This window comes from Cetorhinus maximus, chromosome 22, assembly GCF_964194155.1.
Source record: "Cetorhinus maximus chromosome 22, sCetMax3.hap1.1, whole genome shotgun sequence".
Taxonomy (NCBI): Eukaryota; Metazoa; Chordata; class Chondrichthyes; order Lamniformes; family Cetorhinidae; genus Cetorhinus; species Cetorhinus maximus.
In genome coordinates this window covers 58,382,079-58,436,445 of record NC_135900.1, presented here as the reverse complement: position 1 = coordinate 58,436,445, position 54,367 = coordinate 58,382,079, and the positions used below count along the sequence as shown (strand labels likewise).

The 54,367-nt window shown below is 39.6% G+C and overlaps 2 protein-coding genes across 2 annotated transcripts; both read left to right on the top strand.

Moving 5' to 3' along the window:
* Positions 1 to 5,861: 5,861 nt before the first annotated feature.
* On the top strand, positions 5,862 to 42,332 carry wasla (WASP like actin nucleation promoting factor a). Its single transcript, XM_078568386.1, has 8 exons — positions 5,862 to 5,954; positions 6,637 to 6,666; positions 22,730 to 22,895; positions 24,520 to 24,562; positions 25,804 to 25,957; positions 36,748 to 37,301; positions 39,477 to 39,585; positions 41,162 to 42,332. Exons 3-8 carry the CDS (start codon positions 22,744 to 22,746, stop codon positions 41,221 to 41,223), a joined length of 1,074 nt encoding a protein of 357 aa, XP_078424512.1. The 5' UTR covers positions 5,862 to 5,954; positions 6,637 to 6,666; positions 22,730 to 22,743; the 3' UTR covers positions 41,224 to 42,332.
* A 5,469-nt stretch (positions 42,333 to 47,801) lies between these two features.
* Positions 47,802 to 54,111, top strand: LOC144696727 (leiomodin-2-like). The gene is made up of 3 exons (XM_078568385.1): positions 47,802 to 48,351; positions 51,129 to 52,529; positions 53,514 to 54,111. Exons 1-3 carry the CDS (start codon positions 48,076 to 48,078, stop codon positions 53,538 to 53,540), a joined length of 1,704 nt encoding a protein of 567 aa, XP_078424511.1. The 5' UTR covers positions 47,802 to 48,075; the 3' UTR covers positions 53,541 to 54,111.
* Positions 54,112 to 54,367: the final 256 nt, after the last annotated feature.

Below are 54,367 nucleotides of genomic sequence, written 5' to 3'. Positions count from 1 at the left end.
TCTCTCGGTGTCTCTCTCTCTCTCTCTCGGTGTCACTCTCTCTCTCTCTCTCTCTCTCTCTCTCTCTCTCGGTGTCACTCACTCTCTCTCTCTCTCTCTCTCGGTGTCACTCTCTCTCTCTCGGTGTCACTCTCTCTCTCTCTCGGTGTCACTCTCTCTCTCTCTCGGTGTCACTCTCTCTCTCGGTGTCACTCACTCTCACTCTCTCTCGGTGTCACTCTCTCTCTCTCTCGGTGTCACTCACTCTCTCTCTCTCTCTCTCTCGGTGTCACTCTCTCTCTTTCGGTGTCACACTCTCTCTCTCTCTCTCGGTGTCACACTCTCTCTCTCTCTCTCGGTGTCACACTCTCTCTCTCTCTCTCGGTGTCACTCACTCTCTCTCTCTCTCGGTGTCACTCACTCTCTCTCTCGGTGTCACTCACTCTCTCTCTCGGTGTCACTCACTCTCTCTCTCGGTGTCACTCACTCTCTCTCTCGGTGTCACTCACTCTCTCTCTCGGTGTCACTCACTCTCTCTCTCGGTGTCACTCACTCTCTCGGTGTCACTCACTCTCTCTCTCGGTGTCACTCACTCTCTCTCTCGGTGTCACTCACTCTCTCTCTCGGTGTCACTCACTCTCTCTCTCGGTGTCACTCACTCTCTCTCTCGGTGTCACTCACTCTCTCTCTCGGTGTCACTCACTCTCTCTCTCTCGGTGTCACTCACTCTCTCTCTCGGTGTCACTCACTCTCTCTCTCGGTGTCACTCACTCTCTCTCTCGGTGTCACTCACTCTCTCTCTCGGTGTCACTCACTCTCTCTCTCGGTGTCACTCACTCTCTCTCTCGGTGTCACTCACTCTCTCTCTCGGTGTCACTCACTCTCTCTCTCGGTGTCACTCACTCTCTCTCTCGGTGTCACTCACTCTCTCTCTCGGTGTCACTCACTCTCTCTCTCGGTGTCACTCACTCTCTCTCTCGGTGTCACTCACTCTCTCTCTCGGTGTCACTCACTCTCTCTCTCGGTGTCACTCACTCTCTCTCTCGGTGTCACTCACTCTCTCTCTCGGTGTCACTCACTCTCTCTCTCGGTGTCACTCACTCTCTCTCTCGGTGTCACTCACTCTCTCTCTCGGTGTCACTCACTCTCTCTCTCGGTGTCACTCACTCTCTCTCTCGGTGTCACTCACTCTCTCTCTCGGTGTCACTCACTCTCTCTCTCGGTGTCACTCACTCTCTCTCTCGGTGTCACTCACTCTCTCTCTCTCGGTGTCACTCACTCTCTCTCTCGGTGTCACTCACTCTCTCTCTCGGTGTCACTCACTCTCTCTCTCGGTGTCACTCACTCTCTCTCTCGGTGTCACTCACTCTCTCTCCTCGGTGTCACTCACTCTCTCTCTCGGTGTCACTCACTCTCTCTCTCGGTGTCACTCACTCTCTCTCTCGGTGTCACTCACTCTCTCTCTCGGTGTCACTCACTCTCTCTCTCGGTGTCACTCACTCTCTCTCTCGGTGTCACTCACTCTCTCTCTCGGTGTCACTCACTCTCTCTCTCGGTGTCACTCACTCTCTCTCTCGGTGTCACTCACTCTCTCTCTCGGTGTCACTCACTCTCTCTCTCGGTGTCACTCACTCTCTCTCTCGGTGTCACTCACTCTCTCTCTCGGTGTCACTCACTCTCTCTCTCGGTGTCACTCACTCTCTCTCTCGGTGTCACTCACTCTCTCTCTCGGTGTCACTCACTCTCTCTCTCGGTGTCACTCACTCTCTCTCTCGGTGTCACTCACTCTCTCTCTCGGTGTCACTCACTCTCTCTCTCGGTGTCACTCACTCTCTCTCTCGGTGTCACTCACTCTCTCTCTCGGTGTCACTCACTCTCTCTCTCGGTGTCACTCACTCTCTCTCTCGGTGTCACTCACTCTCTCTCTCGGTGTCACTCACTCTCTCTCTCGGTGTCACTCACTCTCTCTCTCGGTGTCACTCACTCTCTCTCTCGGTGTCACTCACTCTCTCTCTCGGTGTCACTCACTCTCTCTCTCGGTGTCACTCACTCTCTCTCTCGGTGTCACTCACTCTCTCTCTCGGTGTCACTCACTCTCTCTCTCGGTGTCACTCACTCTCTCTCTCGGTGTCACTCACTCTCTCTCTCGGTGTCACTCACTCTCTCTCTCGGTGTCACTCACTCTCTGTCTCTCTCTCTCTCTCGGTGTCACTCACTCTCTGTCTCTCTCTCTCTCTCGGTGTCACTCACTCTCTGTCTCTCTCTCTCTCTCGGTGTCACTCACTCTCTGTCTCTCTCTCTCTCTCGGTGTCACTCACTCTCTGTCTCTCTCTCTCTCTCGGTGTCACTCACTCTCTGTCTCTCTCTCTCTCTCGGTGTCACTCACTCTCTGTCTCTCTCTCTCTCTCGGTGTCACTCACTCTCTGTCTCTCTCTCTCTCTCGGTGTCACTCACTCTCACTCTCTCTCTCTCTCTCGGTGTCACTCACTCTCACTCTCTCTCTCTCTCGGTGTCACTCACTCTCACTCTCTCTCTCTCTCGGTGTCACTCACTCTCACTCTCTCTCTCTCGGTGTCACTCACTCACTCTCTCTCTCTCGTTGTCACTCACTCACTCTCTCTCTCGGTGTCACTCACTCTCTCTCTCTCTCTCTCGGTGTCTCTCTCTCTCTCTCTCGGTGTCACTCTCTCTCTCTCTCTCTCTCTCTCTCTCTCTCGGTGTCTCTCTCTCGGTGTCACTCTCTCTCTCTCTCTCTCTCTCTCTCTCTCTCGGTGTCACACACTCTCTCTCTCTCTCTCTCGGTGTCACTCACTCTCTCTCGGTGTCATTCTCTCTCTCTCTCTCGGTGTCACTCACTCTCTCTCGGTGTCACTCACTCTCTGTCTCTCTCTCTCTCGGTGTCACTCACTCTCTGTCTCTCTCTCTGTCTCTCGGTGTCACTCACTCTCTGTCTGTCTCTCTCTCTCTCTCTCTCTCTCTCGGTGTCACTCACTCTCTGTCTCTCTCTCTCTCTCAGTGTCACTCACTCTTTGTCTCTCTCTACAATGTTCTCCTTAATCAATACAACCACCCTTTCCCTCTCCCTCACCTCTCCCATTTATCTGTATTTCCTGAACACTTTGTATCCAAGAATGTTTAATACCCAGTCCCATCCCATCTTCCTTTCAGCCAGATCTTTGTTATAGCCACAACATCATATTTTCACATGGCTATGTATGCCTGCAGGTCATCAATCTTGACGTTATTTACCATACTGCACACTTGCATACATACACAGGAGCCCTAATTTAAACTTTATTCCTTTCCCCCTTACTCTGAACTCATCCAATAATTTAGTATTTCTGAATTTAGTTCTATCTGTCTCTCCTAGTATCCTGTGCACTTCAGTATTCCTCTCTGATATTAACTCCTGGTTCCCACACCTCTGCCAAGTTAGTTTAAACACTCTCCAATAGCACTAGCAAATCGCCCTGCAAGGAACTCCTTCCCGACTGTGTTTAGATGCAAACTGCCCAGCATGTGCAAGTCTTATCTTCCCCAGAGTTGATCTCACTGTCCCATGAATCTAAAACTCTCCATCCTGCGCCATCTTTCCAGCCACGCATCCATCTGCTTTTATCCTCCTAATTCTATACTAATTTTGCATGTGGTACCAGGAATAATCTGAGGGTTACTACTTTTGAGGTCTTGCTTGCCAACTTCCTACCTAGATGCCTAAATTCTGACTGCAGGACCACATCCCTCTTTCTGTGTTGGTACCAATGTGGACCATGAGTGCTGGCTGTTCACCCTCTCTCCCACTGACCCCCCTCAGAGTGCTCTGCAGCTGTTTAGTGACATCCTTGACCCCAACATCAGGAGGCAGCATACTATTGTAAGTTCACATCTGTGGCCACAGCCACTCTTGTTTCCCAGCTATGTAACCTATCACTATTGCTCTACCAGTTTGTGCCCTCCTGTGCAACTGAGCCCCCATGGACTTGGCTCTGACTACGCTCCCCAGATGAACCACCACTCTCATCAATATTCAGAACTGAATACTGGTTGAAGAGTGGGATGCAATCTGAACTACCTGTCTGTATCTTGGTCATCCATTCCCCTCTCCCTGCATATTCTTGAGCTGCGGGAGGACCACATCTATAAACATGCTGTCCACGAAGCACTCAACCTCTTGGATGCACTGCACTGATGCCAGCTGCTGCTGCAGATCCAAAACCTGAAGCTCAAGCTGCTGCAACTGATGACACTTCATGCACATACGGTTATTCAGGATGTCAGAGCTGCCCTGCCATTCTTCTACCTAGTTAAATAATAAACCTTGCTGTTACGAATAAACCTTGCTATTTAAAGAAAAAAGGCATCACTTAAATATAGGAAAGTTGAAGCTCTACTTAACTTTTTTTTGTTTTTTAAATAAAAAAAATTTCCAGCTGCTTAGACTAACTTCCAGATCCACCCCAGCTCCCGACCCTCTGCTTGGACAAGTCAAATATGCTCCAAAGACAAGGAAATCTAGGTTGAAGATGGAGAGAAAATATTTGATGCTAGGGGGCAGAGTCTAAAATTTAATGGAAGACATTTCGGAAGCAAAATTAGGAATAACTACTCTCCCAAGTGTGGCAGAAGTTTGCAACTCTTTCGCAAACTCCATTGCTTACCAGACCAATTGTAAAATTTAAATCTGAGATTGGTAGCTTTTTTGTTAACAAAAAGTTTTAATGGATAAGAGACAACAAAGTTGGGTAATGGATCAAGAGATAGGCTCAAGAGGCTAAATGGTTGTTACCTATTTCTATGGAAGAAATAGCATTATCCCTTCCCCAGCCTTGAAGGACTCATCACAAGAATGATGCCTAATTTTATTGACTGCACCATAGAGAAGAGCTATAAGCTCTACTGAAAAACATGAGAACAATTTCTTCTGGGAGTTGTTTGCAGTACTGACTTCATTGCTCACTGGAAAACATTTAAATCAGTTATCTTGATGTGGGTCAGCACATAGTCTCTGCTATCTCGAAGGCTGCTAAAGTCAGGTTGAGAAGTTGCATACATGATTTCTGAGCTTCATTGATTTCAAATCTTAAACTTGCCCTTGCTCACTGGACCCATAGAAAAGGTTTTGACAGTTTTGGAGAATATGGAGAGGGGGAACAAGTAGCTAGTGCAGGCAGTTCCTTATCCCTTCGTCCTCTACTCCTAAAAGCAAGGGAGATTTGGATCAAGGGCAAGTTCCTTGAGATTTGAAAACAAATAAACTCAGAAATTTGGTATGCAACTTCTCAGCCTGACTTTAGCAGCCTTTGAGATAGTAGAGACTACGTGCTGACCCTTATCAAGATAATCGATTTAAATGCTTCTACCTCTTACATTTAAAACAATGACTGCAAAAGTACTTATTTGTAAAGTGCTTTGGAATGCCCTGAGATCATGGGAGCTATATAAGTGCGAACTTTTATCTTTTCAGTAATTGTCCATTGCACCACAGCAGTGATTGGGATTTGTGGTCAATTTGGAAAACCTGCACATAGCATTATGCTATCATGTACAAAGTTGTTCAAAGTCCTACAACTGAATCTCATCACTAATTGGTTTGTGTATATATTCCATTAGATCAAGGAGTATTTAATAAACTGACTCTCACTAAAATAAAATGAAACACCTTGACTGGGAGGGCTGTGATTCTAGTTCTTGGCACCAATATAAGCAACCAATGACCATCTCTTTTTGTGATACTTGGACACAGTTAATGGGAATCCCATGTGTCTACGTACATGTCCCACATATCCTTCTGTTTAGTGTTTAATGACATGTAGTTAGATGAAAAATTAAACAGCATTACTTTATTTTCGTAACATTGATTTTGCAATTGCCTCTCCAGCTAAGTCAAATTGGGCTTAATTTTGCAAGTGAAGAAGAAGCAAGAAGATTCAGATTTGCAGTCAGTGACATAATTGGAAGACGCCAGAGGAGAACTGGTATGTACTGACTGTATTTTAATGGTATGGGTAATGTGCTTTGGCAGCGACTCACTGCTTTTTTTTTTAAAGTACTTTCAATGGTTCTAAATTGATTTTCTTTTGGCGGGGGCGGAGGAGTTCCTTTGAGGTTCATCATAGTGGTTTACTAATTGGTCATTAATGTGAATTTAGTTCCCTTTTGTATAAATTTTTAAAATCTAAATTTGCAATTTCAATTTTATATTTTTGTTATTGGGTGGTTCAACTATGATGTTTCTCCTAAAAACTAAACCAGGATAGGGTACTACTTCTTGTTACAAGCAAATTTCAGGTTCAATTAAAAGGTATCTATAATCGTTACAATAGCAGTTCAAACCAAAATTTATTTTTTATTTGACAGTTTCACTTAAGGCTCCCTACCTTCAAAATAATGTTCTCCCTTTGCAAGCAATTTAAGCTTTCAACTTCATAGACTGGCTTAACACTTTGACACTGAATTTGGCCTAGAATTGTTTCATTTTGTACCCTGAGGGATTCACTTGAGTGACACACTTTTAGTATATTAATTTGTTATATTTTAGTGGAAGCAGTCAAATAGTGTTACATCTATTATAATGTGTACAGAACTAATCAATGTAAAAGTAGGCTCAAAGTCACTTTAATGAAATTTCAATATATATTTTTGTTTTTGTTTCAACAGAGAAAAGGCGAGATCCACCACCACTGAATGGTATGTATTTAACTGCAGTTTCCAAAGCATTAACTAATCTAAGCTAAAGCAAAATATTGTAGATGCTGGAAACCTGAAATAAAAACAATTCTAGATAAACACAGCACTTGAGGAATCAGCTGTAGCGGGAGAAACAGAATTATTGTTTCAGGTTAAGGACATTTTGTCAGACTGGAAGACATTAGAGATAAACAAGCAAGTCCAGAGCAAGGGAAATGAGGAGAGAGCAAGAAAAGAAGAAATGTATGGGATGTGGAAAGGGTGTAAGGTAGAAGTGATTAAATGACATAAATAATAGTGCCAGGCATTATGAGGCACTTCACAGCCTTTTGGACTCAACATTGAGTTTGACAATTTCACATCATGATTGTCACTTTTTTATTGGCCAGCAGCTTCTGGTAATGATTGTTACTGAAATTAATACCTTCTCTGGACCCATTTTTTTTCATTTCTTCCATTATCATCCCCCCCAGCTTTGCACAATTATCCCTTTTGTCATTTAATCTCTCCTGCTTCCCACCTTATTGCAAAACTCCCCTTTCATTCTTTGCTGTCTCCCTTTCCTTCTTGCTTAAAACTTGTTTTGAACTTTTTCCCGTTCTGCTGAAAGCGACAGTATAATGGGCCAAGATGGGGATGGAATGGTGAGTTAAAATAGCAAGCAAATGAAAGCTTAGGATCAGGCTTGTGTACTGAAATAAGGTCTTCAGCAAAGTGATTTAGCCAATCCATATTTGTTCTCCTAATTGTAAAGGAGACTGAATTGTAAGCAGTGAAGACAGTGTTACTAACTTGGAAGAAGTAAAAGAGAAGTATAGTTTCTCTTGGAAGCATTTTTGGAATCGTGGAAAGTGGGAAGGATGGAGTTGAGACCGGGTGTTATCTCCTGGATTGGCATACTGAGGTCGTGAGGAAAGTGATCAAGTGTTGGGGGTGATAGAAATGTGGACCAGGGTGCCACTGAGAATGGTTCCTGAGAGGGGAGGAGATGGAGAAGTGTTTGGTGGTGTTTCTTGTGGCAGAAAGAGCAGAAGATGATGCACTGAAGTCTGAGGTGACGAGATGGACCCTATTTCGGTTCTGGAAGGGAGGAGAGTGTGTCAGGGCAGATGTGTGGGAAATGGGAAGGACACAGTGGGGCCCTGTTAACTCTAATCAAGGGAAAACCTTGGTTAGTGAAAAGGAACACATTTCAGAAGTTATAAATTGTTTGAAAATAATTTGCAACATTGTCAAGGATAAATTTAACTTTAACAGTCTTTATTATTACTGATTCTCCCTTTGGCCAGCTGGACAATGCAGTTCTGGTTTCAAGCTTGCAAAACATACCATCAGGTGGACTGTGAACTATGTATTAAAATAGTTTGCATTTATATGTATTAGCTAAAACATTATGCCTCAAAGTTTAAAACATGAAAACTGAGCCAAAAGGGACATTCAGAAGAATGATAAAAACTTTATTCAAAATGGGTGACTTTTAAGAAGCATTTGAAGGAGATGCAGCTCATCCAAAACTTTGTCAGACACGCAGTGAAGAGATCGAGAAGTAGTGGAGAGGTAAAGCTGGGTGCCCTCAACATACATTCAGAAACAGACTTATGTCATCAAGGGAATGCATATATATGAGGAAAATGAAGGGACTGAAATGAGCTCCCTGAGGGTGATCCAGAGATAACTGTGTGGGGCTGGGAAGAGATGCAATTGCTGGAGATACTGGGGCTTCAGTTGGATAGGCAAGAGTGGAACCAAGTGGGGTAGTCCTACTAACAACAACGGAGAGAGAGGTTTTAGAGGAGGATGGTGCAGTTGACTGTAAAAGACTGCAGAGATTGAGGAGCAATGCACCATGTGCACAGTTGGAGGGTATAATTTGTAACTGTTAGGGCTGTTTTGGGTACTGTGGCAGGGGTCAGATCGTGATTGGAGGGATTCAAACAGAAGGTTGCAGGAAAGATGGGCACTGATTTTGGGAGTTAACTGCATGTTTAAAAGCTTGAAAAGGAAGGGAGATTGGACAATAGATTGCAGTGACATGGGATCAAGGGTGGATTTTTTGGGAGTGGTGGTCATTGTAGATTTGAAAGCAAGGTGCAAAATGTTTAAGCAAAGGGAATGATTTACAATATCAGCTGGTATAGGGACCAGGAAGGGAAGTGGGTGTTCAGCAACTTAATCTCACCTCTGTTCACCCTTTTGTAGTCAAAATGACCATGACATCAACTAGAATTCATTGGGTTAAAGTTTCAGGTGTGATATGTTTGAAGATGACTAATGAGTGCAATTTGAGCACAAAGTTTTGTTGCATGTTGGACACATGTCTTGGTAGTGCAGAAGAGATGCATGTTGCTCTGGAGTTAACAGGCTCACATTTCCTGTTGGCCAGTGCAACTCTGTTCATAGGAGGTGACAACTTTGCTGATGAGATTGAACCATACATAGTGATCCTGTGTGTGGTTCTCATGTTTCAAGGCCATGCTGCAACTCTTCAGTGAGACCTTTTAAGGTGTCCTTGAAGTGCTTTTCCTGGCCTCCATGTGAATGTTTCCCTTCAATGAATTCACTCTAGAAGAGCTTCCTTGGAAAGCACTCATCAGGCATTCTGGCAACATGTCCTGCCCATCTTATCTGAGCTCTGCAGAGTATACCAGACATGTAAGTCAGCGAGAGAATCTCAGCATTAAGAAACTTGTCCCACCACCTGATCTTGAGTAGTCTCCACACACTGGTCTTGTGAAAATGGTGTAGCTTGTTTGCCTGCATGGAGTAAACTGTCCATGCCTCACAGCATAAAAGAGAGGACAACCGCTCTGTAAACCTTCTCTTTTGTTGAGAGACAAATTCCTCTTCGCTCCTCAGACAGTTTGTCGTAACTTGCCAAAGGCAATGCTGGCCTTAGCTATTCTGTCACTGACTTCATCATCATTGACTTCATCAATGTGGACTATTCTGGAGACAGTGCTGCTGAGGTTAATTTGTCAACTGAATCAAACTTTTGGGCATTTACTGTAACATCTGGCTTCACATACAGTAAGTCCTCACTTAATGTTGCCCTGTTTAACATTATTTCACTTTAATGTCAGTAAGTTAATAGGGCCTGTACTCTAGTTGAGCGTCCCAAGATTCGTTTTAACGCCGTTGCCCTGCATGACCCAGTTGGTGCGGCCTCCCCAACTCCCCGACCTCTTGAGTTGCAGGATCATGATGAGACCGGAGAGCAATGTGGATTCAGGGCTAGGCTAGGAGCTTAGGGGAGGTTTGGCTTGGTTAGAATAGTGAAGGGAGGAAGAAATTGAACAGATTATCTCAATTGTTAGTAACAAAGAAATCAATTAGTACTTTGCATTTGTTGAAAGTGAGGATGGCGGGCAACAGAAAGTGGTTTAAGGAGGCGGCTGGTAGTAGTGGAGAAAAGAAGCTGTAGGTTATTTTTTATTTCCAGGATGATTCTGGAGTATTCCATAGTGTTTACAGCCCAGAAGCAGGGCCTTTGACTCAACTGGCCTGGAGGAAAGCAAAACTTGATTGTGTTTGATATGGTCCAGCAACTCTGATGATGAATGGCTAAACCAGCTGCACGCCAGACATGTTCAAGTCTGCACTCCACCTGAAGGAATGAAAATGCTAGCCATATTAGGGGAATGATCAGCATTTGAACAGCGAATTTAAGTTTATGGTATCTAAAGTTTTCTAAAATTACCAACTGGGGAAATAATATAGAGAATCCAAAACATTACCTATTCATATTTTGCTATTGAAAGTCACAAGTAAGCCTTGAAAGTTACCGTCTAGAAATGAATATTGCATTTGGGAGAGCAGCTTCATTGTAATGTAATTCTGGAGTTTCAGAGACCTTAAACTCTAAACCTGCTGGAATAAGTACATGACCATTCAATGGAAAAAATATAATGTTTATAGTTTATTTTACGGAGGATGAATTGTTAACGAGGTGCAGCAAACCAGATACTTGAATTGTCAATGGCCAATTACTGAAAGTGGTTGTGGCATGTGCATTTTGAGCTTTGCGTGTGAGGGTTGCCCGCCCTTCATATCAGGAAATCATGGGCAGCAATTTTGTTATGTATGCCTAGTAAGGTTAGGCTTTCTGCCAGCAGTGCTGCAGAATTTACTTGCGGAGCATTAAATCTATAAACCCATAATAATTTCAGATGGCACAGTTTACAAGTTAAAAAGTGTGAATAATACACTTTGTATTAAAATGGCATTGCAATATTAAAAATACTTTCAGATATCAATGTAATGTAAAGATGCAGATGCTGAATTGATTAGAAAAGCAGAAATTTTGCTGCTGCTAATTCTGAAGTCTTTGTTTCCTTGTTATGGTACTTGTTTTTGCATAAAGGCAGGCCTGAAAAAATTCCAAACAAGAATTAAATTTGCAGTGGTCTTAGTGATCTTATGCCAACACAATTTGAACTGCAGTTAAAAACTTTCTGCAGTAAAATGTGGCAGGATATTTTTATGAAGGCCCAACAACGCAAATGAATGACAAGCTGATCTGTTTCTGGTGGTGATTGAGAGAAAAATGTTGGCCCAGTTCAGAGTGTCATGAGATCTTTTGGCAATCATAAGGGGGTCTTAAGTGTAACAGTCACCAACAATGCTGCACTCATTCAGAACTGCACTGAAGTGTCATGCTCAGCCTATCATAAAATAATTTGTTGTCTGCATACTAGTAGAGGTCAAAGATTTTAAAGAAAAAGCAGAATGGCAGGATAAGAAAAGATTGCATTGAGTATTAATGATTGTGCAAAATATGCTGATTTTGTAATTTCTTAAGATCTACTGTTTTCTAAATGGCAAAAGCCAACTACTTAGTTGAATGCTCTGATAGAATAAGCTACTTAAATTAACCAGAAAAAATAATTTTGAGCAGAAAAATGAACTGGTGTTATTATGAAATTTATCTTTATGAACTCATGAGTTTTGAACTTCAGAGGTACTCCCGAGCCCTTTATCCCAATCTACAAAGATTCAATATCTGAGAAATTTGAGTGGCAGAATGTTCTATGCAGCATTTTCTGCTACAACTTTAGAGGATTTTGTTTGGTATCATAAGTGTTTCAAACTTTTGCCAAGTTATAACCTCGGGTGAGGTTTGCGCTGCTGCTACTTGTTTTGCACTGCTGAAGAAAGTGCTTGGTTAATGATTGGAAAAAAGTTGCTGAGTAAATATGGCTGTGCTTAAGGATAGTGAATGTAATTGCTTCTGCTTGTATCTTGTATCTCGTGCACAGAAGCACAGATCTAAACTAAAAAGTATGTTTTTTAATATGTCACATTTACTATAAGTTGTTCACTTGTGGCTTTTCACCAATATTGAAGCAATTTCATCTGCCAAGTCATCAATCACAATGTGAAACTTCAATAGTCAAGAGACTTGAGTATTGTAGAAGTTCAGTCCTTCAACATTTCCCCCTTGCATTAATTTCAACAGGAAAATTGTCATGTTCATTGGGTTGGAACTTTTAATAGTGCTTGTTGTATAAGTGTGCATAGTTCTGATTTATCATCAGCTAATCTGCCTCTTTAGATGTAAAATACGCATGGTACTGTTGTAGATGTTTCAGAAGATTACTTTTGACTCATTCAGAGAACCACCCAAATACTAAATAGTAATTGGCTTTTTTCAATAGTATACTAAGTAATGACATTTGTTAACTATTGATTCATGAGATGGAAGCTTCACTGGTAAGGCCAGCATTTATTGTCTATCCCTAACTAACTTTGAGAAGATGATGGTGAGCCACTGTCTTGAATACAACTGAGTGATTTGCTAGGCCATCTTAGGGGCAATTAAGAGTTAACCAATGTTACTGTGGGTCTGGGGTTACACACGAGATCACAGATTTCTTCCCCTAAAGGACATGATTGAACCAGGTGAATTTTACAACGATCCAGTAGTTTCATGGTCACCATTACTGATACTAGCCTTTTATTCCAAATTTTTATTTCACCAGCTGAATTTAAATTCCCTAGCTGATGTGGTATTTGAACTGGTGTCTCTGGATCACTCATCCAGTAACAATCACTATCCTACTCTACTAAACTACCTGTTCTCTTTATCCCTGTTGAACCTAGGAACAGGAGTAGGTTATTTAAAACAAAAACAGAATTACCTGGAAAAACTCAGCAGGTCTGGCAGCATCGGTGGAGAAGAAATCAGTTAACGTTTCGAGTCTTCATGACCCTTCGGCAGAACCCTTCGGTCATGAAGACTCGAAACGTTAACTGATTTCTTCTCCACCGATGCTGCCAGACCTGCTGAGTTTTTCCAGGTAATTCTGTTCTTGTTTCGGATTTCCAGCATCCGCAGTAGCTTTTAGCTTTTTATTTTTATATCTGTAGGTTATTTAACCCTTCTAGGCATTTCTGCCATTCTATGCAATCACGGGTGATCTGTGACCTAACTCCATATACCTGCCTCTCAATCCTTAAAACCATGTTTCATATTCATAGATTTTTGTTAACCTGTCTGCATATTTTAGACTGCTGTTCATCTTCATTGTGCATATTCTTAAACCTTTCCCTCCATATGCTCTGGCGTGCCTCTGCCCCTGACATGAAGCTATTAATATATATAATATTATTGGAAAGTATTTTTCTTTTAAAATAGAGGTTCAGTCTGTAGGTGTGTCTTAATTGGATTAAGCCAGCTAGTCTGGGTGCTTTGAGTACTAGTTTTGATATGTAAGAGAGCGTGCATTTACATTTTTTTGAATAGAGCATTGAAGAAGTGGGTTGAAAACTGACACCTATCTAGCAGATACCATGCCATATGTTTATATTGCTAATAAAATTGGTACTATGAAAGGGGTTTTATTGTTAGAAGCTAGTGATACAATGAGAATTTACATTCAACGGGCGGTGGCAAGTATAACTTCAGTTTTCGAATGTGCAGGGCAGAGGCAATGTGAGATCCAAAGGCAGCTGTAAGCCTTCAACTGCCTCCAGAGAAACCAAAGTGAAAAGAATCTCATTTTGAATTTGTACGGTGAAAATGCGGTCTGGTGTCTGGTTAAGTCTATGGGTTGCTGTTGCCTTAATGGATATTAGTTTGGGAATTTGTTAAAAGTTATGATAGTAGTAATTTGTAGCCATGTGTATATATATTTTAACATGTATAAATTAATAAAATGTTTCATTTAGTTTAATGTAAAACCCCGAACTGGTGGTCTGATTCCTGAATTTTGAGTCACATCTCAAACATAACACTTAAAATTGTGGATTATGACAATTGTTTAAATTTTCCCTCTGGGATTTTTAAATAACTCAGCTTTAACAACTGCATCATAACAACTGGGGGCTCTTGACGGGATAATTTATATTTCTAATTCCTTGATTGGTTAGGAATTGGTGAATCCTAAGCTTACGAGTATGAGAGGCACTTTGAATTCAGGAGTTGGTGAGGTATTTTAGAAGTAGTGCAACTGCAAGATGGCTTTGGCAATTGCTAAGACTTGTCTGGGACTAAAAGAGATAACTCTGATTAGGTTGGAGAAAATAATCAAAAGTAAGTTAAGAGTTGGCAGATAAGTTAAAATTGGGGTTATCTGCAGTGACTAGGAAATCATTATTAGTTAAAAGTATAGCACAGCATCTACAGTTGGAAGTGAAACCTGACACTAGTGAGTCACAGCTGGAGGTAGTGAGACTTCAGTTGCAAACGAAGACGGTTGAATTTGAACAAGGACAGGAGCTGAAAAAGCTTGAATTAGAAGCAAGGGAATTAGAAATTGTGAAGATGGAGAAGGAGGAAAGAGAGAGAATTCCAACCGAAAATATTGACAGTTAGGAAAGAGATGTCAGTAGGTGAGGAAGGATTTATCTCTAGAGTAGACCCAGTGGGGATATGTTTAATTTTGTGTAAGCTCTTCCAAAGTTTGGGGAAAAAGGTATTGAAGCATTCTTTATTACATTTGAGAAGCTAGCTTAACAGATGAAATGGCCACAGGAAAACTGGACATTATTATTACAGTCTAAGTCGTTAGGTAGGGCATATGAGGTATATTTCAGAAGAAATGTCAGTGAATTATGATGTGGTGAAAAAAACTATTTTTGAGTGCATATGAGTTGGTTCCTGAAGCATGCAGGCAGAAATTTAGGAATATGAGAAAACAGCCTGGGCAAACTTAAATTGAGTTTGAAAGAGTAAAACAAAGATACAGGCATTAAAAATAAAGACAACCTATGCAGTTCTTAGGGAAGTCATTCTTTTGGAAGAATTTAAAGATTCAATCCCTTCGGTAGTGAGAACCCATGTGGAGGAACAGAGGATTGATCCTGTAAGACAAGCAGCGGAGATAGCTGATGATTGAGTTAGTTCATAGAGCTAAACTTTTTTTCTGTCACCCTTTCAAATTAGAAAAGGGTAAAAAGTGGGAAGGTGAAAGGAGGGTAGGTAGTCAGGGAAGAGGAGGAGTAGCTGGAAGTTCCCAGGAAGTTTTTTCTCAGGGTAGAAAGGAAGGTGCTGAAGGTAGAAGTGACATTCGAAAATTGAGGGTGTTTCCATTGTAATAAAGTGGGGCACAAAAAGTCAGTGTGGTGGAGGTTGCAGAAAAAATCTGTACGTATTATTGGGGTACAGAAAAGCTCTGGAAGTAAAAGTACCGTGGGTTCTAAGGTTCAGGCACAGGAGAAACCAGTGGTTTGTGTACAGGTGAAAGGAAGAATCAGTGAAAGGTAAAGAAGTGGGATTGTGTTCACAGTTTACTCGAATACTGGGGAACTGGTTGCAAAAATGTTGACTTTGTATGTGAAGGGAAAGTTTTTTCATGTGTACAGGGTGGAGTAGGTAAAGATCTTAAAATTTTAAGAGACACGGGCTAGTCAATCCTTAATGTTGTGGGATAGTGATATTTGTTGTTCAAAGGGAGTGTTGCAGGAGAAGGTGGGGTTCATGGAGAAGCTAAATCTATTCCATTGTGGAAGGTAAATTTAAAGAGCAAATGGAAGATGAGTGAAGCTATAGTTGGAGTGGTGGAAAAATTGCCCGTCGCAGGGATTCATTTATTTTGGGTAATGATATAGCTGGATCTCAAATGTGGGTGATGCCTATGGTAGTTGAGCAGAAGTGCTACATAAGGACCACCCTGGATTGCTTCCTGGTTGTGTTATAATGAGATCAAAGGCCCATAGGGGATAAACAAGATAGGCAGGCAGCTCAAAGGCAAGAAGGTGTCGAAATCCAAATAGCTGGCAACTGTATTTGATAACATTGCTCAGGAGAAAGGAATGCAGGACAATTCAGCTGAAATGTTTAACTCAGAGGTTAGTGGAATTACAGAAAAATGATTTGCAATTAAAACAGTTATTTCAGAAAGCTTATTCAGAAATAGAAGCAAAATATATTCCAGTATGTTATCTTCGAGGGAATATTTTAATGAGAAAATGACAGTCGGATCATGTCTCAGCAAATGAAGGCTGGAGGGAGGTGCATCAGATTGTTATCCCATTAGGGTATAGAAATGAGATTCTGAGGATTGCTCATGAAATTCCAATGGGGGTACATTTAGGAATTAGGAAAACACAGGAATAGATAAAGGTTTTTTTGGCGAGGATTGCATAGGGATGTGGTCAAATTCTGTAGAACTGTTGTACATGTCAAATAACAAGAAAGCCACAAGCAGTGATTAACCCGGTGCCTTTAATCCCAATATCAGCATTTGAAGAGCCTTTTACCAGGATCATGATTGATTGTGTCTCCAAGATTATATAAGTGGCAGTCAATATTTATTAACAATAATGGATGTGTCTACCAGGTTTCCTGAAGCAATACCTTTTAAGAAATATTATAACTAAGAAGATTGTGGAGGAGTTAATTAAATTTTTCACATGATATGGCTCACCTAAAGAAACACAATCAGATCAGAGGTCAAATTTAATGTCACAGCTGTTTAAGGAAGTAATGAACAGTTTGGGGATAAAACGGTTTAAGTCAACAGCTTATCATCCAGAGTCACGAGGAGCTTTGGGAAAATGGCATCAAACTTTAAAAACTATGATAACAGCATATTGTCAGGATTATGCACAGGATTGGGATACAGGAATTCCATTTTTGTTATTTGCTATTGGAGATGCTCCTAATGCATCCACTGGTTTTAGCCCTTTTGAACTAGTTTATGGTCATGAGGTAAGGCGACCACTGAAATTGATTCAAGAGAAATTGGTGGGTCAAAATTCAGAAACTACTCTCCCGGATTACGTATCAAATTTCAGGGAAAGATTGAATAGAACATGCGAGCTGGCTAGGGAACATTTAAAGATATCACAGCAAGTGATGGAAGTGAAAGCAGATGAGGCTAAAATTCGCAGTTTTGTTTCTGGAGAGAAAGTATTAGTTTTGTTATCAATACTAGGTGATTCATTAAATGCAAGATTTAGTGGGCCTTACAGGATTGAAAAGAAATTGAGTGAAGTAAGTTATTTAATAAATACTCCTGATGGAAGAAAGAAGCAGAGGGTGTGTCATTTAAATATGCTTAATAAGTACTTTGACAGGGAAAAGGAACAAAAGAGGTATTAATGGTGGTGAATGACGAGAAAGAGGTGGAAGTGCAGGACTCTGAAATTGATTTTCCTCTAATAAAATTGGATAATGAGGGGGTGCTTGAAAATTTAAATAAATATTTTGAGTTACCTTCCAAGCAAATGTCAGAGATTTGGAAAAGCTATTACAGTCACACAAACCTATTTGTGGAAATAAGTTGGGAAATACACCATTTAGCTTTACGTGATGTATGTATAGGAATATCATCTTCAATAAGGCAACAACATTATAGATTAAATCTGGCAAAGTTATCACAAGTACAAAAAGAAATTGATTTCATGCTTCAAAATGATATAATTGAGTCTAGTTGCAGTAACTGGAGATCGCCTATTATACTGGTACCGAAACCGGATGGAGAACACAGACTGTGTGGAGTATCGAAAGATGAATGTGGTGACAAAAGCAGATTCATATCCCATACCACAGTTGGAGGATTGCATTGAGAAACATTGCAATCGAAATTTATCTCTCAGATTGACTTGCCTAAAGGATATTGGCAGGTACCTTTGTTGGAGAGAGCAAAGGAGATTATCAGCTTTTGTAATGCCAAGTGGACTATATCAGCTTGACGTCATGCCATTTGGTATGAAGAATGCACCTGTGACATTTCAAAGACTGACAAAGTAATTGTGGGCCTAAGCAATTGTGCGGTTTATATTGATCTAATTGTTTCCAGTCAGACGTGGGAGGAGCATTTACAGCATCTGGAAGAATTATTTACTCGACTACAAGAAGCTAATTTGGTGATGAACTTGGCTAAAAGTAAATTTGCAAAAGTGCAAGTTACATATCTAGGTCATACGTTGGACATGGTAAGGTGGCTTTGATAGATGCGAAAGTAAAGGCTATCGTGGATTTCTCAGTGCCTACAACAAAATGAGAAGTTTTGAGTGGGTTTTACCGGAAATTTGTACCAAATTTTAGCCAAGTGGTTGTTCCACTGACTGAACAATTAAAAAAGAACAAGAAGTTTCAATGGACACGAGTGTCAGAAGTCATTCGACAGTTTGAAAACTGTATTAACTACGACACCAGTGTTGGCAGTACCCAGTTATGCCAAGCAATTCAAGTTGGCTGTTGACGTAAGCGACGCAGGCATTGGAGCTGCACTGATACAAGAGGATGACATTGGAATTGAAAAACTGATCGGGTATTTTTCACAGAAGCTGAATGTACAACAGAGAAGATATTCAGCGATCGAAAAAGAGACTTTGAGTTTGGTGTTAGCGTTGCAGCATTTTGAAACTTATGTTGCAAACAATTCATCAGAAACTATCGTTTATACAGACCTTAATCCTTTTAGGTTTTTGGACAAATTTTGAGACAAAAGTGCAAGGCTTTTTAGATGGAGCCTATTATTACAACCATATAATCTACGTATTATACATATTGCTGGAAGAGAAAATCTGTTTACAGATGCATTATCAAGAGTTTGAAGCCTAAAGGAAAGTGGGACATTTTTTTTAAAAACCTGGGACGTCTTTCTGGGCTGTCCTTTAGAATTATGACAGTTAATTTTCCGATAAGGAGGGGGGATGTCGTGAAGCTATTGATGTGTATAATATTATTGGAAAATATTTTTCTTTTAAAAATAAAGGTTTAGTCTGTGGGTGTGTCTTAACTGGATTAAAGCCAGCTGGCCTGGGTGCTTTGATGTGTACTAGTTTTGAGATGTAAGAGAGAGAGTGCATTTGCATTTTGTTGAACAGAGCATTCAAGAAGGGGAGTAATTCTGGCACCTAGCTAGCAGAGACCAAGCAATATGTTTATATCACTAATAAAATTGGTACTATGAAAGGGGGTTTATTGTTAGAAGAGACTAGTGATACAATAAGAATTTACATTCAATGGGCGGTGGTAGGTAAAACTTCAGCAGTTTTCTGGTGTGCAGGGCAGAGGCAATGTGAGATGAAAAGGCAGCTGTAAGCCTCCAACTGTCTCCACAGGGACCAAAACGAAAAGAACCTAATTTTTGAATCCATAAGGTGAAAATGCGTTGTCTGGTGTCTGCTTAAGTCTATGGGTTGCTGTTGCCTTAATGGAAATTAGTTTGGGAATTTGTTAAAAGTTATGATAGTAGTAATTTGTAGCCATGTGTATATATTTTAACCTGTGTAAATTAATAAAATGTTTCATTTAGTTTAATGTAAAACCTTGAACTGGTGGTCTGATTCCTGAATTTTGAGCCACATCTCAAACATAACACTTAAAATTGTAAGTTATGACAGGTGTTTAAAGTTTCCCTCTGGGATGTTTAAATAACTCAGCTTCACCAACTGCATCGGTAACAGTCCCCACTACTGCTTAAAGCTGCAACGGAAATAGTATTTGGAAAAGCACAACTGTAAAGTAAGCTTTTCACAGAATGAATAAATGACCTGTGAAACAGGGTGGCCACTTAGCCATCACTTCTCTGTGCTTCCTTCAGACTTGCCAAATCTCTACAATCCTCTGGTTTGTAGATAACTGGAGGGGCGGACATAGGAGCAGGAGTAGGCCATTTGGCCCCTTGAGCCTACTCCACCATTTAACTTGATCATAGCTGATATTCTACCTCAACGCAGCTTCCTGCAATATCCCCGTACCCTTGCTGTCATTGGTATCTAGAAATCTGTCAACCTCTGCTTTGAACATACTCAATGACTGAGCCTCCACAGCCCTCTGGGATAGAGAATTCCAAAGATTCACCACCCTTTGAAGAAACTCCTCCTAATCCTGGTACTAAATGGCCTACCCCTTATTCTGAGACTGTGTCCCCTGGTTCTAGACCCCTCCCACCTCACACCCCCCTCCCCCCAACCAAGGGTAACGCCCTTCCTGCATTCTACCCTGTCGAGCCCTGTATATATAATAAAAAATTATGCACTTCAATGAGATCGCCCCTCATTCTTCTGAACTCTAGAGAATAGTCTTGTCGATCTTTCCTCATAGGACCGTCCCGTCGTCCAAAAGGTGCAAAAGAGAAAGTTAACATTTTGAGTCTAATATGACTCTTCATCCGTATTGGACTCGAGGTTAACTGTTTCTCTCTCCACAGATGCTGCCAGACCAGCATTTTGTTTTTATTTCAGATTTCCAGCATCTGCAGTATTTTGCTCATATAGTTATCCTGTTGTTATTCCTCCAATTACACACATGCATTAAAGCAAACCAACCTCCCGTACAACATTTAGCTGTATAGTTGAGTTTCAGTCAGCTTTCTTGAAGAACAAGCTGCAGTTAAGAGTGGTATGGATAAGGCCATTTATCAGAACTCATCGTCTTTCAATTATTCCAAGGTGGGTACATTCAACTCAGGATATTTAAGTCCACTTGGATACTGTAAACCACAGTCAATTGTCTGAAAATTGGAACCTGTCAGGCAAACTATTCTTGTCTGATTTATTTTGTACAACGGAAGCTAATTTTGCACAGAACAGCTTGTTATTAAACCAGTTTAATTCCAATAGCAATTTTCAGTTTTATAGAACAACCCCAATGAGCTTCAGAGCTGAAACTGGACAATGGATAATGTTGGGAGGAAACTTGGATGAGATAACTGGTATCTTTAAGGTTTTTGAAGGAGGTGATCTAGTAAAATGGAGGGAGTGCTTTATGGAGAATGAGAGCATGGGCCAAGATGGCTGAAGGCCCTGCTACCATGGTTGGGAAATGCAAAGGAAGCCATGAGTGGGAAGCATTTAATACTATAAAGGGCTGGAGGACAGAGCAGAGGTAGAAATTATCAAGTTACAGAGGGCCATATACAAGAATGATAAAGGTTTTGAATTTGATGTAATGAAGGAATGGGTCTGGACATAGTAGATGGGGAGAAACTGTTCCCACTTGTGAAAGATCAAGAATGAGAGGGCACAGATTTTAAAGTCTTTAGTAAAAGACAAGTGATATGAGAGAACACTTTTTCACGTAGCAAGTGGTTAGGGTCTGGAATGTACTGTCTCTGTGTATTGGAAGCAGGTTTAATTGAAGCTTTCAAAAGGGGATTAGACTGTTATCTGAAAAGGAAGAATGTGCAGGGTTGCTGGGAGAAGGCAGGAGAACGGAACTAGGTGACTTGGTCATTCGGAGAGCCAGTGCAGACACTATGGGTCAAATGACCACTACCTGCACTATAACAATTCTGTTATTCTGTAAACTATTGGAGATGGGTGAAAACAGAATGATGATGAAAATAACTTATGTAGGATAATATGAAGCTTTTAAAATGTTGCAACCTACTCCAGTTTGAATTTGGGGAAGCTAGCAAGGAATGTGTGGAGTATCTGAACATAAAGGTGATGAGAGTTGGTCAAGATTGAAGTAACAATGGGGATCAGATGAGAGTCGAAATGAATCAACTGTAATTAATGTAAATGGACAGCCGTGGAGGCAACAACTGTAGAGATTGAAATTCAGTTTGTTGTAAGACTGGAAACATGGATTGCATTCCTTCAAACCCCTCTCCCTCAATGGAGCACATCGCAGTGTTTATATTTGGTTTATGAGATTAGGCTCAGCATTTCAGAAAGCCTATATGGCAATGATGAAGATTGGACCCCACTACCTTTCAGGAGCAATCTGCAATTTCAGTTGGATCAATCACTGTTAGAACTTGGGTCCGTCTGGTTGTTAAGATAGTTACTGAAATTTGCTAACTATTGCATCAAACTCTTCATTTCTAACGGGTAAATGATTTAACTTAATTTCTGCAGGACATGCACCAAAAAGAGACAACACTGGTGCTCTACTAAGTCTGAAAACTCCCTTTCATGCAATCTTTCATTGTTCAATGTGGCTTTTAAGATCTAATTCTAGGAGTTTGAGTTGCGGTTTGCCTTTCACAACAGTTTTCCATTGTGAATCATTTGGTCACTTCAGTATAAAGCGCTCTAGATCATCCTTTTTCTTTTCTCTCAAAATATACTGTTTGTTTTTCCAGGGCTGAGGAGCAAGTTGCATTTTTATTTGTATTACTTTTTGTTACCATTCCCATGCTGAGCGTTTTTATTATACGGTTCTTAATTTTTGAACATTAGATACAATTTCAGTATTTGGGTAGGTTAGTCTGGAGGAGCTGAAGGAGTTATATCTTGAAGGTACTGGAGAGAACAACTTTAACTAGAAATCATAACAATGATTCTTTTATCTATGCTAGACTCAAATATAAACTAGTTTGTTGTCAAGACTGCCTTATCTTGGAGGATGCAATTACAATGCTGACTTAAAATGTTTGCTTCAGCCAAGAGACTAAATGACATTGTGGCTGCGTTGTGGGAAGAGAAATAGTTAGTCAATCATCAGGCTCATATACACTGCAGGAATGGAAGGAAGGGAAAATGTGTTCTAGCTTGTACTCCCATCTTCTGCACCCCTGCACCCCCCCCCCCCCCCCCCCCCCCCCCCAACCAACTCTTTTTCTCCCAAGGACTATTACCTGAAGAAAGAAGTATGAAGGTAGGAAACCACTCAAGTTACAAAACCAATGATGAATCCTGTGTTTTTTTCCTTCCACCTCAGGACCATCTCTTCCTATGGCTACAGTTGACATTAAGAATCCAGAAATTACCAATGTTCGATACAATGCACAGGTTAACAATTTTGTATATGCCAAAGATAAGAAGAAAGTAAAAGGTAAAAAGAAGAAATTGACTAAGGCGGACATTGGCACACCAAGTAACTTCCAGTAAGGATTCTTGATTGATCAGTACTTAAGTGACTTTCTTAAAAATCCTTTCTGCATGTAGGTTCCAATTTCTTTTTAATGATTCTGCATAGAATGATGGCTGACCAGAGTACACTATAATTGTTTGCTGGCTTAAGATTTCAGATCTGTGAAACTGCAAACCAAGGAGGAAGTTGCTTAGTTAATTTGTGCTCGTAACTGTTTTGTAAGCTTCTCCATTATACCTCAGATTTTCTGTTTGCAAATTGTTTTCAGCACCACTTCTGTAAATTAAAGAGAGCATCTCATTGGTAATAAAGAACAATGGGTGGAGTTGCAGTACTGAAAGTTATAATCTTGGAGTCAGCATGCATACTGACAAAACTTGCCAAGTTATAACAGTGTTTTCGAGGATGGATTTTCTTTTAAAAACTGAAGTGAATAACATGTCTAAGTTTTTACTCTAAATGTTAGAGCAAATGTAAGGAGATGCAAAACACAAAATATAAATCATTTCAAATAATTCATTGAGCTCTGCTTGAAAATGCAACATTCGCTAACATTTTAAATTTCAAAATAGGTTGTGGTATATACATGTGGTTCCTGCCATTTGTACCATTTTTATGTATCCCTCCACATGCTTCACTATTGTATAATTGTAACAAGTCATCTGGGTCCTAAACTCACTCAGATGTCATTTTATATTCCTTCTGGGGAAAAAAAGGAAGGCAGTTCAAACAAATTGTACAATGATATAGTAAATGGTGTATAGAAAACGCATTATTCCAAACATGGTTTATGATTGTTAGGTTGTATATCCAATTCTGACTGATGTTTGTCCGCATAATAGTTGAGGACCACCAAAGTGCCACTAATTTACTGCATCCGTAATGAAAGGCTCAAGTGTATTAATGAAGAATTTGTTACATTTTTCTTTTTTCATTTGAAAAAGGTAAAAGTAATGTTCTTGATGCTTGCAAGTCATTTGTTTCTTTCCAATGAAGAAATGCAAGCATTGGTATCACTAAAATTGCGGTTGAAACTTTAATATGTTGAACTTATGGAGGAGAAAAAGTGCTGATAATGAATTTATACTAAAAGTCCTGAAAGAATGTTCTTAAATTAAAAAGTCATTTTTACTGAATCAAACTACTCGCTAACCTATTTTAGTAAAGACTTCTACAATTATCTTTAATCCTTGAGCTAAAGAAAGGATGGGGGGGGGGGGGCGGGACGGGAAATCAGTCAGGGTTCCCACTTATGATTTCTACCCAGCCTGCCCTTACTGCTAGAATGCATGTGAGGATTCCACTTGAAGGCCAGGTTGGTTTCCGCTGTGATTTCCAATAGTCCATTTGGCCACCAGCACCAGATGTTGGATCAACATGTGAAGAATAGCCTTTAAGAAAGGCACTTGAGAACCAGTATCTGTGAAATTGTACTGACCCGAGTCACTTCTTTCAGTAGAGAAAGAGAACAGAGGGAGTAGGGTCAAATTAGAAAGAAGAAATTATCCTTAAAATGTTCCTTTGAATTCAGCTTAGTACTTTCCTGATGTGTGTTGCTTTAAAAATGCCTCTTTTAAAATACATCTTGTATTCTGTATTGTAAATTTTCATCTGGTTTGTATCCTTCCTACTTACAGGCATATAGGACATGTTGGCTGGGACCCAAATACAGGTTTTGATGTAAGTAAAGTTATCTACTTTGAAATCATCTGAGGACATGTTTTCTTTTAAATATTTGCAAACCTTCACATATCTAGATATGAAGGGTTATTGTCTTGATCTCCAGATAGAAACTATTTTGCTTTAAGTGGGCACATTTGTTTTGTGTCCTGTTTGTAGGTGTGCTCATAGGCATGCTGTGCCTGGGCTTTATCCCTATGATTCCATGATTCTGTGTTCATGGAGAAAGCAGATTGAAAAATCATTCCTCTTTGACCTGCCTATTGAGATTGTAGAATTACTTTGAATATGTCATGCAAAGGAATTGGTGATGTTTGATAGTTGGTTGCAAACTTGCTATGAGAAACAGGGATTCTTTCATGTGTTCAAGTTTTTGATTTGAATTAATTATCTTAAACACAGGAACTACAACCTAGATTATTTTTATTTTACAGAAAATGAAGGAATTGTCACTTGAGTTGAAGCCATATGTACTTGTTGCTCCTGTTATTACTTTGAAACAAGTTGCTTAAATACATTGATTCGTTTGGTAGCAAGAATTCAGCAGACATCCCTTGTGTTCAAATATAAAATTATAACTTGACAAACACCACCCCCATAATTTTACAAAACAGAAAACTGAGACAACTGGAGTGTTGAAAAGGTTGTACTTGCAGATGAATATCCATCAGAAATGAAAATTTTCTTATCGATATCAAGTATTCATTGGTCAAGTGCTAGATGCAGAGTAAAACAGATTTGCTTAGTTTTAAACCAGAATGCGATCACCATTATTGCATCATTATAATCCTTCACTTGCCATATATGCTGTTCTTGAGGGCCTTTCCATACTATGGATCGTAGGATGTGATCTTAAGTAGGAATGGATAGATGCTGTCGAATTAAACTGAAGCTCCTTGCTGAAAGCTGAGCAAGACATTTCATGTCTCAGTGAAAGCTGCATTTGAACACACATCATGCAAGTAAAAATGTAACATTCTGGTCAACTGCATTGTACAATCCTTATTGCTGAGCAATGCACTGAATTGACATCAGGACTTAGTGTCCAATTCTTGGATAGGTCCAAGTAGATTGACCCCTACCTAGCATTGTTGCATATTTAGTGAATGTAAACTGAACAATTTTATAATATGATAATGGGGCTATGTATGAAATTCAGTACAACTCCTTTTAATTTTCTCCCTGTATTTCTGTTGCGTCAACTTTAATTGCCTAAATATCCATGTTCATTTTATTTACAGCTGAATAATCTGGATCCTGAATTGAAGCATCTGTTTGACATGTGTGGTATTTCTGAGTCACAGCTGAAGGATAAAGAAACATCAAAAATTATATACGATTTTATAGAGAAAAAGGGAGGAGTTGAAGCTGTCAAAAATGAGTTGCGCAGACAGGGTAAGTTAGCTACTTATTCAACTGTATTTTCTGGACCACAACTTGTTGACCAATTTCAATGTTTGCCAGAGTTTGAGACTTAACAACAATGGTTTATCACAGGTCTTTGAATCGAAATTTTACTATTTTTGGCACAATCCTCACATTAAATTTTCTATTGTCTAATTGTTATATTTTGGGGGATGGGTGGGGGAAAATGCTCAGCTTCCAGTGCCATCCTAGCCTACTTGATTCTTTTGTGACCTCCGCGTCACGCATTGATTTCAATCATAGTGTTACGTTTTGAGTGTTTTTCTCTATCGTTCTTGCTCTAGGTTTTTTGGACTCTATTTTGGCTCTCGTAGATGAGCCATAAGTCCCAGTACCTTGGAGATTGTCTTCAGTAACTTTATGTAATTATCGGTAATGTGTCCTAGGCAACAAACTGAGTAACCTTGCTAGTAATTGTGGAACTGTGAGCTGCAAAGAGATGATGTTTTCAAACCAACTAGAACCCAGCTCCTAGAAAAGAAACACTAGTGATTACTCTATTGCATCACTCAGTTCTCTCAAATTCAGTATTTCAAACTTGAAGCTAATTTTTCAGAGTTTCAAATTATGCCTTAAGTTAGAAATTTATATTCTACATTCAGGTTCTGAGGGCCAAGCATTATGAATTATGTATGAATTGACTGTCTTCTGTATTGTGATTTCATTTGGCCCATAAATCTAAGCCAGTTCTACCTTGGATCATCTTAGTCTGATTCTTTTACCCTACCCCCCTTTTAAAACATTTCTATGTTCTAATTCTCTTTTGAATTATTAAATCCTCTGCCTCGATATCCACATGGTGAGCCATTCCATATTTGAATCATTGAAGTTTCTGTAAAGGAAGGCTGCATGAACCGCAGTTTCTGCTGTCTATATTTGCTGATACAATCCAAAACAAACCCCACTATCCAGAAGTTTTCCCCTCCCCTGACCCTGCCAAAGTTCCATATCGACCTCTGCTACAAGTATTTAGCTGCCTTAATATAAAAGCAAAATACTGCGGATGCTGGAAATCTAGAACAAAAACAAAAGGAGTGTTTGGGCCCTTGGACGGTGAGGAGGGGGAGAAGTAAAGGGGCAGGTGTTGCACCTTCTGCGGTTGCGTGTGAGGGGGTTGAGGTGTAGGGGGTGATGGAGGAGTGGACCGGGGTGTCCCGGAGGGAATGATCCCTGCAAAATGCCGCCGGGGGGGGGGTGAAGGGAAGATGTGTTTGGTGGTGGCATCATGCTGGAGTTGGCGGAAATGGCGGAGGATGATCCTTTGAATGTGGAGGCTGGTGGGGTGATACGTGAGGACAAGGGGGACCCTATCATGGTTCTGGGAGGGAGAGGAAGGTGTGAGGGTAGATGAGGCCGCAGAAGGTGCAACACCTGCCCCTTTACTTCCCCCCTCGTCCAAGGGCCCAAACACTCCTTTCAAGTGAAGCAGCATTTCACTTGCACTTCCCTCAATTTAGTCTACTGCATTCGCTGCTCCCAATGCAGTTTCCTCTACATTGGAGAGACCAAACGCAGACTGGGTGACCGCTTTGCGGAACACGTTCGGTCTGTCCGCAAGCATGACCCAGACCTCCCTGTCGCTTGCCATTTCAACACTCCACCCTGCTCTCATGCCCACATGTCTGTCCTTGGCCTGCTGCAATGTTCCAGTGAAGTTCAGTGCAAACTGGAGGAACAGCACCTCATCTTCCGACTCGGCAGTTTACAGCCTTCCGGACTGAATATTGAGTTCAACAACTTTAGATCATAAACTCTCTCCTCCATCCCCACTCCCTTTCCAATCTCCCTTTTTCCAATAATTTATATATATTTTTCTTTTCCCACCTATTTCCATTATTTTCAAATGTATTTCCACCCATCGTTTTATCTCTACCTTTTTAGCCAATTTCGATCCCCCCCACTAGGGCTATCTGTCCCTTGCTCGTCCTGCTTTCTACCCTTAATGTCCCTATTATCACATTTCTTAGCTAATATCACCACCGTCAACACCCCTTTGTCCTTTTGTCTATAACATCTCTTGGCAATCTCCACCTATCACTGGCCCTCTATCCAGCTCTACCTGTCCCACCCCCCCTTAAACCAGCTTATATTCCACCTCTTTTCTATTTTTCCTTAGTTCTGATGAAGAGTCATTCGGACTCGAAACATTAACTGTATCCCTCTCCGCAGACGCTGTCAGAACTGCTGAGTTTTTCCAGGTAATTTTGTTTTTGTTTTATTTAGCTGCCTTTCCATTTTTAATAAAAAAACAAGTTTCTGCCTCAATTGATTTCTTCCAATTCCTCCTCTTAGTCTTGACAATTTTAAAATGCTGATCTATTGTCACTGGCTCCTCAACTTGAGGAAATTGTCTTTGTCTGCTCACCCAATTGCAACTATTCAGAATATTAAACTCCCTGAAGATTAACACTATTATCTTCAGTCACACTTAATAATTAGATTCCCATTCCTGGTGAAACTACCCTTTAAATGTTATCACTTTTTAATGTATTTTTTATAGTAAAGGGTTCAAAAACTCGCACAGTACTCTAACTCTGGCTGATCATTAGGTGTGTAAATTTATCATTACCTCTGTTCCTGTACTGATGTTCAATTCATCTTAAAACTCAAAGTGCTAATGTTCTCTCTTTATGGCTTTATCTGCATTAACTGTCGAGAGAATAAGGTGTTGAACCTTTAGATCTTTGCACATCTGCACTTCAATATCTTTCATTTTGAAATTTAAACTACGATTCCCTATTTCCCACGCAAAATGTATCATCACCTCAACAGTAACTTCCCTCTGCCACCTATCGGTCCATATCATTGGACCACCTTTTCTTCCAGCCATTTTTTACTGCTTGCCAAATCCTCTACCTGTGGGTCATCAAATTTCAAAATTGTTTCCTGTGCACAACGCCTTTTATAGAAATGTTTATGTATGTTTACATATTGTCTTTAACATAGTGAAATGTCTTGAGATATTTTACTAAGTGTTATTAAACAACCTTTGACATTGAGCCACACAAGATATTGGAGGACTGGTGACCAAATGTTTGGTCAAAGAGAAACGTTTTGAAGAGCGTCTTAAAAGGGCAGGGGAGGGAGAGGCAGGAAGTTAAAAACATAAAGATGGAGTGATTAGAATCGACAACGTGCAAGAGGTCAGAATTGTAAGAGCACAGTAGTAGGGGTGGAGGAGGTTAGAGATAAGGAAGGGTAAAGATAAAGAAAAGGCCTTTCAGGGAATTGAAAATGAGGATGAGCATTTTAAAATTACGACATTGTTGAACTGGGAATCCATTTAGGTCAGCGAGCACAGGAGTGATCTGTGAATGGGATTTGGTGCCAGTTAGGACAAAGGCAGCAGAGTTTTAAATGAGCTCAAACCTATGGTGGGAGCAAGGTGGGAGGCTGTCTAAGAAAGCATTGGAACTCCAAATTGTCAAGTACAAAATACCAGAACTGGTTACTGGGATATATCACTTCTTCTGATCCTTCTATAATTTGAGACACAGCATCCATCCACCTAAATGTTTTTGTCCCTTGTCTGTCAGCTAGCTTTTTAGCTCAATTTTAGCTCCATGCCACATCTATTTTGTATACAAAAGAAAATGAGTGTCTCAGAATTCTAAAGGTATTGTGCCTATAGGCATCACTGCAAATATATAATGACCTAGGTCCCCTCACTGAGCAGGAAGGCGTGGATTGGATTCATTTTCATCCACATCCACCAACCCTTTCCCTGCACTGCCTCAAACTTCCCCTTTTTCTTCCTCCCATTTCTCAGTCCTTTCCTTCTCTTGTCCTAGTGTCTCCTCATTAGGGTCCCATTATTCTGTAACCCTGCTAAATTTTAAAAATCCAAATTATCTTGACTACCCTAGTCTAACGTTAACAGTGACCAACTGCACACCTGAGTTTTTATAACAGCCCCATGAAATACCTTATGAAATGGCTTAAACAAAATCATATGCACGATCGGTCATTTAATTAAAAGGCTAAAATATTAAACAGAATTTGCTTTAACAAGTCCTTGATTGCATTTTGAAATGTTTACTAGTGAGTTTGCTCACGACTGACATCTCACTATCTGTTTTTAACAAGTGTTGCATTGACTACCCTTCAGGCACAAAGTACAATTTCCATAACTAAGGAGGATTGAACTATTGTGGTCAACGCTTCTGTTAACATCCTCTCTGTCTAGGATGCATGCAACCAGAGCTCAGAGTTCTTTTTATTTTAATTATAATACCAATTCCTTTCCTGCAGTAACCTCTGACTGCTCCACATCTTTGTTCTCATTTTGATTCTTAAGAAAAAGCAAAATGTTTAATTTATTGCTGCCACCTCCGCAAATAGATTTCCACTTTCATCTAAAAGTAATCCACCCCTCACTTCGAATGTGATTATAAAAGCCGTGCTTTTACCTTTTAATAATATCTGCTAGACATTTTATTTTCTCTTTTTTAAACGTTTTAATCTATCCAATGCATTTTTTATATTAATTTTCTTTATAACTAGTATATCTTGTGGTGTTGAACATGAGGAGTTGAGACGAAATAAAGTCCTTCAGGATAATTGGATTAAGTGATCTCCATTTTTAAATCAAACTCAATCTTCATATTTCTACTTAAGTTATATAATTTCCTGTGTTTGCATTTATAATGTAAATTGTCTATATAAATTTGTCACGCTGTAATACACCCTCTTGGTTGCAATGGTGCTACAGGATCATCACAGAAGGGAATGTGCAATTATAGCATGACCCTTGCACAAGGGCAGTTTTCATTATATATACAGATATACAAAGTTAAGGAAAATGTTGACAGGTATACGCAGTAGTAAGATTTTAGAGTGTTATCAGTAGTTTTATCGTGACTTCTTTCTGTTTGTGATTTTTATTTCCCATCTGCCTGCAATCTATTTGTACACTCTTTGCCTTTTTATAGAAATGTATCTATTCTGCACTCTAACTCATATTTCAAGATTTCCCCTCTCCAAAGACTTAGTTTGCTAACTTTTCCACCCAATTACAGGTCCAATATTTATCCTTCCATCTGAAAACCGAAAATAGCCAAAAACCGAATTTTTTTTTTGAACAGCTATGCAGTTAATCTATTTATTAATAAAACAATGTAATATTATCTTACAGGTGTAATAAGTGTAACCCTACCTCTTACCTGGTATGTGAGTTGGCAAATGGAGAAACAACCTCGTATTTGTAGACTATAGCTAGCTTAGGCTATTTTAACGTAAGTAGCCTAGGCCTACTGTATATACGGATAGATCCGCTATCTGAAAATCAAAACGCAATTGGCCCCAGGGGTTTCGGATAAAGCTTATTCAGCCTATAGTTTGAAGCAGATCCTCTTTATCTTGCAGAACTTAAATTTTTTTTCCAGTTTACCACCCTTACATTTTTTCTTCATATCCTGTCTATTCTTACATTGAATTTAACTATGTTATGATTACTATTTCCAAATTGTTCTCCTACTTACGCAGCAGTTACTTGCTGCCTCTTCATTTCCCATAACTAAATGAGGCAGTGCTTTCCCTTATTGGTCTAGAATCACACTGACAGGAAAGCAGTCTTGGATGCGTTCTAAAAAGCATTCTCCAATTTGGCACCATGCGTTACCTTTATCCTAGTCTATCCTGTTATAGCAATCCTATAATAGAATCATATACCCTGTTTGAATTGTAATATTATTTGTCCTATCATCTGCACCACTGCTTTTCTCCATACAAAGTACCTAGTTTAATCCTGTTTTTCTGTTTATTTCTTGTATCCTTTAATATTCCCTTTTTGCAAACAGTTATCGAATTCCCATTTTTAAGAATTTATAGATTCTGCTTCAAAGTGGTCTATAGCAAGATCCAATGCATTAGAAGCAGTTCAGAGAAGGTTTACTAGGCTAATACCAGGAATGGGTGGGTTGTGCTGTGAGGAAAGGTTAGACAGGTTAGGCTTGTATCCACTGTAATTTAGAAGAGTAAGAGATAACTTGATCGAAACCTTTGATTCTGAGGGGTCTTGACAGAGAGGATGTGGAGAGGATGTTTCCTCCTGTGGGAGAATCTAGAACTAGGAGTCGAGGTTTAAAAATAAGGGGTCACTCATTTAAGATAGAGATGAGGATAAATTTTCTCTCCCAGAGGGTCGTGAGTCTTTTGAACACTCAAAAGACAGTGGAAGCAGAGTCTTTGAATATTTTTAAGGCAGAGCTAGATAGGTTCTTGATTGATAAGGAGGTAAAAGTTATCAGGGGTAGGCAGGAAGTTACAGTCAGATCAGCCATGATATTGAATGGTGGAGCAGGCTTGAAAGGCCGAATGGCCTACTCCTGCTCTTAGTTTATATGTATGTTCGTATGTATTCAAGTCACTTTCTGGATGAATGTTTCTCCTAACATTGTCTTTAATTTAGCATGGGGAAATCATTTGTTTTACCTGCCCCCTTAGTCCTTTTAAATACCAAGTCTGCATGCTAGATTCCACCCAATAGAAATAATCTACCACTGTCTCTTAACCATTCAAAATTTTGGATTGCTCAGTAAATTCCTCTTTCATCTTTTTCTGTTCCATTTATTTAAAAACCCTCTTTTTCATACCTTGCTTCATTTTGAGTCTTTGTAGCTTTTCCATGGCTTTAATATCCTTCCCATAACAGAGTGCCCAGACAGACTGCACGTGAGGAAATTGTGTGCTCCCTGTGGTGCTACTATAGGTTGAAGAATTGGGGCGACAATGTTGTTCTATTTCTGACCCATGCACCCTTCGAGGTGGGGTTTTTCTACTTGGAGTGTTGAATTAACCTAATGATCTGGGTTAAGCCTAACAAATGTCATGTAAAATTTAACTTCTCTGTCTTGTTTTTGTATTTAGTGGTGCATTACATAAATCTCACCTTTTGTATTGGTATACCTATCATTTTAATTATCAAATTATGTGCAGCTGTAGATCTCTCCTCTTCTGCACTGTTGGCATATACTTCAATTTGCTGTTTTTTCGAAATATACACTTGTTCACATTTCTCTACATTGAGTTCCATTGTTTCCCCCTCTGCTCAGTCTTCCCTTCGGTCTGTCTTCCTCAAATTACCTTGCCCCTTTAATTTGGTGTCATTAACCAATTTTGTGGTTCCGTATCCATTACATAAACAGAAAACGAGAGCAATCCCAGTACAGATAACTGGGCTACACACTAACCACATCTTGCAAGGACTCTAGTGTCTTACAAGTGTGGTAAAACACCTTGGCCTTTAATTTTCTAGCTTATCTGTGTTTTTAGAAAGATGTAATTTTCACCACACTTGAGCCTTTTGCCTAGAAAAAGGAATTATGCCAATGTTGAAAATTAAGGTTACGTTTCGGATATCTCTTAATTTTCTTCAGTATTCTGGGGCCCATACCATCTGGGCCATTTTAATGTTTAGTCCCACTAGCTCTTTAGTGTCCCCTTTGAATACTAAAAGTGGCTCTTAACATAAAATAAATGTTTTTTTTCCTTTTTGTCTTGCTTCTATAGGTTCACCACAGTGGTTTGGTAGGTTTTTGATCAAAAAAGTGTGCTTGCTGGAGGTTTCTTTTTTTAAAAATTTGCATTTATCAAAACATAGTGTGTGAGAAAGGAATGCACTAACAGCTGGATTATATTTTGAAGGTTCCTGCTTCTTGGCCTTAAAGCACTAATGTTAAATCCTGGGATTTCTTTTCCCAATTGCACAATAATTAGCTTGATCTGATATTGGTTACTCTGGCTGATTTTTATCAAAACCCAGTTAATTTTGTTGTTGGTTTCCACTAGCAAGGTATATTTTATTTGTATATTGGTGCTTTGGTTACACTGATGTAAACGTGCATTTCGACCCTAAAATAGCTGATTTAGCCATCAGCCTAAAGATCAGCATAGCCAGTTCAGCATTGTGGGTTTTGTAATTTTCGTAGCTTCTTTGTAGCTCCCTTGCTTGATTATTTGATTCTTTCCATCCCTGGTCATTCAGAGTACCTGCTTACCCAATGTAATGGGTACACTATCACTTCTCTAGAAACCAAAATCCTCTTTGCAGAAGGTCTCTCGGAAATTCTAGATTACAATGCGTTTGAGGCTTATACCCATAAGTATTGTTGCAATTTGCTCACAAGTGAATTCTGTCCTTTAGTCTGCTGTAATTTGGCTGATTCCATAGCAACCACTATACTGTATGAAAAGGAAATGGAGGAATATACTGTTGTGATGAGGGTCTGTCGAAGAACAGTATTACTGAAATTGGTGCTAGTTTTAGAGTGACTTATGTGGTAGGGTTAGGTGAATTTCTTTTTGGTGTCCTAGTAAAGTTCTGTCTTCAAATGTTGAAGGCAAAAACTGCCAGACATAAGTGATATCTGGCTTAGTTCTTCATATGACTCTGGGATAGATAGACAATTGAAATTGTCCAAGTGGAAGATTCATCCTCAGCTGATTTTATAGAATAATCTAAAATGAAATTGGGGTTTACTCTGTTTGCATTTCCAAAGAATCATCATCTCTGTGGCTCAGAAGGATATTTTACACATTTAGCTTCCTTCCCCCTATCACCTCTCCAGCTATAGCTTTGCCAATTTTTGACATAGAAGACCCAATGTTTTGCTGCCTCAGTTGGGGAATGCATGAGTCAGTTTCTACATCCAGAGCCGAAACTTTTCATCAACCTCTAGGTCTTGGTGGGTTGAATCCTAACTCCATTCTTAAAAAAAAACTTCTACCGTGCAGATTTATATCGCAAATTGCACAAGTTTTCAGAATAGTGTGTAAGTAGGTCTACACTCCCTGTGAGATTCATTTTCAGGAATATCAATATGTTAAATCCACAGCCCAATTTTATTCTAGTACATCTGGTCACCATTACAGTTATGGGCACCTGGATCAGTAGATTCATGCACCTTTGTATCTTTTCTATGTACTGCATGAATGTTGCACCTAAATTGAATTACCAGTGTTTAAAACCCTGTAATTTGAAGATTCTTACCTGGAAGACAACCTTGATGAAACTTTTTAACCTCGACTTATATGGTTAAAAATGATAGGCTTTAGTTGTTGGATCAACTCTGTTTTATTTGTTATGAGCATAGAGCATTTATTGGGCTTGGTCAGGATTCCTCTCCAAGGCACTTTGCTTCATTTAGGTCAGGGATTACTGCAACCTCTGTTTCCACCCGTCGGTAGGATGCAAGTTGCATGTTTCACTGTGTAGATGTGCACAAAGTTCTTTTTTTCTATATGTCCATGCATATTTTGTAGAAAGATCTTGGTGATATCAAATATAACAAGGCTGATAAAATAGAGAATATATTTTATCATTTAGCCAGTAAACTTAAGGTCCAGTTAAAGGTCATTTTACATGTTCCACAGCTATTGCTGTTTTTGTCAGGTTTCCTCCACTAACATCATCTGATATGGAGTGTCTCTTGCATGTTTTACCAGACATTGCTCTTTAAATTTGGCCAACACCAGGAAATGTTGGCAGATCTATTTTGACAGCAAGAATAAAACATCACAGCTAATGAGTCTTTCCTTCTACTAAATTGGTACTACTTGGCTGCTATAGTTTATACAGCATGCTTTGATGATTGGAGAAAAAATAGATCTACTGGTAGACTGTTTGTTTATTCTTGGGCATCCTTCCTACTAAAATGTTTTGAGATAAGTACCCTAAAAAAAATACTGGATTATTGTGAAGATCCTGAGCCTTTATACAAGGTAGGAGCAGGGAGGCTACAAGAAGAGGTCATGCCAATCAAGATCATGCAAGTTTCTGTAATGTAAAAGATTGCCATAATTTGAAGGTTTTCCTGGAAGTTAATTAGTTAAGAGAGTTAGTTCTCTTGTCTAATTCTCTGGTGTTGTGGCCTAGAGAGACTCTTCATATTTCAATCTAACTACAAACTTGTCATTAGACTTCATTAGATTGTAATTTGATTTTGAGTCTTTTTTGTTTATATGTTGAAAGCTATTCAGGTGTAAAGTATATATTATTATTGAAAGTAGTCTAAAACCCATCTGTCCTGCTTTAAAATTGTTGAGCATGTAATATATTTATATAGATATAAGCTTGTGTATTTGTATACCACTTGTGATTTCTGAAATGTTCCTCTCCTCTCCCAATCTCCTATTCCCCTCTTAAAACACTTGTAATACAGTGTCAGTGTGCACTACTACATTGCCAGTGCAGTTTGTATTTGTTCACATCTGATGAACATATCAAAAGTAAAATCAGTTTATAATTATACAAATATATTTTTTCAGTACTTCTATAGAAGTGTCTTGAATTATATTTTATGCATTATGAATTTTTTTTTAGGTAGGCCTGTGGATTCACTTCATATGATAACTGATCAATAGTTGGAACAAGCATGAGTTCTAAATAAAGCTCCAGCATGCACTCTATGCTCAGTAAATCTAATTCTGTTGCTCAAATGGTAATAACAGGCCATGGGATTTCAGGAGCTTATCTGTTAGAGATGGTCGTACCTGGGTAGAAATGTTCCTTTGTTAAATAAACTGAAACTTAATGATTGAAATTATTATAACAATCCTAGTTTGTATTGGATTAAATGAAAACTGAAGTAAAAGTGGTAATTGAATCTCCATTTTAAGTGTATTTGATGGAGTTGATTTTTCTTTTATGTAAAGATCGCAGGCCTTATGACTACAGTATCCATTGTTTCTTGGGAACTCAACAAATAGAATTACTAAGTGATTCTTGAATTCATACTAATAATTCTGTTGCTTTGTTTCAGCTCCACCTCCACCTCCACCTTCCAGAGGAGGGCCACCACCGCCCCCTCCTCCTCATAGTTCAGGACCTCCTCCTCCACCTCCTGTTCGTGGGCGAGGTGCACCACCACCTCCACCCCCATCAAGAGCCCCATCAGCAGCTCCTTCAGCAGCTCCCCCACCACCTCCACCTACCAGGCCAGGAGTAGGAGCTCCTCCACCACCACCACCCAGCAGGTTATATCCTCCACCCCCACCACCTCCAGTCCCATCAGGTCCCCCACCACCACCACCTCCACATCCTCTTCCTGGAGGGCCAGGAGCTGCTGGACCACCCCCTCCTCCACCACCTCCACCTCCACCACCTGGCCCTCCACCACCTGGCCCCCCTCCACTCCCTGCAGTGGCCATTGAAAATGATAGTGTTCCTTCACCTACTGGTAACAAATCAGCTCTTCTGGATCAAATCCGAGAAGGCACTCAGTTGAAGAAAGTTGAGCAAAGCAGTCGGCCAGTGTCTTCCTCGGGAAGGGATGCACTGTTAGACCAAATACGGCAGGGTATACAGCTTAAGACTGTAAGTTATTTTTTGTTTATGATCTGTCTAGTTCAAGTAATGACTATATATCTTGACGGTTTAATATTTTATGTTTTTACTATGCAAAGTAATGTAAATACAGCAGAAAACTAACAAATACAGGGATAAAGCAGAACTTGAATTCTTTTGCTGCAACATATGCTTTGTTCATTAATGTTAAAGTCTGTTTCACTTTCAAAGTATTAGTGACTGGCACAAATATCTGTTGAACTGAATCTTGTCTGAGGTTCCTAGCATCACAGATGCCAATCTGCAGGCAATTTAATTCACTCCACGTGATATCAAGAAATGGCTGAAGTCACTGGATACTGAAAAGGCTATGGGCCCTGACAGTATTCCGGCAATAGTGCTGAAGACTTGTGCTCCAGAACTTGCCGCGATCCTAGCCAAACTGTTCCAGTGTAGCTACGACATTGGCATCTACCTGGCTATGTGGAAAATTATCCACGTCTGTTCTGTACACAAAAAGCAGGACAAATCCAACCTGGCTAATTATGCCCAATCAGCCTACTCTCACTCATCAGTAAAGTGATGGAAGATCAACAGTGCTATTAAACATCACTTGTTTAGAAATAACCTGCTCACTAATGCCCAGTTTGGGTTCCACCAAGGTCACTCAGCTCCTGACTTCATTACAGCCTTGGTTCAAACATGGACAAAAGAGCTGAACTCCAGAGATGAGGTGAGAGTGACTGCCCTTGACATCAAGGCTACATTTGACTGAGTGTGGCATCAAGGAGCCTAGCAAAACTGGAGAAAACTGGAGTCATACCTAGCACAAAGGAAGTTGCTGGAGGTCAATCATCTCAGTCCCAGGACATCATTGCGGAGTTCCTCAGGGTAGTGTCCTAGGCCCAATTATCTTCAGCTGCTCCATCATGACCTTCCTTCCATAATAAGGTCAGAAGGATGTTTGCTGACTGCACAATGTTCAGCACCATTCGCAACTCCTCAGATACTGAAGCAATTCATGTCCAAATGCAACAAGACCTGGACAATATCCAGCCTTGGGTTGACAAGTGGCAAGTAACACAGTGCCAGGCAATGACCATCTCCAACAAAAGAGAATCCAGCCATCGCCCCATGACATTCAATGGCATTACTATCACTGAAGCCCCTACTATCAACATCCTGGGGGTTACCATTGACCAGAAACGGAACTGGACCAGCCATATAAATACTGTACCTGGTCAGAGCAGGTCAGAGGCTAGGAATCCTGCAGTGAGTAACTCGCCTCTTGACTCCCCAAAACCTGTCCAGCATCAACAATGCACAAGTCAGGAGTGTGATGGAATACTTTACACTTGCGTGGATGGGTGCAGCTCCAACAACACTCAAAGCTTGACACCATCCAGGACAAAGCAGCCTTCTTGATTGGCATCCCTTCCACAAACATTCACTGCCTTCACCACCAACGCACAGTGGTAGCAGTGTTTACCATCGACAAGATGTACTGAGAAACTCAGGTTCCTTAGGCAGCCCATTCCAGACCCACGACAACTACCATCTAGAAGGACAAAGGCAGCAGACATATGGGAACACCACCACCTGGAAGTTCTCCTCCATGCCACTCACCATCCTGACTTGGAAATATATCGCTGTTCCTTCATTGTTGCTGGGTCAAAATCCTAGAACTCCCTAATAGCACTGAGTCTACCTGCACCATAGTGACTGCAGCAGTTCAAGAAGGCAGCTCACCACCACCTTCTCTAGGGCAACTAGGGATGGGAAATAAATGCTGACCCAGCCAGCATCAACCACATCCCATAAATGAATGAATGAAAAAATATCTACTGCAATCTGTCTTGGATGAGCTTGGATAATACTATAAAATGAAACTAAATGTGAATTCACTAGAGAGAGAGAGAGACTGATAAGTTGCTTAATTACTTTCCAACACAATTTTGCTGTACCTTGCTGACTTGAGGATATTAATGGTTATTGATGGCACAGAAGGAGGCCATTCGGACAGTCGAGTCTAATATCTAGTTCAAAGATTCACTGAATTCAATGAAGTCACGCTTTTGCTTGATTGGTGTTGGGACTTGCATTGTAGGTCATGCCAGTTAGTAAGTAAAACCTGCAGCCTGTGTGTTAACCAAGTTTCTATATGCTGCATATTCTACACTTCAAATAATGTCAATTTATTTATAGGTAAATGACCAGGATTCTTCTTCTCCATCAACACCTACTCCTACAGCAGGAATTGTGGGAGCATTGATGGAGGTGATGCAGAAAAGGAGTAAAGCCATTCACTCTTCAGGTGTGATTTTTTAAATAGTCACAGTTACTCTGAATCCCAGAGATTACATCTGACTTGAAAATAGCATTTTTAAGGCATCTAATGTGCAAGACCAGCTCAGGCAGTACTTCTGTTATTGCTACAAGTAGCAAAGAGGATATCTTAGTTTCATAGGTCTGTGACTAACATTTCACCAAGCATCCAAGAACAATATTTTACTGCAGCAGGCTGTGATAATGCTCCATCCAACCTATACATTAGCAAGTAACAAATGTTAGGTTGTGTGAGCACCTATAAACACTATATAAATAAAACCATACAAGTATTTTGTAAGTCCAGTCTATGATCTTTGCATAAAACGCCCTCACTTCTATACACTGAAATCCAGAAAGACACTTTTTCGGTGCTGAGACTTTGTCTTTTTATTCTTTGGAGCACATGCAGCATATAACTTAGTCCAAGGTCTCAAAATGGGCAAAAGTGCCATCCCAGATTCAACAAAAAAAATCACCAAGTATTTTCATTTTGCTGTCACAATCTCTATCGAGTAGTAGATTTCATGGGTGACTTCTTTACAGAAGGTCTCTCTTTCTCAGCCTAGATATACCACCACCTACTCTACCCAAAACACTGCAGAGGCAGTGTGACCCTCGTCGCCAATTGCTATCTTACCCTACACTGGCACTTTCTCCTTTTAATCGCCACTGTCCTTTTAAAATTCTAGTTGCCTACTGCCCCAATCTGAGATATCTTCCCTCTTTGTCCCTTGGGCTCTTCACAAAGGCATACCGCTATCCTTGGTGATGTCAGTCTCCATCTAAAGAACTCTCCTTACCCCTCGCCACTTAATTTGCTGTTCTCTTCTCGTCCCTAAACCTCTCCATTCATATAAGCTGTTCTACCCATTTTCATGACCATTGCCTCAACCAGGCCATTTTGTGGGGCCCCTCTACTTCAGTGGCCTGGATTTCCAACTATACCCATGTATTTCTTACCATTGGGCTTTCTGTTGCCTCTGTCGATTCTACTTTTTTGGCATTCACATAGAGGAAACACAAAAACTCCCTTCTTTCCATTTCCCTATGCATCACCTTGCCTAACACTATTGCCTATTATTGCACTCTAACTTCTTACTGCCATGACTCAGGTCCTCCATTTGCCACAATATTCCTGTAGTTATTAATTTACTGTACTCAGTGTGTGTCAATCCTCCTCTCTCCCTCTCTCAACCCTCCCCATCCTATCTCTCCTTTTTTCAGACTCCAACTACTTCTACCTCTGTTTTCACCATTGGCAGTATGCTTCCAGCTATTTTGGTCTCGAGCATTGGAAGACCCTCCATAAAGGTCTCCGTGCTTGCAATTCCTTCTCTGTAAACCTATTGCCCCTCCCAATCTTTTCTCCTTTGGTTTAGTGATTGCTCTTCCTTACAGCTGTATAAAGCACTTTGGGATATTTCCCTCTGCTAAAGATGCCACATAAATGCAAGCTAGTTGATTCGAAGATGATAAAATTAAATATCTTGAAGTATTGGTGCTTAAGAATTAACGTCAAACGGTGTTTGATGTCCATAAACTAAGTCCAACATTGTTTTCAGATGAAGATGAGGATGAAGATGAGGAAGAAGACTTTGACGATGATGATGAATGGGAAGATTAGATTTTCTTAGCAAGACTGTAAACCTACCTGTCGTTCTGAATCTTGTAAAATTGTCCTGTAAATGTTCTGCAGATTTTGCTGTATATTTTGTTGCCTTTGCTCTTTTTCATAATCTGTGCAATACCTCATTTAATAATTCATTTGACAAAGCATTGTGGGTAAAGATATTCCCTATGCAACATTTGAGTTGGGACATATAAGAAACTACATATGAATGTGTTCATTCCAACAACAAAAGTGATTGAGTAGGAGCAAAGTTGACATGAACTTTAATTATGCTGGTTCAAAGCCAGAATAGCAACACTATTTTTTCAAAACCATGCAATTTCTGTACCTAAGAAGAAGCAACTCTTATTAATGCTTCGCATAGCGCTATTAACTTTTTTAAATACGGCTCTTCTATTCGGTTTCTTCAGTACTTCATGTTGCTGAAACTGATTAGAATTTTGAAGTAATATGTCACATGAATGCACAGCTTACAGACAACTCATTTGTGTCTTACTGTTCAGCAATACTGTCTTGGAGTGATTCAATGCAAAGATGCACAGCAACTTATGTGAGTGTTTTATACTGTATGCAGCAATACTGTCTATCATGACTATTTTCAGTTGAAATCCCCTTACTTATGTCTGTTACTTTATTAAATATTTATACTCCTGGCTTATTCCATGTCTGTTGGAAATTAGGTCAAGTCTTTTCAAATAGGAATTCAGGTCCTCTTGTGAAAACTCTAAACACAATCGGGGGACAAATATTTTTTAACCCTTAAAGTGCTGAATAACAGCATTTCTAATCATTCATAGTGCATATTTAGCAGTGTAAGGGTTAATGGAAAATAGCCTAATGTTCAGTTTTTATGGAGGTGAAGGCTGTGATTAGGAATTTGCATTTAATGTATTCATAAAGGGCTGTGCTTAATGCTTGTTAAACTGCAATTTGGGGAATATTTGGAAGTGAACTCGTAATAATGAATGTTGACATCAGTATCTTTACATTATAGTCCTTTTGATGACCTTGCATCCAAATCAAAGAGCAAACTCAATACAGATTTGCAATTATGGAATGGAACTTTTAACTGAAAAATGTCTAAAATAAATGTTTAAAAATCACTGATCTCGCTTTCCTGACTTTCAAGATTTATTGTTATTGTCTGTCTTTCAGCTGCTATAATTGAGCCTCATTATTTCCCACCATCAGTCACCTTTTCTCCTGTGCTGTCTGTTATCTCCCCTTGGTTTTTGTTGTTAGTGCATGCAATGTATTTATTCTCTCCTAATTTCTGGAATCGCTGCTCAAGTATTTAGGATCTCTGACCATTCATTGTACCTTTGCAAAGTATTGTGATTGTCTTGTCTCAATTCTGGAAACCAGAATAGTTTTCATATTGGTATAATCTTCTTTCTCCCATTTGTAAGATCTTGTCTTCCAAAACTTAAAAACTTTGTTCTTTTTCACATTTTTGTTTATGCTTCATTTCCTTAAAGGATAATGAAATTATGCAATGTTAATAAAGTTCCAATGCTATATCACTTTTGAGTTTCAGATGAAATCCAAGTTTTTTAACTGTTACAGTAGTCAAAATTCTGTGAAGCCTGAAAAATCTACATTCCATCCAGAGAGAAAGGAACTGACTTGTTTTAGTTGATTCTTTGCCCTGATGTCTGTGTCTATTCGCTTTAATGGAAGCTTTGCTTTTTTTGAGTGGTACAGAGTCTAGTCGCAACAATGATGTGCAACAGTTGTCATTTATTTAATTGTTGCCTCCTCAAAACTCCCATGTGGCCATTCTTAAAGGTATGATATTGCTCAAACAATCATCTTTGTCTGCAAAAGTAGCAAATGCATCATTTAGAAAATGATTTGTTTTGCCATAAAGGCTACTTCATGTGTTAGGGGTTTGATGTAGTGCACTCGAATCGGATTCCGTTTTGTGAAAAGGGAAAGAAATCACTCATTCTTTATGTCTAGCATTTTTTTCAAAATTTGCAAGGACAGCAAAATGAAATGGTAGACTGGTTTATTTGCACACTCTAGATATCCTAATTGTATTTTTCTCTTTAATTTCTTGCCTCTATCACCTTCTGTAAGCAACTCCCGTTGTAAATAAATCTGAGTTGATAGGTTCATGTTACAAAAATTGACTTTCGCAGCTTATATTAACTAGCTTATAAGGTTGCATCACAGCAGATCTTATGTACTATCCAATAACTTTTTTACCATAAGATATATATCATCTGAAATGTACTGCTTCCGTTCACCATGCACACTCAATTGTAGGTTTGGCTGCAGGTTAATTGTCTATTTTCACTTTGCAACAATTTCATAATCTTTAGAATTTTACATCTCACAGCAAACATTGACATCTACAGTTCATCCTCCTGTAATCTACTTCTACTGTTCTTATTTGGAATGAAATGAAAAATGCAGTAACACAAAGCTTAGCAATTTTCATTTGAGTACAAATCAACAGATTCATTTGTTAGTAATAGAAGCATCTGTAACTGTTTCAATTTTCAGAACCATAACCAGTGTGTCAACATGCATAACTTTCATGGTAGGATGATGATTCCCCTCATTTTGTACCTTTCAGATTTACTGGTCCATTGACTCATTCACAATTGTGTAGTCTATCTTTGCCATTTGGACATTGCAAGAATTGGAATAATGTTTTTTCTCCACTATCGTTATTGATGACTTATGGTCTGCCTCCTGAAGGTCAAATGCAGTGCTTAATTTTCAAATTCTCTGTTAGCAAAGAGCTATTAGTCACCTCCAGTCCTCTTTTTGAAAGTTTGTGGATTAACAGAACCTTATCCATAATGTGCAATATGTATGGAGCAACTGCTCTGGAATATCAGCAGGCATACAAATCTGTTTTGTTAGAAGAATGGCCTGTGTTTTAATAGTTTGTGATCCACCTTTTCAAAACTAATACCTTAAACTATTTAAATGGCGAATCGTAACCCTAACAGGAAATGCACAAGGTCATCATAGGGCTGAAGGCCGATAAATCCCCTGGACTTGATGGGTTGCATCCTAGGATATCAAAGGAAGTAGCTACAGAGCTAGTGGATGCATCGGTAGTAATCTTCCAATAACCCTTAGATTCTGGAAAAGTCCCGGAGGATTAGAAAACTGCCAATGTAACACCCTTATTCAGAAAGGGAGGGAGACAAAAAAAGTTATTTTATATTATATATATATATAATATATATATATATATATATATATTATAAAAAAATAGGCCAGTTAGCTTAACATGTCATTGGGAAAATGTTGGAGTCTATTATAAAGGATGTAATAGTGGAGCATTTGGAAATGCATAATATAATCAAGTAGAGTCAGCATAGCTTAGTGAAGGGGAAATCATGCCTGACAAATTTATTAGAACTCTTTGAGGAGCTAATAAGCAGTAAAGATAAAGGAGAACCAGTAGATGTAATATATTTGGATTTCCAAAAGGTGTTGTAAGGTACTGCACATAAGGTTACTTAAGTATATTAGCACGGATCGAGGATTGGTTAACTAATAGAAGACGGAGTTGGGATAAGGGGGGCATTTTCAGGATGACAACCTGTAACTATTGGAGTGCCCCAGGGATCAGTGTTGGGGCTACAGTTATTTACAATAAATAATAATGACTTGGCTGAGGGAAGTCAATGTACTGTTGCCAAGTTTGCGGATGACAAAGATGGGTGGGAAGGCAAGCAGTGAATGTGACGGTCTACAGAGGGATATAGACAAGTTAAGCGAATGGGCAAAAACTTGGCAGATGGAATATGATGTGGGAAAATGAGATTATGCATTTTGGCAGGAAGATTAGAGGAGCTGAATATTAAAGAGAAAGCTGCAGTACAGAGGGATTTGGGGGTCTTCATGCATGAATCACAAAGCTAGCATACAAGTTCAATGGGTAATAGGGAAGGCAAATAGAATGTTGATTAAAAACAAAAAACTGCGGATGCTGGAAATCCAAAACAAAAACAAATACCTGGAAAAACTCAGCAGGTCTGGCAGCGTCGGCGGAGAAGAGCAAAGTTGACGTTTTGAGTCCTCATGACCCTTCAGCAGAACTAAGTAGAAATAGGAAAGGGGTGAAATATATGCTGGTTTAAGGGTGGATGAGAGGGGGGCGGGGGGGGGGGGGGTTTGTTGGGACAAGCAAGCAGTGATAGGGGGAGATCACCAAAAGATGTCACAGACAAAAGAACAGGTGTTGAAGGTGGTGATGTTATCTAAAAGAATGTGCTAATTAAGATTGGAGAGCAGGACAAGCAAGGTAGCTCTAGTGGGGGTGGGGTGAAATAAACCATGGGTGGAATACATTTAAAAATAATGGAAATAGGTGGGAAAAGAAAAATCTATGTTATTGGAAAAAACGAGGAAGGGGGAAGAAATAATATGCCTTTATTTCAAAGGGAATGTAGTATTAAAAATAGGGAAGTCTTGCTAAAACTGTACAAGGCACTAGTTAGACCACAGAGATAAAAACAAAAAGCTACTGCGGATGCTGGAAATCCAAAACAAAAACAGAATTACCTGGAAAAACTCAGCAGGTCTGGCAGCATCGGCAGAGAAGAAATCAGTTAACGTTTCAAGCCTTCAACGTTTAGAAATCAGTTAACGTTTCGAGTTAGACCACACCTAGAATACTGTGAACAATTTTGGTCCCCTTTTCTAAGGAAAGATATACTGGCATTGGAGACAGTCCTGAGAAGGTTCACTAGGTTGATCCTGGGTATGGAGGGATTTTCTTATGAGGAGAAATTGAGTAGGTTGGGCCTGTACTCATTGGAGTTTAGAAGAATGAGAGGTGACCTTATTGAAACATAAGATTCTTAGGGGGCTTAACAGGGTAGATGCTGAGAGCTTGTTTCCCATTGTGGGAGAGTCTAGGCCATAATCTCAGAGTAAGGGGTTGCCCATTTAAGACCAAGAAGAGGAGGAATTTCTTCTGAGGGTAGTGAATCTGTGGAATTCTTTACTGCAGAGGGCTCTAGAGGAAGGGTCGTTAAGTATATTTGAGGCTGAGATAGATTTTTAATTAGGAAGGGAATCAAGGATTATGGGATAAAAGGCAAGTGGTGGAGCAGACTCGACGGCCGAATGGCCTACTGCTCCTTGGTCTTGAGTTCCGTATAACGTTTAAAAAGAAACCCAGGCTATAAATGAATTTAATCAGTAACAATGCAAAAAAAACTGCGAGGTCTTCGTTAACGTTAATTTATTTGTAAAGCAAAAAGACTGGACAGAAATGGTGTACTTAACAGGCGTCGACCAATAGTGTTTGTAGCGATTCCAAAGCCGTTTCCTATTTCCAGGCGAAGCTGAACTGTTTCCAGTTTTTGCAGTTGCCACGTTGCTTCACAGCTCACTCATTGTTTTGAACACTGGCAGGTGAAGCAGTGTTCTATTTTTGATGCCTCTCCGCCTCGTAGTATCAGATGAGAAGAGTAAAGCCCATCCTCCCACCCAGACGCGCACACATGACACTCGTCCTGTCCAGCCCATGTGATCCATTACATTACTGCCTGCATCTTACCAAAATTGTCGCATATCTGCCAAAATTTGACTTGTCTCCTACTTTTGGGTTTGACATTCTTTATATCTTACCACGTGGTATTCTCCCAACTCTGCATTGTGCATAGATCCCGAAACACTAATCTTTTTCTTTTCACAGCTGTATGTTGCGTTTCGCTGTTGCGGGTGTGTAGTAATAGGTGATGAGGATAAGAATAATACCGCTCACAGTACAAGATCTCAGGCGTAAATAAAAGATCTCCACCCCAGAGGGCTGTGAATACTCCTTGAGTATTTTCAACACAGGTCGAAGGGAATCAAGGGAGTTGCGTATAAGGCAGGAAAGTGGAGTTAATGTAGAAGTTCTGGCATTATCAGAATAGACTAGAGGGCCTCCATGACCTTTTAAATCTCCAAGATGTGGCTGGGACAGGCGTAATACAGCGGATCTAACAAAGACTGGCGATATAATCTACAACATTTATACATAGCGAGTGTGTATGATACAAAATCTATAAACGGGATGGGTTTAATGTACAGGTCTATAAATAGTGGGGATTGCAATGTACAGCATCTACAAATAGTAGGAGTCGTAATGACCTGACTATGCCAACTTCCTATATGTGTATTGGCATAATTCACTCTTTCATCACGGCTCTTTATATTTTTCCCTTCGAGTCATTTCCCTCCCTCAGTCATTTTTTAAAGAGATTAAATTTTAAAATAAGTTTCTCACTTTGCACTCTGAACTTCTTAATACGGTCTTATTTTTGATTTGATTTTGTTTTCTGGCACTGATTTCATAATGTTACTAAAACTGACCAAAAACTTTAATTTAAACTGACCTTTATTTAAAAGTAGAATTTTACCTGTGAAAATGAGCCAGTGAAAGGTGTTTTAAGGCCATGTCAGATTTTAGTGGAGTCTGGGGTGTGGGACAGTAAACAGAATGCTCCTAGGGCTCAGGTGAAATGTAGCTCTGGAAGTTGCGAGCACTGTATTTGGTCAACGGGCGTGGACAATGCGGAGAATGTTGGGCTTGGACCCCCCCTTGCAATGGGATGACGTGCCTGAAAACGATGCCGCCGTTTCTTTTCTCTTGTTTTAAGTGCTTCGGGTGACGTGTGTTACTCAAAACGGAACATGCTTTCATACATTGTTAGAGCAGCGAGCACATGATGAACTCAGCCCACCAGCCCGCTTTAAAAGTTACCTGCAAGAACCGAGAGATCCATCCCGCCGCTTCGTGGAAACTCAAGCGCAGCCGAAGTTGATCAGTTCTTAAAAAAAAACTTTGTTTCCTTCTTCATAAAGTTCGACTTTCTCCTTAAAATGTCGCAGTTCGGTTACAGGAGAGAACTGCAGAAGTACGAGGAAATAGACGAGGATGAAATCCTTGCTTCCCTGACTTCCGATGAGCTGAAGGAGCTGGAGAAGGAGTTGGAAGATATGGAACCGAATGAATTTGTTCCCATTGGGCTGAGGCAGAAAGACCAAACAGATAAAACCCCTCAAGGAACGTTCAGCAGGGAGGCTTTGATGGCGTACTGGGAACACGAAACACAGAAACTATTAGAAAATGAGAGACTTTCGGTCGAACTAAACCAGGTGAGCGCTGAATCCAGAACTTGACATGACATGACAGAATAAGAACTGCCTCAAATTTAAAATCCCCCAGCACGAAAGGAAGCCATTCGGCCCAACTTGCCTGTGCAAAGAACTATCAAATTAGCCTCAGTTGCTTGCCCCTTCCCCATGGTCATGTAAATGTTTCCTTTCAAGTATTTATCTAATTCCCCCTTGATTGTTAAAGCAAATTGCTGCTGATGCCGGAAATCTGAAATAAAAACAGAGAATGCTGGAAAAACTCAGCAGGTCTGGCAGCATCTGTGGAGAGAGAAAAACTTAACATTTCGAGTCCATATGACTCTTCTAGCAAAGCTCTGAAGAAGAGTCATATGGACTGGAAACATTAACTCTTGTTTTTCTCTCCCCACAGATGCTGTCAGACCTGCTGAGCTTTTCCAGCATTTCCTGTTTTTATCCCTCTTGATTGTATCCGTTTCCACTGTCCTTTCAGGCAGTGAATTCCAGATCATCAACATCACCACGTGAAAACATTTGCCTTATTTCCCCTATGGTTCTTTTGCCAATTATCTTAAATCTGTGCCTTTTAGTTACCCATCCTACTTCTCTTTATTTATTCTACAAGACCCTGCAATCCCAGATCCTTGTTATCAATTATTATACAACCCCAATTAAACAATTGGCTAATTTTAAACAATGTTTGGAAAATGCACAGCCTTGTGCTTAAATGTAAAAAGAAAACAAAACTTCTAGTTTGAACTATGTGCCCATGTAATAGTTAGAGGACCTCTGTGATTTGTAGCATTATGCTGTTGGGCTGATACATTCTATAAATTGCTGCCCATGAAAATTTTAATGTACCGAAAATTCACATCTCAGCCCTACTTCCTTCTCGGAGCAGGAGCCCCAATTGTTCCTATATACAGTGTCTTCCTGTAAAAATCTTATGAAAACTAAACTTTTAAATCACCTCTCTTCACTTCTCGCCCAGGGTTCATCATTCCTTCCTCTTATTTCTTTGTAAAGTACTGTGGATATTTTATATATTAAAAGTGCTATACAAATGCACATGGTGTTATAGCTTTGTAAGACAGTGCTCTATCAATTCTCTGCACAACTATAGTGCAGAAGAACCTTTAATACATTGACAGTGTCCCAAAAAAAAACCCTGCCTTAATTTCCAAACGTCGGTGTTAGCTACCCAAAGGAATCCAGTACTTCATTTTTGCTAACAACCAACAACAGACTAACTTGTTTCTAACTTATGCAGAAAAATTGAGAAATCAGATGGACAAATCTTGGAGATCCTCACATGAAAGCCTAGGGTGCAGAGCTTTGAATTTGATCACATATGTTTTATCATTGAGGATCTGGTATTTGCATTCATTGCACACCCCAATATGCATCGCTGATTAATGTGAAAATATGAACCTTTACAATAATCACGATTATCAGAATTTTGTGTGTAATGATGAGTGTGCTTACATGAAGGCAACAAAATTATGTGAATAAAATTGGTTAAAGCTTTCAATTTGATGCATGCCTTTTTAGGGGTCATCTATAATTGGTGTTACTGATTGTTGCTCCATATACACTCACCACTTTTTTGCAAAACATTTTTGATAGGGTCTAAATGGAAAAACTACTTGCATACTCCTATGTAAACCCTAGTTATAGATGACACCTAGCTTGGCTCTTGTTCTATTTATTTATGGAATAACTGAAGCCTGAAATATAATACAAACATATGATAACAAAGGTCCAGAAAAGACCAGTTAGATAAGCTGTATCTTTTGCATGCCATGGTCCCTATCTGCCCTCTGAACCTCCTGAGTGGCAAAAAAGAGAAAAATAAATAGGCTAATTTTGGGGGGGAAAAAACTGGGAAATTTCTCTCAGAACCCAAAGTCAATCAAAAAAGTTCCAGGAGCTCACAATGACACACCCAGCAATACCCAGTTACTTTTTACACACTATTGTGGCCTCACTCAAGACCTCAACCCGCTCCTTTTTGAATGTTTATTTCCACTCACTGCACAAGCTGGCTACTTGTTCTATAATCACAACTCAGAAAGCCATGTTGAGATTCTTTAATAGCCCTCTCTTTGTCATGGTACTTATATAATCTATCCCTTCTGGCATTTTGTCTAAAACTGAAGTCAAACTTATGAGTCTGAATAATTGTCCATGTCAATTTTTGCCACCATATTGGCTTCTCCCAATTTTAGACCCCAGTGAGCTGTTCAAGATATAGTCAAGGAGTTTGAAGAGTACATCGCCTATTTCTTTGAGCACCCTTGGTTGAATGCTGAGTGTTAGCAGCCCAATCTGTTTTAAGATGTCTTTGTCTATCCAAGACAATATTTGTATCTGTTTGGATACTATCAAAGTTTTAATAGCAATCCTATAGTATATTATTGGTAACTCAAGATTCATCTTCAGTAGTGAAGACTGATACAAAGCAGCCATTTAGTCCTCCATCATATCTTGGGAGTCCATCCAAATCTGTTCTGAGAAATCCTCCAAAGATCCTGTGCAGTCCATTATATCCCTCTGACTATAAATACCATTGGAAAAGTCCTTGTGATTGCTACCACTGTCGTCTTCTCCAATAAATCATAATCCACAAGCAATTATCTATAACAAAATAGGGAAAAGTTAGAAATGATTAGAGAGTTTAAAAATCTATGCCAATGGGGGAAAAGTGACATTAATTTTAAGTTGTAATCCAATAGAATGGGTGAAGCAATATGTATACCATAGGATTTATGGTATTTATTTTCCAATGTTAATTTCAGTCACCAATTGAAGCTACGAAAGAAGATACTGAAGATGACTATGAAACTGAAAGTGAAGGGGACCAATCAGAGGATGAAGTAGACATAGAAGAATCTATATCTGAAGAAACCGAAGATGAAGATGAAGATGACATTGTAACAGAGGAGCAAGAAGAAGAGGAGGCTGAGAAGAAGAATGCACAAGAGGCTGATGACAAAACTTTAGATATCAGATCAGTTAGCAGTAATGGACAGGATGGATCACACTCATGTAATGGGCATGTTGATGACCAACCAATCTTAAACAATATTATGCAGCACAACAAAGAGAAACTAACAGAAGATGATCCAAATCTCAAAGCAACTACCAGCTCACCAAGTGGAAACACAACTTTTATTGAGGACACTCTAGACAGCATTAAGAATAATGATTCTGAAAAAACTGAAATCAATCTGAATAATATTGAGAACATAAGTATTGCAACGTTCACACTCATTGCAGAAGCTCTGAAATATAATACAGTTGTCAAAATTTTGAGCTTGGCCAACACTCATGCTGATGATCATGTGGCATGTGCATTAGCTGACATGTTACAAGTTAACAGAAGCATCACCAATCTTAATATTGACTCAAACTACATCACAGGCAAAGGGATCTTAGCCATCATCAGAGCCATACAATACAATGGTATATTAACAGAACTGAGATTCCACAATCAAAGACACATATGTGGAGGGCAGGTTGAAATGGAAATAGCCAAACTTCTTAAAGAAAACGCAACGCTTATGAAATTAGGCTACCATTTTGAACTGCCAGGACCACGGATGGCAATGACAAGCATCCTAACCAGGAACCTGGACAAACTAAGGCAAAAACGCCTCCAGCAACAAAAACAGCAGCAAGAAATGGACAAACTGCTTGGTATTGTGGAGCCAACAAACCGAAGGACGATTGCCTTGCAGAAGGATTCACCGAGATCCTCCCCTTGTGCTTCTCCAAAAGGCTCACCCTGGTCATCTCCTAAAGTCATCAAAAAAATCAATACTCAGAAAGCTGCTGTTCCTCCTCCGCCACCCCCTCCACCTCTTCCTGAGAAACTTGTACTTCCACAGCCACCACCCCCTCCTCCACTACCAATACAGCCAACCCCCAGCAGAAACATAGCCGAAGCCATTAAGCTTCAAGAGCTGTCCAAGATGAAATCTCAGAATATCCACCGAAACGCCAAAGTCAAGAAAAACAAAAGCAAAAACAAGAAACTAAACAAAGAAAACCATATTTTGAAGGAACTCAAAAATTCTTTAAGACCAATTTCAGACCAAAGATCAGAGAATGGGTCAAGACCAGCAACTCCTCAAAGGACATTCCATGATGAACTTATGTCAGCTATCCGGTCGAGCAGTATAAAACAGCTAAGACCAGTAAGTTATAACAAGGAGGAAAATTAAAATTGTTGAGAGACAATTTATGTTACAGATTTATATAATTGAATTTCTGTGCGTGCACAGTTGAAAGTGTTGTACATTTTGGCAAGGATTGTAAATATGAAATCAAATAATTTGACATACTGTCTGATTCTGCTAACACCACTGTAGAGGGATCTATAAACTTTTTTATTTCAGTCATGTTTAAGATTTGTTATTACCCCTATCATTGCTAAACAGATAATTTGAAATTATTTAAATTTACTGTAATGTATAATAAATAAGGTTGATCAAATTGAACGTATGACAACAAACGAGGGTTAATTGCTTATCTAAATATCACCTTCTATGCAATGGCCCTGCATTCATTTATTTAACAAAATCATTGTCACTAAATTCCACAGCCAGTTAACATTCTATTTTACTCAAATAATTAAAGTGAGGCTTTCAAATATTTATGTCAACTGAATAAGGCTATATGATGTAATGGCTTGAAGTAAGGTCACCAAGTTTCTATTGCAAGGGCAGTCCAGTTATTGCTAAATTGACAGGTAAATTACTTCAGTCCTGTGCTCAGTAACTGTAACATTCATTTGGAAAGAAAGCCATTCAAAATGTATTTTTAAGAAATAGGGTTGCATCTAACCAGAGACATGTGATTAATTGAAAACTCAATTGGGGGATCAAATCGTTCTTTGCCATGTTAGTAATGAACAGATCAATGCATTTATATGAAATTCTTTGGTCCACTATTGTGCCAACAATATGCCTTAGCCCCAGCCTCAGAAGAACTTTGCACACAGCACCAATGGAAACTTTCTGCTTTCCATATCAGCAATCCCAGATTATTCACAAAGAAATATCAAAAACCAAATTCATTTTAATCACATCATAATAATGAGTATATGTTGCCTAAAGTAATTAATATAAATTTAATCATGCATTTTACTAAGAATATTAATGATGCATTTTATTTTTTAGGTTGAAGTTCCAGAATATCTTCGATGAATATATCATTTGTTTCTTTCGTCATGAAAGAATGATGCAAATCTATTCAACAGTGGACCCTGAAAACGTAGAATGGCTGCTGTTATTAAATAGACGCCAGCTCTGATCTACTCAGAAGCTCAGTAAAACATTATGTGCACTTTCAAATGTGTAAGTGCTGAGTATTCTAGCATGTGAAGTGGATGTTGAGTTCTTTTTTTAGCATTAGTCAATGGATGCAAAGCATCTTAATGAAAGAATAACTATCATAGAGTAAATGTATTTATATGTAAATATGTAAACAGATGGATTTTCTATTTAAGTAGACAATTTTCATATACTGTTAAGTGTTAAATGAACGAAATGTTTCGGCAATTGCTTTAAAGAATTAAATAATATAAAGTACATCAGTGACTTTTAGATGTTAAAACTTTTAATGCTGTTACATAGGTAATCCATGCTTCTGCTGTCTGTAGAAGAATCTTTGATAAACATGGAATCCATCATTTAAAATTCATTTCCATGCCTTTGATAAATATTAGACAGTAATAAAGGTGTCTCTGGGCAATAGCAGTGCCTACTTTCGATGTGCCATTGAAGTATTGCAAGGTTTGTCCTTTTTTACTCTATACAATGGTTTGGTCTATAAGCCCTGCCAACCCTCAGGTACCGCATCCAAAGGGCTTTTCTTCACATGTGTGCCTAAGCAGTGAGTGATGGCAGATTGTCCAGTAGTGGAGGGATTTGGAGGAGGACAGAGCCAAGCATGATACTGTCTTGGCCAAACTCATTTTGTTAAACCAGGAAGAACTGCCGCAGGACCACTTCATTTGTTTGTGTCTCAAGCA

Bases quoted from the DNA above. Each gene is read 5' to 3' on its own strand.
- wasla (XM_078568386.1), top strand. From the start codon at position 22,744: ATGGCTACAGTTGACATTAAGAATCCAGAAATTACCAATGTTCGATAC. The intron at 37,302-39,476 runs GTAAGTTATTTT...ATTTATTTATAG, and splicing joins AGGGTATACAGCTTAAGACT to GTAAATGACCAGGATTCTTC. The intron at 39,586-41,161 runs GTGTGATTTTTT...CATTGTTTTCAG, and splicing joins TAAAGCCATTCACTCTTCAG to ATGAAGATGAGGATGAAGAT.
- LOC144696727 (XM_078568385.1), top strand. From the start codon at position 48,076: ATGTCGCAGTTCGGTTACAGGAGAGAACTGCAGAAGTACGAGGAAATA. The intron at 48,352-51,128 runs GTGAGCGCTGAA...TGTTAATTTCAG, and splicing joins TTTCGGTCGAACTAAACCAG to TCACCAATTGAAGCTACGAA. The intron at 52,530-53,513 runs GTAAGTTATAAC...TTTATTTTTTAG, and splicing joins GTATAAAACAGCTAAGACCA to GTTGAAGTTCCAGAATATCT.